General features: G+C 41.4%; 5 protein-coding genes across 7 annotated transcripts in view; 2 read left to right on the top strand and 3 right to left on the bottom strand.

Annotated features, from left to right (window-relative positions):
* The window catches only part of crabp2a (cellular retinoic acid binding protein 2, a), a 10826-nt gene extending 7930 nt beyond the window's left edge, over positions 1–2896 (bottom strand). The window contains exon 1 of the mRNA XM_050047534.1: positions 2551–2896. Within this exon, the coding sequence (XP_049903491.1) occupies positions 2551–2632 (82 nt within the window). The 5' untranslated portion in view covers positions 2633–2896. The remainder of the gene's footprint in view (positions 1–2550) is intronic.
* Positions 2897–16422: 13526 nt separating this feature from the next.
* LOC126391598 (uncharacterized) lies at positions 16423–17445 on the bottom strand. The gene is made up of 2 exons (XM_050046464.1): positions 17317–17445; positions 16423–17056 (listed from the first exon to the last, which is right to left on the bottom strand). The coding sequence occupies exon 2, from the start codon at positions 17042–17044 to the stop codon at positions 16454–16456; it is 591 nt and encodes a 196-aa protein (XP_049902421.1). The 5' UTR covers positions 17045–17056; positions 17317–17445; the 3' UTR covers positions 16423–16453.
* A 2078-nt stretch (positions 17446–19523) lies between these two features.
* Positions 19524–38961, bottom strand: ca14 (carbonic anhydrase XIV). 3 transcript variants are annotated; one of them, XM_050046728.1, is made up of 12 exons: positions 38829–38961; positions 38478–38501; positions 33522–33701; positions 33110–33255; positions 29997–30092; positions 29849–29915; positions 29528–29685; positions 26532–26658; positions 25456–25479; positions 25254–25338; positions 22934–22987; positions 19524–20427 (listed from the first exon to the last, which is right to left on the bottom strand). In XM_050046728.1, the coding sequence occupies exons 1-12, from the start codon at positions 38896–38898 to the stop codon at positions 20322–20324; spliced, it is 1137 nt and encodes a 378-aa protein (XP_049902685.1). In that variant the 5' UTR covers positions 38899–38961; the 3' UTR covers positions 19524–20321. The 3 variants fall into 3 exon arrangements, with proteins under 3 accessions (XP_049902685.1, XP_049902686.1, XP_049902687.1); XM_050046729.1 differs by lacking the exon at positions 22934–22987; XM_050046730.1 differs by lacking the exons at positions 19524–20427; positions 22934–22987 and adding an exon at positions 24792–25085.
* A 14255-nt stretch (positions 38962–53216) lies between these two features.
* Positions 53217–62065, top strand: LOC126392051 (uncharacterized). Its single transcript, XM_050047165.1, has 6 exons — positions 53217–53429; positions 55119–55462; positions 55590–55665; positions 56086–56164; positions 57113–57296; positions 57428–62065. The coding sequence occupies exons 2-6, from the start codon at positions 55121–55123 to the stop codon at positions 58022–58024; spliced, it is 1278 nt and encodes a 425-aa protein (XP_049903122.1). The 5' UTR covers positions 53217–53429; positions 55119–55120; the 3' UTR covers positions 58025–62065.
* Positions 62066–71633: 9568 nt separating this feature from the next.
* The window catches only part of prpf3 (PRP3 pre-mRNA processing factor 3 homolog (yeast)), a 12444-nt gene continuing 12198 nt past the window's right edge, over positions 71634–71879 (top strand). The window contains exon 1 of the mRNA XM_050047137.1: positions 71634–71794. The gene's annotated coding sequence lies outside the window, so the exon portion shown is untranslated. The remainder of the gene's footprint in view (positions 71795–71879) is intronic.

The raw sequence follows: 71879 nt of genomic DNA, 5'->3' as shown, positions 1-71879 counted from the left end.
TCCAACAGTACAGTATGTAAATAGATTGAAATTAGCTCCACCTCTGCCAGCTGCAACATTAAAATGCTGCTTACATGCTAATGCATCATAATTAGAAAACCTGGTCACTGAATGGGACTCAGTGTGCAAATATTTGTTAGTATGTAAGTACATTTTGCTGACAGTACTTGTGTACTTTTATTTTAGAGATGTTTTAATGCATGACCTTTAATTGCAATGGAGTATTTTTACACTGGGGCATTGGAACTTTAATTTAAGTACATAAATATTTCTTCCACATATGGTAATGTGGTGGCAAAAGCAGGTAGTGCAGAAAGGATTGGTGGATCGATCAATTAGTTGATCAACAGAGATGTATTTCCACCAATTTTTGCTCCCTCCAGACTCTAAAGAAGTGGGCATTTGTGGCTTTTCTCTGTCTTATATTCCTAGTATTGTTACCATTTTAACCATTTTGTGACATTTTGGACAAAGTGATTTAGCAGTTTAAAATAATTGACTTTTTAATTGATTAGTTGATATGTAAATTATCTTTAGTTGTAACCTTAAAGGTGTACGACTTCCAACAACAAAAAATATCCAAAATTAGTTCATGCATGGATTTAGCCTTGAAAGACAAACTAAAATAGACATATAAAAATAGAAACTTGGCACCACTTCCCATTATATATTTATATAATGACTCTACATCCTAAAGATTAATGTCAACCTTAAAAGGTGAGGAAACTGATAGTCGGGTTCAAACATGCCTGTTAGCTCCAGGAACCTTGGTTGAAAATTTAACTCTGAGAAACAAAAGTTTAGATTCTTTCAGGCGACAAACCAGCCTGCAGACACTGACGTATCTTCAGTCTGTTGGCTCAGACTGAAGAGAGGAGTCAAGTGCCGGCCTGTGGACCATTTGGGAGCCACGGAGGGGGCCAAAGCTTCTCAAGTAACTGCCAGTTGCTAGAAGTTAGAAAATTACCTGAACAGACTTCTGCAGACCTGTGACTAAAATGCTTGAATTCTCACAGACCTGGCCACACGAGGACACAGATAGACAGACGGTCAGGGTCAGGGGTCAAAGAGCAGAGGGCAGAGGAAGCATTTGGGACACGGAGACAAGCGAAGAGGGGAGGAGAGCAGGAGTGAGGAAAGGAAGAGAGGATGGAGGGAAGGAGGAGGGTACTGGGTGCTGACAGGCTGCGTCCAGCTGCGCTTTGCCCTCCAATGAAGCCACGGGCCATTCCTCTCTGTCAGTCATGCCAATGCAGAGGGAAATTATAGGAACACATGCTGTGGTACATGTCTGTGGATGTGTGTGTATGAGGGAGAAAAGACTACAACTGTGTCACTTAGTGGAGTTCAACCTTAAGTTCCTCCCTCATGAGTACTTGTCTTACACCTCTGTCTTTCTACTCACACACAAGCACATTACAAAAGCGCACACAAGCTTTAATCTCACAAATGCGCACAGACGACCCTGCCCTCGCGTTATTACGCACAGTGCCATGTCATCACATTGCCATCTTTCCTTTTGTAATAGCCCCCCACGTTCCGCCTCTCTCTCTCACACACACACAGATGGAAATAAACATGGTTATGGATACATTAAACGCTAATTGGTGCGTCAGTCTAACAGGGAAGTCGGAATTCGCGCTCCCGCCCAGTGGTGATGTGTCTACATTCAGAACAATAGTGCCACTTGACAGCTATTTCAATAACCTCAATGTGCAGTAGACTGTGTGTGTGTGTGTGTGTGTGTGTGTGTGTGTGTGTGTGTGTGTGTGGGAGGGAGAGAGGGGAGTAAAAGGCGGCGTTGTTTCATGCAGTCATCTCACACATTCATCACATTCATCTTCCCTGTGCGCTTACGTGATGATATGGATTCCAGGTGTGCACTGGCAAGTCATCTAATGGGAATTGGCTACTAACGACAGACGGCCCTGACTACGCGCGCGCACATGCACGCACACACACACACACACACACACACACACACACACACACACACTGACGCCAGACTCCATATGCAGCAGTGATGTGAGAAAACATGAATCTCAGCAGCAGGTGTTTGTCCTTTTTTTCCCCGACTGTCACTTCAGATAATGATGTGACTGTCCTGCACTGTATCGTGCCATAACGGTCTTCTTCAACACACACACACACACACACACACACACACACACAATCTGAGGCTGCGACACAGACAGATGTGCCGCCGTTTGTCTCTATTGTGTTTGCAGGGTAGGCCAAAGGGGGGTAGGAGAGAAAAAGGGGTGAGGGCTGGCTGGGGGCCAAGCGCTGAATTTTGGGTTCTGCAGAATGACAAAGACCCCCCACCCATGCGTGGCACAGAGGGTGATCCTCGCTGGCGCACGGACACAGAGGAAGATTTGACCTATAAATGTGCTGAGAGAGCTACAGTTTGAGCTGACACATCTGATCTGTGTCATTACGCACAGAAATAAAAGCGTCATAAGAAACCACTCTTGCGCAAAAAATGAGTCAAGCTTCCACAGTAGGCTGCTGTGATTATTTTTTTTTATCATAATTTCTATCACTTACCCAACTTTTTCAAGAGTTCCTCGAAGTTCTCAGAACTCCTCATCTCCCAGGTGCCGGCAAAGTTGGGGATTTTGCGCTCCATGTCAGGTTGCAGGTGTAGTTTGCGGATTAATGTAGATGAACTGTCAGGTCCAAGTGTTGAGGGTGTGCTGCAGTCCCTGCGCGTCTGCGTCTTCCTTATGAATCCCGTCTGGGTGTGTGGGCGCGCCGGATGGTTTGACTCCACACTTCCAGTTATTTCTGCCCTCTTCCCGGGATGAGTGACCGACTGTCGGGGCTGTTACCACACCTATGCACCGGTGCACTGTATAAGCGGCTGCGCTACAAATGAATGGCACGGAAAGCAGAGATACTTGTGTAGGGATGCACACGCCCCGTTCTATATGGACACGCCCCGCAGGCCAACAGATTACAGGCAAAGGTCCTCAGTGCCTCGACCTGACCACGCCCCTGAAGGCAACATGTGCACTTCAGAACTGCCCATACAGCCAGCAGTTGGAGACGCCTCTCATCCACGCGCTACCTTGAATCAGACCGTGCCCGGAAGGTCCTGCGCGCTCTGGAGAAACCTCTGCAGACTTTATATAATATCATATAAAATGTTGAGGTGTGTGATGTGCTTTGCCACTTGCGATGCAGCCAGTCGTATCACGGTTGAGTGTATGACTTCAACTCGGTGAATATTATTAATGCAAAACAGAGAGGATGTCAGCCAGGCCAGTCTGTTGACAGAACATGTCGTCTTGGCAGGGCGGTGCGAAGGAAGAACCAGTCAACTGCTAGACTGGCAGACTGAATGGATTGCAGTGCTTGTGTGTGTGTGTGTGTGTGTGTGTGTGTGTNCACGGCGGTGTGTCATAAAAATAAAAGCGGTGGTAATGGGATACAGCTTCTGGCCTCGACCGGTGGGCTATCCATTTAACGGGGGCCTGCGTCAGAGGAAAAAACACCCCGAACCCAGGCGGGAGGTAAAGAGAGAGAGGCAGAGATTAAAATAAGAGGTGGGACTGGCGCAGGTCGGCGGTGTCTCTTCGGAGCTTTTCGCCCCCCGCTGCTCGGACGGAAGAAAGGGGAAAAGAGGAGGAGGAGGCGCCGGGACATTTGGAACAACGCGTCAGACGGGCCAGTGGGGCAGGGTCAGGGGCCCTGCGGGGTCGGAGGTAGCCCTATAAAGAGCACGCACACTCACACACACATTATATAATTGCGCACACGCACGCACGCGCTGATGATGGATGGCAACGGGACAAAGCCGACGTTAACTATTGACTCTTGATGGATGATCCCATCCGCTACACTGCACGGCGAATTAGCGCGAGGTAAACCGGGCGACTTAAAGGAGAAAGGGAGGGGGGCATTAGGAGAAGCCTCCCCAACAGGCTACACGAACACACCCCGCTAATACACCGGATCAGTGCCAGACTTCTATAACAAAGACACACTGACTAACAAAGGTGAATACCAGTCTCAGATTGATATTTGGTAACGCGATATGCGCTTTTACGCACAGACCTGCGTCCAATCCAGCGCCTTGCACCGGGCCCGGCGGCTCTATTTGATGTGAACAAAGCTCGCTCACAGTGTTTCCTTTATTAGCGCGCGCGCACACACACACACACACACACACACACACACACACACACACACACACACTCACACACTCCGCATTGGCCACACACCATGCCACAATCACAGCATGCCCTCACAAGTTCCCCCTGGTCCAAACAACAGAGGAGAGCGATCAGACAGCCCTATCAACTGTAATTTCCTCTGCAGTCTCCCATCCTCTCTTTCTCTGACTTGCTGACCTGCAGCTGTTAACCCTTACATGGTTTGTTCTTACAGTAATACAGTTTAAAGGCAAGATGGCTCCACATCAAATACCAGAATGTAAAGCAGAGCCTCAGGCTGCCTCACTGCTGCTGCTATGGTGGTCTGTCCAGCATGGTCTGTTCAGAAAGAGGGAATTGATCATGCCCCCAGTTTGAAAGTGACTGATGCCAACACAAAGGTTACAATAGAGAGCTGTCTAACGTTGGGGATATTCATCTTCAGCCTCACTGCAGGCCATTAGCATATTACCATGACACAACAAGAAATGCATCAAAGGCCGCTGAATCAAACAGGCAGCCGTGCAATATAGCACAGCGACGGCCTCACCCATCTTGTGTGCGTGCTGTCCAGAGGGGGCTTGATAAAGAGCTCTGAAATGTGTGTGATGCTGCATGTCAGCACGTGATGACAAAGCACCGCTCAGCATTCACATCCACTCAACCGTGCTCTGCTCCTCTCAACCTTTCTCTCTCCGCTCATTCCTTCCCTCCATTCCCCCTTTTACTTTCTGCCTCTCCTTTACCTCACACAACTTTCTCCCCCCTCAGCCTCCTCCTTTTCTTCCTCCTCCTCCTCCTGTCAAGCTTTTGTTCTTTTGTGCTGCTCTGACACATTTCTCAAACACGCTGAAGAGAGGGAGAAGAAGGGGAAAACAGAAGGGAAGAGGATGGAGGGGAGAAGAAAGAGAAGTTAGAGACTAGAGTGCAGGTCATTTTTTATCTCATTGTTGTGGAGAGAAGGATAGGGAGAGTGAGTCAGCAGAGAGAGACCGAGACCGAGAGCTGGCACATCAAAGGCAAACAGATAGTGACAGAGATGGAGAGGTTGAGAAACAGCGAAGGAATGAAGGCAACAGATATGTAAAGAGACTCCTCTGTCTTTGGAGGCGTGAGAGGTATTAGTTTGCTCCTCCGCTGCCAACTTTATTTCACTCATCTTCATTTCCTTATGTTCCCTTCACACTGTTATACGCCCTTATACTGTTCACTCCTTTTGTTCTGTCATCTTCATCTCTCTCTCTGTTCTCTCTCATACCAACAACCTGGTTGGTAACTGATAGCTCCAACTGCCAACGCAGAGGTTCACAGGCTGTACCACGTGCAGGCAAAACAAAGAGTATTGTGACATGTTTACAGTAATGTTTGACTCTTAGCAGCCGGAGTTCACAGCAAAATCACACTCAACGAGAGAAATAAATACAGGATGTTCTGTTTTTCATTTTGAAATTCTGATACTTCAAATTACATGTAATAGTGCTCCAGCTTCTCCACTGCAAGGATTTGCTGCTTTTCTCAGTATTATTTTAGATTTTCCCTGGGTTTTAAACTGTTGGTTGGAGATAGAGGTGAAACAATATGAAAATTACTATCACGGTTACAGTGACTATGGCTATCAGTATTGTTTAATTGTGCTGAAAATGTTCTGATGCACACCCTAAAATCATTTCACCAAGTTCTACTTTATTGTGGTGCAAAAGCAGCCCATCTTCAAAGTGCTTGCTTGAGACTCTGTGTCACTCTGTGTCACTCTAGATGTGGACAAGGGACCAGCAGCATCACTGGGTTTGCTTGCTGCATGCCCACTATGGAGCACTGTCACTGCCTCCCACCATGTTTTAATTTGACGCAGAAACCTACCCACTTTGCATGCTGCACATATGCGCCTGCGTCTTGGAGACTGTTGCTAACTTTAATTAAGGCTGGACAGTATTTACTGTGGGTTTTCTTAATTTACAGTTATCCAACACAGTTTTAATGATAACTAAAATGTAAATCTTTTCATGGTTTATCATGGCACAAGTAATAGTTTGATCCCAGCATGGAGAACACAAATAATTTACCTTTATATGTGCACGTTATTATGTAGCAGATACGTTGAAACTTTACATTTCAACGATGCCGTGGTTAACACGTGGTTAGGTTTGCATAAAAACCACTTGGTTACAGTTGAAAACGATCATGTTTTGGCTTAAAATGCCCAGTTTTCAGGGCACTGTCCCCCACTGGAGACACAGCAATGTCTCTGTAAAAAATAACTGCGTCTCGTGGCACTATGCCAGCTGGAAAAACAGCGACAGGTCACTAAAAAAACACCCACGCTTGGGGGCTGAAAGGTTGTCGGAAACACAGCAGTGACTCGTGAAAAAGCAACCAGTTTTATTGTTTGATGATGTCAGACAGTGGTCAGCAGTGGTATGTGTGGTGGCAGATGAGAACACATGAAGAGTGAAATGTTCAAGTTGTCTTTTGTGTTGTTTGATAAAGTGGACAGATTAATAAGAGTCATAACAGAGTCAATCTGTTACAGCTGACAGGTCAGAGTTCTGACACCTGGATTGTCCTCCGTAGGTCTGACAAAGAATCACAGATTCAGTCATGTAATATGATTTAAACTTGGAAGTGCACAGCAAAAGTTAACTGATAACTGTCATGCGATCAGCTATAAAGCACGCTTCTCATACACAAATGAAAACTCTCCAAGGACACAGTTCACTTCAAGTACAGTGAAGCCTTATACACAGGAGGAAGCAGAATAGTACATGTCTATATATGGTATTAGTTAATTTTGTTCCTACAGTCTGCAGCAGCAGGCATCTCACCTAGGTGACACACCTTCCACCGTCCTCTTCACCCCACGATGACAAAGTTGGCTTGTACTGAAAATTACGTCACTTTAGAAATGTTGATATCGGTGCATTCGGCTTGAGAGGATCAGATTCTCTCTGAGGAGATCCCTTCAGGCATTTTACAAAATTTGGCAATCCTTTTTGATATATATTGACTCACTGACGATCAGTGAAGTAACTGCTTAATTAACTGATAATTTAAACAGACAACAACAAATTAATAGTTTAAAAAAAACATGAAATCTGACGTTGAGATCCAGTGGCAGCCGTAGAGAGACCAAAGTTAACTCCGTTTCTCTCTATGTGTCTCTTTGGTTTTGCAGGGCCTCTGTCTCATTCAAATCAGGCTGAACTTTGCATCAGCACTCTCCCCGGGGTGAACTGTGCGATATCTCTACGCTCACTTCCTCTTGTGCTGCTTATTGTTTCCTATTTCCTCTCCTCATTCAAATGACACAGATTTGAACCATATCTGTGGAACCTCCAGCCTGTCTACAGATTATTTATTGTCCGGGAGAGAGCTTATCTGAGTGCGGATGGGAAGCTACATGCACTGCACCTCATGACACTTCATGCAACATTTGCTGTGTGTTTAGTACAGTGGTGTCCTCTTGCAGTTGCGGCCCTCATCGCATTCATGTTGCAATCGAAATGTTTGAAACGGTGCAACTCGTCTTCACAAGTTGGAACTCGTGGATGTGAAAGTGTACGTGATCAGCCCGTAGTAAAGTCACACTTCAGTGGCATTCTCCACTTTTATCATCCAGATGACCTCCAGTAAAAACCGCTCACCCCAGTTACCCTGGTAATCCCAGATGTGAACTTGACCCTGGCCTTCCCCGCCGCCAACTCCTGGAAGTCATTATCAGTGGCCTTTACCCTCTGAGGAAGCCAAGAGGGCAAGATGTGCACAGGCATGCAGACAAAAGTGCAACGATTACAGTATCTTTCTCATATGATTTACTTCGGTGTCAGTGGGGGATTCGGACCTCCCCAAGGGGTCATACGATAAATCTGAAGGGTCCGGACCAAATTCACTGGGGAGGAAAGAGAAAAAACTGTACTGTGACACAAAGTGGTGTCCTTTTTCTTTTAACCCCTTGCTCCCTTCTTATGAAAAACTGCACAGTTCTGCCTTCTCAGTCTCCAAAAGCTGCAGTCTAACACAGAAATCACTCACACCTCATGGGCATATACAGCAGGAGACACAGTTTTAATTTAAGGGGTCCTAAGCCAAAAAGTTTGTGGCCCACCGCTCTGTGTGACTTGCACAACATTCGTGCACAACAAACAGCCACAGTGACACACAGTCACATTTATAGCCAAAAGTGTGTGCAGCACTGTTGGCTGCTGGCATGCTGACCCTCCAAAACCATGTGGGTTTGATTAGCGCAGAGGAGATGGCAGCGTTTAACTACATACGTGGAAATGAGAGGCAGAGTGAGGGAGACTAAAGAGCGTAGAGGAGAAAGATAAGAAAAGAGGAACTGAGAAAGGAGACTGAAAGTTGAATGTCAAAAAATGTATGTGTGTAGGAGTGTGTCCTTGTTTGTTTTTAATACTGTACATGAAATGTTTGCAATCCTAAAAAGGTCCAGGTCAGCTTTGTGTGAATGCTGTAAATGCAGCTATGTCTGCATAAATGTGTGTGTGTGTGTGTGTGTGTGTGTGTGTGTGTGTGTGTGTGTGTGTGCGCGCGCGCGCGTGCGCGCGCGCATGAGTCAACTGAGTCTCCTTGTGTACATGAAACTAAACCTCCAGATGCCTGGGCAGTTGCACCCAGACGCCTGTATTACTCACACTCTATTCCTTTTGTCCTTCACCCCCCCCCCCCCCCATCACCACCTCCAACCCCTAAAATCTCTCTTCCCGCCCCCTTGAGTCTTTGTGGTTCTAATTATCGCACTCATTTGTTATGAGTCTGTCTGGACGGAAGGAGAGCAAGAGCTGAGAGAGGCTAGATCAGGAAGGAGAGGAGCTGAAGAAGTGCTCGATCATAATTAATCTTTAAAAAAGTTTATTCGGTGGAAGTTATTTTTAGCAGTGCTGCAGCACCTCAGAGGGGCCGTGGGCTCATTAAACCGTAGGTGGCAGCGGCCGAGTGGACAAACTGCAAAAACAGAAGGAAAGTTTGGAACATAAATGGGACCAAATTAAAGGAATGCTTCACCCACTAAGTGACCATTTGCACATCGGTGACTCACCCTGTGTTACACTGAATTTCTGAGGAACACTGCATTTTTCTCGCATGCCTCCACAGTGAGCAAAGAATTGAAAAAAGCAAATCTTCTTGATGAATTAAAGTGAAATGGGGTCCATGTTTAACGCAGCAAAGCTATATCAAAATACCATTTACAAACTCCTGCAGTATAAACCAAGTCTCTTTTATCCAGTCATATGATCAGTACTTCCCAAACACATGCATTTTCACTTAAACATTACTATTTAAAACATTTCCGCATCAACAGTCTTACACACAGATGAGTAATAACGATAATAAACTTTATTGATATAGCACCGTCCATACAGGGAGTGTTGCTCAAAGTGCTTTATAATAAGAAAAAGAAACAAGATAGTAAAAAAAGGGACATTTCTTATGGCCTTGAGTAGAGAATGCTGTAATTTCAGCGCATAGAGCTGCTGATTTTCTTTTTCCTGTGATAGTTTGTATTTAAATACTAGCAGCAGAAGATCTAAGAGTCTGTGTGGGATGATAAAACGACAAAGAATAAGTAGTGAACGCTGGTCCCAAACCATTAAGAGCCTTGTAAACAAGTAAAAGAACTTTAAAATCAATCCTGAAGACACTGGGAGCCAGTGTAACTAAAACCAGGATGATATGCTCTGTCTTTCTTGTTGTCTTTAGAGTTAAAACGCACTCACTTGCCCATGAGCGTTACTTGTGTTTTAAATAGTAAGGTTTTAGTGAACATGCATGTGTTTGGGAGGTGCTTAGCATACCACTAGATAAACGAGACTTGGATTGTACTGCACGAGCTGTGTGAAAGTTTAATGAATGATATATGTAGTTTTGCTGTTGCTAAATCCGGCCCCCTTTTACTTGAATTCATCAAAAACGTTCTTCGTCTTTGGATTCTTTGTTTACCAGAAGGCTTGCAAGAAAGACAAAGTTTTCTTCATGAATTCAAGGTAACAGGGGGTGAGTTATTGACACACAAATGGTCACTTTGTGGGTGAAGTATTCCTTTAATTTGGCCCCATTCATGTTCCAAACTGCCCTTCTGTTTTTGCAGTTTGCCCACCCTGCCACTGCCACCTACAGTTTAACGAGCCCACGAGGCCCTCTGAGGCGCTACAGCACTGTAAAACAGCATTGTATGGACTGAATGATGCTGAATGGCTTTACGCTCGACAGGAAGATAGAGGACAACAGAAGGGAAGGATTGAGAAGCGGGAGGTTGAATATGTAGATAGAGACGTCCATGAGGACAGTCGTGTGAAGTACAGTGAGTCAAAGTGAAAAGGAGAAGAGGAGAAATGAGGGAAAGTTGAGAAGAAAAACAAGCGCAGGTTCCCATACTCTTGCTGTTTTTCACCTTATTTGATGTCCATGTGTTTTGTTTTTCTATAAACCGCCAGAAAAGTTCAATAAAAGTGCAGCCGTTTTGTTTTTTTCTTTTATCGAGTCACCCCTCCTTCTTGCATCTTACCGCTCTGCCCCTCCACCCTCACACCGCCTCTCACTCTGCACTCATTCTTTTATTCTCCCGTTGCCTTTCCTCTTTGACCCGAGTCAACGATTGTTGTTCGCTTTTGCCTTTTCCTCAGCTATGATTGTGTGCGTGTGTGTGTCTGCAGTCAGCATGTGTATGTGTCTGAATGTGACTATTTGCAACTAAATGTGCATGTGTTTGAGTGTGTGTGTGTGACCCTATGATGATGTCATGGATCAGGAATTGCCATGGTTGAATATTTCACTGGAGGTCAACCTCTGGTCACTGTTACTGTGCATGACTGCTGTGGGTCCAGAATTACCTGACGAAATGGTGACATATTTATGGGTTTTATTGTTATTTTTAATTGTCTTGAAGGGCACTCAGCGGATAAATCATTCCCTGGTGCCCCTTGAAACAGAAAAATAACAAGTTTAGGTGCAGCCTGTGATTTCTAAGAAAAAGACAGGATAAAAATCTAAAAAGAAATACCTCTATTTTTCTGACCCTGCAACAGAATCATAAGGCAAAAAATTATATAAGCCAATTCCAGAGAAAAGGACAGAATGTAAAATGATGCACCGTGTCAGAATGGAAAATTGAATAAGTTTTATAAGATCAAGGCTGCAATTCTTTCCAAAGGGATCATCTGTGAGCACCACTACCAGCTCGCACACATGTGCAGTCATTGCCTGGAGCTTCACTGTGCACCAAAAATAATTTAATTAAAATTTTGTGCTGCAACTGCATGCGACAATCCTGCAGCCAGTACAAGAGCTTTTTGGTGACTTTGGATTCTAAAGTTTCATCACTCATCTTCTGCTTCAGTGAGACTGACATTTCGCAAACATTTTTTTTTCCCCACTTGGTGCTGGCAACATAATCAGCTTTTAAAGCAAAGTCATCCAGGTTTATTGCCTCAGAAAAAAAGTCTTTTCAGACAACAGGTGATCAGGTTTCAGCATATCTCCCAATGCTCTGGGGAAATACTTAAGAAATGTAATTGTGAGACCTGCAGAGTGACAACCTCCAGTTGTTCCAGGGATTGTCAGTTGTTTGGGACTTGGTTTTTATGAAATAAGGTGAGGTCAAAGTTACAGCAGAGTTTAGACAGTGAAAAAGGTTGAGGCTGGGTTAGCAACCAGGCAAAGCAGGAACGTGCCCTGCAGCCACAGACCATCAGAGGGGCCAAAGACTTCAGGTTCAATAAGTTTGTAAAAATTATTTTGTTTGGAGTTGTCACTTTTTATCAGAACTTCAAACTTTCATTTGAAAATGTTTAATCACCTGTTTAATATTGTACAGTCAAGAAGAGCACAATACCATCTGAAGTAGTTTACCTTGTGGTCCAGCAGAGGGCGCTCCTAAACTTCACTATCAGCTGGACCTGTTGACCTGTCAGTAAACTAAACTAATTATAAAAACTGGAGATTGACAATAGCAAGCAATTCACAAGGCGAACTGATGAAGGTTTTTTGGTAAAACCTAATTTAGTTTGGTCCATATTAACAATTTTCCAAAAAGAATGCATACAACAAAGAAGAAATGACAGTACGGCATTAAATTAAAAGCAAAAACAACAAAACATTGTGTAGGTTAAAGCTTAAATTTAGTATACCTATCCTTTTGCCATTCTAATGAGCAACCCTTTCACTAGTGGTTTTATGCAACAAAAAAACAGAAATAAAGTTACAAACATTTTGAACACATTTTTTTTTATATTTGTTCACCACCGTATTTTTAAACATTTTTTAAACTGGCAAAATGAACTATACATTTATAATTTCCCGCTCAGCAATTTCAGAAGTTAAGCCCTTCAACAGACACACATCTGTTCACTGTGACCTCACAAAATATGTTTTCGGCCATAACTCTCAGATTCATAGGCTAATTATGACAGCATTTCACGCAGATGTCTAATAGGATAAAATGATGAAGTGATGACATTTTATATCCAAAAGGTCAAAGGTCAGCTTCACTGTGACATCATAATGCTCTTCAAAAACACTTTTCTGGCCTTTATTCAATGCCATATCTCAGGAACAGAAGGGGAGACATTTGGTTAGATACTGAATTGGTGACATTTTGGTGTACATGTTGAAACTGTGCTGATTGTATAGATCTTCTGTGCTGCCGGGGGAAAGATCTGTGTGAAGCATCCATGATTTAACATCCATATTTGAAGCATTTTCTGCTACCATGGCTAAATACTGTATGAGTCTGTAAGGACATGGCAGTCAGCTGTAACTGCAGCTTTACTGGTTGGTGGAAGCATTTCACCACAAGGCAGTTATTCTAGTTTTAAACTTACCTATTGCCCCAAATTCAATTTGCAAATGATTTCAAACAACCTCTGAATACAGTCAGGAAGCAAATGATTTAGTGCTTTGTATCTGTGTGGTTTAAGATCAACTAGATCAGTGGTTTCCAACTGGTGGGTAGTGGTCCAAAAGTGGTTCACAGGTGTAATCTCAATGGACCGCAAGCGACGCGCAAATGTTTCAAGTTTGTAATAAACACGCAGTATTTTGAAGTACAGCAAATTTCCTAATCAGAGCTTTTATTTTGAAGTGCCATTTCCTACTGTAGAGTGAGTGAATAACAGACAGCTACTTAACTGAGACAGCAAACTAGCTTGACGACATGGCCAAACACAAGTATGACGCTGTCCAATATATTAAACTGTGTGGACTGAGGAGAGATCTGGACCCTGTTGGACCAACTGGGAACCACTGAATTAGATCACAAATGTTTTAAAGCATGTAAAATGATGAATAGTGTGTTGGTTTATCTGTAGTAATCCAATCGATTTACAATTCGTATAGCTCCATTCTTTAGCCTACAGTTTGATTATTATTCATTGTAGAGGGGCCCTAAATTAAAATCCAGTTTTAAAGCCTTTATTACTTCAGTACATATTGTTCTTACATGCTGCATTTTACTAAATTAATCTGCACTTCATCAACTCATTGCAGATTAATCACTTATTACTAATACATAAACAATGTACAGAGGCAGGGGGCTATTTTTTTGTCCCAGTGCACCAGGCCAGTTAATCCAGCCACGTAAAGGATTAAAAGTCAGGTTTTAGGAATAGAGAATAAGTCAATGTAGGTCTGTAGCTTGGATAGCTATTCAAGAATCTGTGAGGAAAGGAGAGAAAGTCATGGAAAACATCCATCTGAAATATGCCTGGTTAATTCCTCAGCTTAAATATTCAAACTTGGTGAAAGCAAACAGCTGATATGAACAAACAAACCAATCTTGCAAATGCCAGCCTACCTCCACAGTTAGACACACACATCTTAAACACAGTTTAAATTGTAAAGTTATGGAAAAGTTACTCTTTTTATTTTTTACCTCTCTTGGTTGACGACAAATTTGTGCAACACTGCCATCATCTGTGTGATAACAGTCTCAGCATGTTGAGGCAGATTAATAGTGTGTGTGTGTGTGTGTGCCATATGTGCTCCAAGGCAGAGATAAAATGCCCTGGAGTACAAAGTGAAGAAAAATGACTTGAACTTCTGCTTTAATTTTAACTTCATCAGCTGTTAAGATGCTTTTCAAAGGGACAGTTCATCCCATTGTTCAAATAAAAACCACTTTGTTTCAGTTTCCTGAACAAAACCATGTACTGGGAGGTAGTGAGTTATATTTGCAAATGGGGAGTGATTTATCTGAATAACCGTGAAAAGAAACAATAGAAAAAAGATAACAGACTTAGTCATGCTGCACCTGCTGCACCTGATGCTCTGATAAGGTCCTGTTGGTTCCAACCCAAAAGTAGTATCACTGTCTTAGTATTGACTTAGTGGTACACTCAAAGATTTGAGTCCAGATGTACAATGCAAGTGTTGAGATGAAGAAATGGCATAAGTTAAAGGGACTATTCACCTTAAAATCAAATATACACATTTTCCCTCTTATCTGTAGTGCTGTTTATTTAAAAAAACTGACTATTGCCTTAATCCGACTATAACTGGACAACTGAAGTGCATGTAAATGCGTTACTCCGACTAATATTGGAGTTCTCCAACTCCGATTAAGATACACAGATAATGCGATTGGAATTCGATTTTCTCCGGGATGTATACGCTGTAATCGGAGTTAAACTAGACAATGCATGTGCGCATGCTCCACACCCCCCGCGCTGGCATATGACCCCGGAACAGACAAGACATGCTATTGTTGTAGCCCTCCAACAGCATACGGCGTTCTTGTCTGCCTCTCAAAATCACCATGACCACGAGGGATAGCGTGCACCTTATCTGCACAATCAGTAACGCGTACATTACGTACGAGTTGAACAAAGCTGTACAATTATCCATCTTGCTGCTGTTCGAAAATGCCGGTCTGCCGCCTGACTCCAGTTGTTTATTATTAAGTGACGTAATAGGTCAACCGCAAAGGGGGCCATATTAACCCGCTGAAATGACGCATATGGCCACCTAGTGTTGAGGAAGAGGACACGTTCCTGTCAGTAATTCAATTTCTCAGTTGCATGTAAACTGGGACAAGGACAGAAGTCCAATTAGATGCCAAAATCGAATTTTGAGCATAGCTCGATTAAGCTGTGCATGTAAATGTACTGACTGCTGCTGTGTTTGTTTGTTTTTTGGTGCTTTGAGCACCAAAAGCCAAGTGTGAAAAGCAGACATCTCTACAGCTGATATCTCCAACACTTGGCCGCTAACATCAAAACAATCTAGACTGATAAATAGCACTACACGTTAGAGGAAAAATATGTATATTTGATTTTAAGGTGAATTGTCCCTTTAACTTATGCCATTTCTTCATCTTAACACTTGCGTTGTATATCTGGACTCCAGTCTTTGAGTATATCATTAAGTCAATATTAAGACAGTGATACTGGTTTAGTTTGGAACCAGCAGGATCTTATCAGAGTGTCTGGTACAGCACAACTGAGTCTGTTATCTCTTTTCTGCAGTTCCTATTCATGGTTGTTCAGATGAATCACTCGCTGTTTGCAAATATGAATCACTACCTCCCAGTACATGGTTTTGTTCAGGAAACTGACAACAAAGTGGTTTTGGTTGAGTACTTGTAGTCTTTATTTGAACAAGCTGCTCACGTGAGCTGTGAGTTTCAGAACATTTATGATTCAAAGAGTAAGCCAACACTTGCACGAAATCAGGTTTTGTCTTAATAAGACAAAACCTGATTTCTGCAGAAAAGAGATCACATTATAATCAACATAATATGTTGATTATAATGTGTAGCTTAAGAGTTTTCTCTTGTCTATTGCAGATCTTGTCTGCACACACCATGTTTCATGGTGAGGGCTAAGTTGTCCAGTGATCTGTATCAACTTCAATGCAGTGAAAAGAAATCAGGGTGGAAATGACTGTATATAAATTCCAAATCTTATGTTCATTAAATCATACCATAACTTAAATGCATTTAAATCCCTTTTGTGCTGCAGTTTCATTCATGTCCTTTTAATGTAAAATACACACAACACAGTAAATTACTTCATTTCTGTGCCACCTGTGCACTACCACTGTAACTTTTAATAAAATGAAAAGCCATCAGAGCACCAACCCTCTCATGATCTCTCAGAGATATAAACAGATACACAGGCATGAGCATATATAGTGGTACAAAAATACATTTTTTTAAAATTCAAATTCTTCCAAAAATTGTGGTTGACATGTTGGTGATTTAAGATTAATATGAAATACTGTTTAAAAAGCGAACACTTCTCAGATGTGTTTGTGAGAATTATCGTCCCATCCAGTTCCTCAAATTAATTCTGATAGCCATAAATAAAAACAAGAAGAATTGATAAAACCCCGAGCCACGTCATGGCTTTGAAGCTGGGAGCATTGGCATGAATTTCCGGGTCCTGACAGCCTCTGGCGTTGTTATTTGGCTTTACATTTTCAGGGTTTCCCTCAAAATGGACTGGCAGACACTGATTGCTGAGTTCCTCACAGGCCAGGATCAGGTGTTTGGTTTCTTCTTGGACGCTCTTGATCCCACATGTTCCCTGATAACTCCTCACCGTTACAAAAGTGAAAGGCCGCTCGCTGATGCACAGGTTGTCCTTGTACACCTTTCCCCCCTTGTTAGTGCAGACGGCCTTCACCCTGTCCAGTTCGCTTGCGTGGAGGAAGGACTGGGTGGGTCTGTCACAGCCGCCGTTATTCTTGATGTAGTTGTGCCATTCATTCTGGTCCAGAGAATTAGGAATACCAGAGCGAATGTGGCGTTTGACAAAGGTGTTGAAGCCGTTATTCCATTTAGAGAGCTGGCAGGGAGCGTCGTTTCTGGCAAACGTTTGATGACCAAACAGGAGACAGACAGCCAGAGTGAGGAAAACCCTGAGAGCAGCCATTACCCAGCAGTCCTAGAGTGAAACAGACACCATGAAGTCATAGCAGAAGACACTTCACACTTCACACTTCACTGAGTAGTCTTTTACATCTTACCGCTTCTGTTTCACCAACTAAATGATGTGACACGTAATAAAGCAAACAGTGTGTGCTGAAGAGCAGTCTGAAAAAGCCACAGCTGCCCATCTGTCTGTCTCTGTCTGTATGTCTGTTTTTAAACATGAAAGTAGGAGAGGATGTGGAAAACAGCTGCTTGATTAGAAAACTTCCCTACCTTTTTTGGCAGCAGTGGAGGCCTCTGTGAGCTTCAAATGACCTAGAGGCTCCAGATGTAAGATCTTTCTTCTGTACTTCAGTTACGGTTCCACATTTCACTTCCTGTTTGAGAGGGAGTGGCCTAAATTGTGTGGGTGTGTGTGAGTGTGCATTACTTGAGTCTGTCCACACGGCTGTGCTTTAGAGCATGGAGGGACATGATCCAGTTACAGCCAGAAATACCTGCTCAAGGCCCAGTGAGCTATTTTTGGACGTACGGCACTGCTGTTTGTGTTTGTTTTACGTGTAGTAACTTTTACTATGTATTTGAACTAGTTTGGATCATTAGGGCTTCAAAAATGATGATGGACGTGTCTTCACAACGACATCTACATGTAAGATGGGTAGTCATGGAATAAGAAACGTAGGAAAGCCTCATAATCTGATAGGAAGCAGTTGAATTATCATCATCTATGCTTTACCTTTCCACTGCACTTAATAAATATACAATAATTAAGAGTTCTACTGTACAAATAAATAGAATTATGTATAGTATATTTTTTGCTAAACATGCCTAAATAGAGACATCAGGGTGGGGGAGCCCTTCTGTGTGGAGTTTGCATGTTCTCCCTATGTCAGCGTGGGTTTTCTCTGGGTACTCCGGCTTCCTCCCACAGTCCAAAGACATGCAGGTTAATGGGTGACTCTAAATTGTATATCAAATATCGAATTTCCTCCTTCTTTCTGTCTCCCTGCAGCAGGTGTGAAAATGTCCACCACTTTGTTTCTATTGGCCAGTGAGAGGACGGACTGCAATAGTTTGCCGCAGCCTGTTCACTGTTTGAGGTAAGCCTGCCAGTTGGCACTGCATCAAAACAGGCTTTAATCCACAAACTCATCCTTCTCGTTTCTTTCTGCACCCACATGATTAAAATTCTGGCATAAAGTAAGAAAAAAATGTTGAAGTCTCACATCTAAGTGTAATCACAAATTATTGTTGTTTAAGACCTTTCTGCCAGGGAGTCCTGGTCAAGACAGGCAGCAAAATAAAAGTTAAATATACAGCTACAAACACAGACAGTTATAACAAAATAAACATAGCAATATACTGTGCTTCTTTCAAAAATCCTTTGTACATCTTCTAAGATAAGCTATTTTTCCAAATTGAAGTTAATACAATTGAACAAAATCATCAGTTACAATGAATAAAATGAGCTACTGCAGTGTTCGTGAGTTCGCTTGATAAGTAGGTAGGCTATGCTAACAAGTAAGCTTGCCAACAGGCTAGAATATTAGCGAGTTACCTTGCTCAGTAGGTAGACTATGCTAACAAGTAAGCTTGTCAATAGGCTAGAATATTAGCGAGTTAGCTTACTAAATAAGTAATTTAGCCTTGCCAATAGGCTAGTTCATTTTTAACTTACAAAGATACAAGGATAATATCATTTTTCAGTTGCAAATACCTGCGATTAACAAATTTTCCCTCCTTTTTTATAGCCAATGAAAACATTTTTTCTGTTTTGTCTGGCAAGATTGCAAATTGATTGGACAATTTGTGTATGTTGATCCAGGACCATCAACGCCGCGTTGATTCTGGATCTCTTTTTGTCAACGTCAGCATTGCAGTGATGGTCCTGGATCACCATTAGCAATTCTCTTCAGGATCAACATGGCAATGATGGTCCAAGATCAACATATACAAATTATCCATTGTCAAAATGACGATGACGGTATTGGATCAACATAGGCAAATTATCCAGGATCATCATGGCAGTGATGGTCCTGGATCAGCACCAGCACTGCAATCTTACAAAAACATTCTTTTGAATGGGCTATGACAAAGGAGGGAAGATATGTCCATTGCAGGTCTTTGCAACTGCAGAATTATATAATAATTACACTTAATGTTAGTGAACAGTATTCTAGCCTATTGGCAAACCTACGTGTTAGCATTGCCAACCTAGTTAGCAAGCTAACTCAATAATATTCTAGTCAATTGGCAAGTTTACTCGATCCAGGAGCATGTCCTACTTGGCAAAATCACATCGTGCCACAAAATATGCAGTTAGTTGGAAGTCTTATAATCAAATTAATCTGCTGCAAACAGAAATGAGACAAGAGGCAATAACAATAACATCAGTAAAGAACTGTTGGAAAATGCAGCCAGAACAACACAAACAAACGCACACATCCACACACAAAATAAAGAAATCAAGGCAAGTGAGGTTGCCATTCAAGTATTTTAATCAGGTGCCCATGTTGACGAGTTATGTACAGAGAAAAAAAATCAAATATGATTTATGGCACCAAAATCACTTTTTCCAATAGAATGAACACATGTACATAAATATAACTCATCCATTTACAGTATAATGCACTAAATCGGGTTCAGAAACATAATGTTTGGACAGCAGCAGTTTATACTCAACACTTTAAATCCCTTAAGACCTTCATCATAGATTTTTATTCATTTGATAGGAACTTCTGTGTGTCAGTGCTCAAGTCCAGGGACAAAAGAAAATAATAATATTACATTGGGTATAAATCAACAGGTAAATAATGTTTCTATTACATGTCATACAGTGCAGTGTGCTTCAAGGCAGGAAGAAGAAATAACGGCCAAACGTGGAACAAAAAAATCAACAAAGTATATTTTACAGAGTATTTACATGAACCAATCATGCATCCCAGGCATTTGCAAGAGCAAACATACGACTCAGAGCCAGCAGACTGACGTATTTACACCAAGTGCTTCATGTGCAAACTGAAAAGAAAAAAAAAAAAAAGAACCCCATCTGATACCAAGACTGCAAACATCACTGAATTTAGGTAGGGAAACAATCCTGGAAACAGTGAATTGATCAGGGTAGCAGGTGATTTGTCCTGTGTCCAGTTTACGATATAAAATGTTTATTTCCTGTTTGTCCCCCAAGGAGACATGGATCAGTGGTGACATCATTGGCGAGATGAAACAGTGTTTAGCAAGCGTGTGGGCTGAAGCCCTGAAGTGGACCGCGCCGTCAGCTAGGGCTCAGTCTGAAGAGAAGGTGAAGGCTCTTCTTTCTTTTCTGCTTCAGAGGTCGAGTTCAGAGCCATGTCTTGTTTTTTCCCTTTCTCTGGCTCCTTCATCCTGAAACATTCAAGGAAAGAGTCAGTCCCACTGAGTCAAACACAAGCTGCAGTTTGGGATGGTGTCCAGCAGAGGTCCTCGTTTGTTAAAGAATAGATGGAAGGTTGTGCAAAAGTTTGGGGCTCTAGTGTCTATAAATAACTACTGGAGCTTTAAAGCTACAGTTCGTGATTATTATATGAATAAGTTTTTGTTATATTTGCTGAAACTGTCACTTTATCCGCACAGCAGCATGAGACAGATAACCTAAGGAAAAAAAATCATCTTTCTCTGCCCCCTCATAGTGCTTCTGATGAATCTACTGCATGTGAAGGAAACAACCAACCAGAGCCGAGGAGTCTCAAATGCAGCTAATGTCATTCGCTTCTTGTGAACTGCAGTCAACCTGTCAAAGTAGACAGTGCTGATTAAATATGAATCAAGATTCCAATACTGCATATCCTATTTCTCGCCTCAAATCTTGTCAGAAGCATATTTTAGTGTACTGTTTAGCTGTATTATTATTGGTAAGTTACTCTTAAAATGTAATATATTACATATTACTAGTTACCTTCATTTAAAATAATTAGTTACATTATACAATACTATTCTCTGTATTGACTTACTTCATACGGTACTTTTGCATTACTTTCACCAAAATGACCTCAGAAGAATGACTAGGCATTTTAAATGGAAGGGTCATATTGTTTCACAGCTGGTAATCACAGCACAGAGGCTCCAGTTTATTACAGTTTATTTCGAATGCAGTGCTGCGCAGGTCTGACCCAGTCATGCATTCACATACAGTGGTTACTACTTTGTATTAAAATCACCTGCTTGTATTAATAATAGCGGAAACATATACTGTAGATCAATTAAATAGCCCAGACTGTTTAAATAAATGGATATCCTTCGACACAGGGAGGGTCAGGCAGAGGATCAAAGTCTGATATTTATGAGATATCGATAAATATTTGTGGGTCTATGATATAAAACACATTAAACAAATACTGAGGTAGGCATAACAAATGGATTACTATGATGAGCGCAAATTAATACACCGGAGCTGGAAGACACACCTGCCGGTTACTGGTGTGACGATCAGCTACAGCAGCCCCGGAGAGAGTTATTTATTGGAACAGGACTGAGTGCTGGCGTTGCTCTGCAGTTGTAGGAGATGTGAATGGAAACATCCAACATACACTAACATCATCATCATTGAGTTGAGGAAAAAACAAACTGGAGGCCAGCTCCTCATCCCTGCTACTTTCAGGCAGCCTTAGGACGCAAAAGCAGAATGGGATACGGTGTAGCTATATGAATGGAAAGACACTGGACACAATAATGCACACGATCACCGGCACCCTTCTGTAAGGTAGTGTATGATGAATGACATGTCAACACACAACAACCTTCAGGGGATGTTTTTTCTGATGGCGCACTGGTGGAAGTGGAGCGGTGTGGATAAAAGAAAAATGAAAACAATAAATAGTTAAGGCCTATTTTGAGTGGTGACAAGTTACATGACATTGCAAATGTAATAATATTACCCGAAACCCTGCTGGTAATGAGTTATATTACTTCGTTACTGCTAAAAAGTATATTACTGTAGCGCATTACCCTCAACACTGCTCGGCACTTAGGCTATCATGTTGGAAGCAATCAAGCCAAAACGAAGCACCACCAACTTGCTGGAGAAAACATTCTTATTTTACAGCTAAACAGTACACTGGAATATGTTTCTGAAAACATTTGAGGGGAGAAATAGGCAATGCAGTAACAGAATCTTGATTCCTGTTTAATCAGCGCTGCCTAATTTGACAGTTTAACCACAGATCGCGAAAAGTGATTGACATGACTGACAGCTGTGTTGGAGACTCCTTGGCTCTGATTGGTTGATTGGTTGAATTCTTGAAAATACCATTGGAAGCACTACGAGGAGGCAGAGGAACATTTTTTTGTTTTCACAGATTATCTGTCTCATGTATTACTGTGTGAATATAGTGACAAAAAAAAAAATTTTTCTAAGTTACCAGGTACAGCTTTAAATGTTGTTTTCTTATAGTCTGCCATGAGATGACTGTTATGTTAAGAGGAATGAAATGTGTTAACATGGATGCTCAATGGATGTGCCAATTTCACACCTCCGTTGTAATTTGAATATCCACTGGAGGCATTTAAAAAGTTAGAGACTTTTCAAATACAGTTTTAGTTGTTTTGCCAGAACGTAGGTGCACTGAATAATCAGCTGACAAAACTCTTGCACCTAAAACTTCAGAATTAATGACTTTGTAAAGCCACACAAAAAACTGTGAGGATTGTGAGGCTTCCTTGAAACTTTTCAATGTATAAATACATATCACTATTTTCCTTTACAATCTGTGACATTTAGCATTAATACTCTAAAATGGGGTGTTAAAGAAGAGGGTGAGTCACTATGAATGGGTGGTTAAGGAATATGGATGTGGTCAGGAATCTCTTGTAAGTTAAGGTTTTGAGGTCAAAGGTTATAATTTTGAACGTTGACCTTGACATAGAAGCAGGCCGGTTACTGTGTAGAACGTCCCAGCTAGAGGTAGAGCTGTTGCAGATCAAAAGACAGAATCACATGACCATAAAAGAGAGAAAATCTTGATTTCACATTTCAGAGAGGCCACGTGCAAAAATGTCAAAACTCCCTCCCCCTCCCTCTCCTCCTCCTCTCTTATTAGATTAGAGGGACTGGAGGTGGTATTTTTAAGTAGTTGCACATGGCTGATTGACATTATGAAAGCCAGGGGTTCCCAAAGAGGGCTGTAGGGAGGGTCCTTGATGAGGATATTGGGAGAACCCAGAAAAAAATATAAGAATCATATTTCATTGTATTCTTATTCAAAGATTGAATCACTGATCAGAGGTCTCACTCTTCCCGATCTTCAGTTTAAAAATTAGATGAGTACTATTCAACAACATAATCCAACAATGAAATTTGTATTTTCGTTCCTGATGGGAAATATATACATTTTTCTGAACCTGGACCCTGTTTCCCTGTGTTTTTGAGGAGACAACAATTTTGAAATTGGTCCAGTACAGAGAAAGACTGCTGCAGTCACAGTGGAGAAACAGGCTGCATTTGCCACTTTTATTGTAGCTTGTTTCACTGCTGCGGCTGCTGGACCAACTTCGAAAACTGCTGTCTCCATCGGTCACTTAGGAAAAAATAGGGTCCAGGCTGAAAAATACTTTAGTTTCCCTTCAAGGCTCAAGACTCTGTGATGTATTGTAACTTTGGGAACCCCTGATTAAAGCAGAATGAAAAGGATGAAAAGGTTAAATCACTGACTGGTGGGAGCCACCACATACTTTCATTAATCAGTGGTAATTACCGGTATGTGAGAAAAATAATAAGAGTATTGGGAAACAGCTGTGTTATTGCATCAGAGGTCAGAGAATCAGATTATCCTTAGCGCTGACCTTAGGGTCGCTTTAACTTGTATGGTGAAACCTGACAAAGAGGATTATACGTTTACTGACATTTACATTAGAGTCTAACCAACTCTGTTTCAATACATATACCAGTAACATTATTTGACCGTTTGTTTGTTTTTAAGTTGATGGTGTTTTGTATCATGGCTCATCATGTGATCCAAAGTTTTATATCAGTTTATTATCAATTATATCAGTGAGGGTAGATTTTATATTAGAACAATTTTGCTTGATAAGGATGGCTCACATTCAGTTATCGAAGAACTGTGACCAAGACATGGATTGAATAGGATTTCTTTGCCTTGTCGTTGGTCTCTGATGGACACTCTACAAAGTGCAAACACTGTTTCTGTATTGCAACAGACATATCTTTGGCATTTCTTTTGACTTCTTGTCTGAAATATATGCCAGTACAAACATGCTTAATAATACTTTTAATCACTTTGAAGGTCCTGTCTTACAATCAAACATGCTGCCCAAGATCCTGAAGCAAAACTTTGTTATCCGTTCTAAAGTTACAGCTAAAAACTAAAGGTAACTGTGCATTTGCTTTTGAAGCCCCCAGATTTAAGATCAAGCGTGCTGAATCAGAGCCCTATTATGAATTATTCCTCAAAACACACTTGTGTAAAGCTGGTTTTAATTTTTTTATTTATTTGCTTTTTTGTCTGTTGTCTTCTTATGCTACCTGATACTTCTCTTTACATTTTTCTAACTTTGTTTTTGAAGAGTGCCACATAAATTAAGTTTTTATTTTATTTCATTTTTAAATTTTAATTTAATTCAATTAATTTAATAAATTAATTCTATTTAATTCTATTCTATTTTATTTTATTTTAATATAGTCATTACATCTGTAATTAGCCAAAATTAGCCAGTAACATTTGCTGTGCCATTGTGTTGGTCAGACTCTAATCCTATCAGGTTTTTCAACATAAAATGTCCCTGCAGTATGCACAAATTATTTTAATTACTTTTTAAATTAACTGGTATTTCTGTCAATATGAATTAAAAATCCTGTTTAATATTCCCAATTTTATTCAGTATCCCTTTGTTTATCATAGTACTAATCCAAGATCTGCGCTTAGGATATCTGTCCAGCACAAGGAGAAGACGTCACACTGTCAGTGCAAGCTGTGCATCCTTGTCAGTACTGAGATCAGGTAAACCACCTGTTTACCACGACTGATTCATGGTGGAGGAGTGTAAAAAATCTGCCGAGAGACAGGAGATGGAGAATGAGAGGAGACAGGATATTTCCACAATGACAGCTCCCACGGTTTCAGCAGAGTACCCAGTTAAATTGGAACAGCAGCAGGCTGGTGGCCAGTGTCTGCTGTAAGAAACTGAAAATAACCGGGCAACACAGCGAAGCTCCTTACCGTATCGTCTTCACGATGAAGCGAATGATTACTGCCAGACCTACACAGCCACACATCACTCCTATTACTATAGCTGTGACTTCACCTAAAAAAAGAAAGAGGTGTTGAATTATTTAAAGTATTGATGTGATCATCAAAAGCATCGGCCAGACAGTTACTTTGTTTTTGCTGAAACGTGCAGAAAAATGACATGCAGTCTTACCCGAAGAGAGCTCCTTCCCTGATTCTACAACGAATACAAGATTGGACAAATCATTAGAAAGATCACAGCAGATTTTTATCTCTCTGTCACACAGTTCATGCACATTTGTTTGTTGGTTTATCTCAGCAGAATCTGCTGTTCAGCTGTTTGAAAATGTTATGTCTAGTCAGTCTTGCTGCCTTTGACAACAGTGCTGATATCACAGGCCTTCCAGTTCAGTCACTCACTACAATGGGTACTTTACACAAATTCTTTCTCCTTTGTCTTTGTCTACCACTCTGTCTCCCTCTTTCACTTCTCTGTGTCTCTTTTTCCTCTCCCTCTTTTCTCAGTTAGACTCTCGTGATAACAATGCAGTCACTGTTTGGTTTTCGCAAATCCTTTTCTCTAATCAGCTCGCAAACAAACACTGCTGCCCCTCGCTTTTCCACCTCTTCCCCCTTTATTTCAGTCTCTCTCTCTATTCCAGCCGTCCAAAGGCTCTTTCACTCAGACGAAGTCACCGCTAATCCTTAATATTCCCACATTTCTCTCCACATTCCACTTTTCGTTCTCTGCATGGATTGTGCTAATTGCTAGCTTTGGTGCACACGGCCACCCACTGGCTTGTTATTGTGGTTGGCATTATGAGCCGTTTGTTGGCGTTACAATCATCCAACACAAAGGTGCTGTTAGGGTAAAACAACACATTCACAACAGATTAGCTGTGACCTTTTGCAACTTCAGATTTGTGCAGTTTAAAAGGATAAACTCTAAGAATATGCTAATCATTTATTACACTTATCAGGTAATTGGCACTGTCGATGTGTCCTCAAGCCCCCTCACTCTGACATCTCTCCATTTTATGCATGCATAGGTCCTGTTTGTGCATGTGTGTGTATTTTGGGTCTGTGTGTATATGACAACAGAGTAAAAAAAAAAAAAGAATTTCCCCTTGAGGATCAATAAAGTATATCTTCTTCTTCTTAATATTTGGAAAAAATAAATGTCCTGTTCTGATTCCTGTCACTTCTCTTTCATGTCAGCAGTCAACAAAATGATGACTTATCTCTTTCCACATGCTCTGTCTGTCTCACCTGCACTGAAGGAGGCGAAGACGACCCTGTGGTTGAGCGGCTGTGTCGCCCGGTAGTTGTCCTGCAGCAGCATCCTGTCTGGATCTTCAGCTTTACTGGAGTACAGTATCGTCTCCATCTTCAGCAGCTGGAGCGGAGAGGTGAAGAGGAGAGAGATGGAAAAAAACAGGTACTGTTCTACGATGCTAAACTTACAGTAAAAGAAAATATGTGACTCATGTGGCAGTGAAAACTCAACAGTCAAAAATTATCAGTGTTTCAAATGTAGTAGAAGTCCTTGAGGAACTGAGCAAATGCTGAGTCATGTTAACAAGTGTTTGTTCAGTAAGTTAATTGGTCAACTATAGTTTCTCAATCAAACACATTTCCTGAAACTAAAGCTCAGTTTCTCACAACTGTAAACACAAAACTGCAGTTACTCATTATGTCAATACTCCAAACGAAGGGATACTTCGCACATCTATTTTCAAACAGGTGTGTAGGAGAGGAGGAGAGAAGAATAAAACTTGTAGAAAAGACTCCCGCACGCTGTCTAACTTGCAAAAATAATGATTATAATGCTACACAGCTATCTTGCAAAATGAAACACTGCACTCAAAACCATTTTCTGTCTTCTCAAAACCGATTCTTCCCAACAAAACGATGCACACAGCTATCATACAAGTATCTTTTCATCACCATCTTTTAAAACACTACCATCAAAACACAGAATTACATTGCACAACATGATACCGCCTTTGTATCAGCATACAGCCCAGCTTCTCAGAGTCGCACTGTTACTATAAAGTTGATACTGCATGTCACTGTCATACAGTAAAATGTTCAGCTGACTGGGCTGACACAAAAGATTTTTTTAGGCCTTCCGCTCGGTTCCCCATGCTGCTCTGTTTTACCCAACACAATAGAGGTCACCTGAGGCCCCTTTTTTGCTCTGACATGTGATTCGAGTGTTTTGCCAACTGGGTTTGAAAGGATGAGATGTGAGTGAGACCAGTTGGTAATTAGGGTGTGTCATTTTGAAGACCGTGTGAACAAAGAGTGCTAAATGATGCAATTTGAGCTTGGAGTTTTACAAAAATGTGATTTAGAATTTCCATTTGAGTGAAAACAGTGGGATTGTGCTCAAAGTTTAGCAGTCTGGAGTCTTGTTGGTGACATGAGCTGCAAGTTTTTATAACCGTGTGCATAGTTTAAATTTTTAGTGTGTACCATGAAGAAAAACTGTAACTGCATTCCAGTTTGTTTGTTTTTTCATTTTTAGTTGATTATTAATTAATGTCATTGTAAGAGGTGGATTCTACTCCCTTTAACAGTGTATTGAGGTCATGATTACATTACTTTTCACCACTGTACAATAATATCAATAATTTTAAATTGCTTTTTAACAGACATACAGATCATTTCATATACTAATAGGTACTTCAAACGTTTATGTTACTTCTACTTTTTACTTATTTCATACAATCCAAAAAAAGTCATTTATGTCAAAAATTATGGATGGAAAGTAGCCAAGTACATTGACTTGAGTACTGTACTTAAGTAAAATTTGAGGTCCCCATACTTTACTTGAATTATCACATTTTCTGCTACATTATACTTCTACTTCAGTACATTTCAGAGGTAAATATTGTTCTTTACACTACACTACATTTATCTGGTGAATTTAGTTACTTTACAGATTCAGATAATCATTGCAAAATACTATTGAAATAAAATATGATATATTGCCATAGATAAGGCTACCCAGAAGTACATTAAGTGATTAAAATTAGCTCCACCTTTACCATTTGCAAAATTAAAGTGATATATAAATCCATCTATCAGTAATATAATTCAGATATATTATATACATTATTGTGTAATGGGCCATTCTTCATTAGTACTTTTACTTTTGTTACTTTAAGTATATTTTTATGTTAATACTTCAGTAGTTTTACTCAATTAAAATTCTGAATACAGGACTTTAACTTGTAACAAAGTATTTCTACACTGTGGTATTACTACTTTTACATAAAGGTTCTGAATTAAACGTTTTTTATTGTGGGTGAACAGCCCTGAGTCTACCCCATGTAATGGCAGCAACAGAATGTTTGCTGAAGCAGTGGGGACTTGGGATGGTCGAGAGGGTGCTGCAAAATGCTTATAAAGGAAACACAACATATGTGTTCCCTGTGTTGTGGTGGGTGCCAGTCGCTTGTTCACGTTAGTGGACTCCATTTCTTAGCTAACGTTAGCTACTGTTGCACAGTGTTAATGCTGAAACGTAGCTGAAGAGAGGCAAGGCACTAGGGAACATGTGTAACATCACATCTTTGGCATTACCCTGGAAAATTCGTCCCAATTCCCTCACTTAGAACTCAGTCAACTGGCTGCTAAAGGCAACTGAGGAAGTTGGGGAAGGTCTCAGTTTTTAAGTTACGTTACAACCTGTTCACCACTTGGCAATAAAAAAAGATTAATACTGGTAAAAAGTTATTTACAGTACCTTCATGTAAAGGATCTAAATACTTATTTCACCAATGTGCAAGTTAATGTACTGTATTTCACTCTGTGCTGCTGATAGGTCATGACTAATTAGAGAATATCTATTTTTTCTGATAAGAATTCAGAATTATTTAATCTAGATATTGGTAAAATGCTCTTTGGAACTCAAAAATATATTTTATGAGGCCAATAATCAGCAATTGTAGGTTGAAACTGACAAATAATTTACAGATTGAACTTCTGCGTGGATTTTTAAATTACTGGGTTAAGCATTACTGCTTTGATTTAGATTTGTTGGTTGTGTAAGGAGTGTTGGCTTATTTATTTATTTTTTTTAAATGCTCATCTTTTATTTAGGCATTAGACAATATTTCAATGCACGTCGGATCAGTTTCTTACAGAAGATCAATCTTCGATCAAAAATGCGATCATTATCTGCATCAGAGGTGAACACAGAGTTGAGGCTTCTAGGATCTGTACACTTATGTCGAGTGTCGGTGTCTAAGCTTTACCTGTGCCTTTGAGATTTGGACCCTCTCATTGAACAGCGTCCAGATCACACTCTGGTAGCAGGGCGGCGTTGTTAGGGAGCCGTTGTAGCGATAGTAGCGTCCTAGATCCTTAGGGAGGAGCGACTGGACGTCAAAGGCCGGGATGGACACCTTCTGATCTGCCAGTGGGTGACATGAGCAGGAAAAGAGTATGTGAGGTCCTATGTAAATACATATTGATTTGTAATTTAAAAAAAAAGAAAAGGAGATGGAAACTAAAAATGCAGATGAAGTGTGTGCGAAACAAGAAGATGTGCTGTTCTACATTTCAGACAGACCTACCAGCATGTCTGATGCGGCTCAGGTAGTTGAGGATGTTGTTAAATGCCGGGTTTGTCTCCTCACCTGTCTGGGAAACCAAAACTCAGGCTTAAATGTTTATGAAACTGCTCAAAGTACTTATGACTGTTTATTGGCATTATTTTATTACCACAATGAGAATTCCTAAAACAGCCAAGCCGTCCCTCTGCGTCATTGCTGTGGACATGTTGGGGTAGAGCTCAGAGTTGTAGTGCACCACATGTAGCTGGAGAGAGGAAGAGAACTGTTAGTTTGTCAGTTCGCCCCGGTTCATCCTTGTGACAGCTCAGGGTTAACAGAAGAGGGGAAGAGACGGGGAGAGGGAGAGGTGCGTGCAAACTTAGCTTCCTTTCTGAGAGTATGACCGAAGAAAAATAAAGAGCAACGAGGAGACTGATGTGAACGAGAAAGAGCTTAATTGTTTCATTATGTAAGAAGACCACTCATCCATGACAAGTCCCAATATTTGCCCTCTCTTTCATTTTGTTTGTGGTTTTTTTTTCTTTCTTCTGCATGATTTTTGTCTCTTCTCCAATCGCTCACCCCTGAAGAAAGTGTTGGCAAACCTAGACAGTGACAGGTGGAGAGGAACTAAGGTGCTGAAACGGCTTCCTTTCCTCCTCACTCCACTCTTTCTCCTTCCTCTCCCCTCCCTCCAAAGCTCAGTCAGCTGCTCACAAATTTTATGTCTTCCTATTTCTTTGATCATTAGCAGTTTATCCCAAAAGTTGCTCGTCTGTTGCTCGTCTTTCTGTGCAGCCCTCTCTCAGCCTACTTTAGAGGACATGAGTTCAGTGTGTTGTTTCTATCTCAATCCCTCACTAAGGGAGTTTGAAATATTTCTCAAAGCAGCATGATAAAGTGGGTCAGGTTTGGACAAAGTAATGGGACAAGCAAATCTGTAAGTGGTATCACCATAGTATAGCTGAATCAAGAAAAGGAACCTTAGTATTACTGGGTACAAATAGCAATGCCTTAGTTTTATTTGCATTTAAAAGCAGTTTCAAGTCAATTAAAACCATGCTGCAATGACTTTAAGTCAGACTGTGAAGTGGCTCCGCAGTCTCAAAAGAAGAAGCAAAGGAATACAGGACTGCATCATCAGCGTACAGATGGTACACTGAGTACATCATCTAGACAATAGAAAGACAATAGAAAGAGTAGAAGCAAGTTTCCCTTTTCCAGAACAACAGCATCAGGAACAACATTACCAGATTTGACAAACTGCATGCAGTCAGTCAAATAACTGTGAAGCCAACTGGCAATTTTAAGACTAATACCAGTCTTTACAAGGATGTTGACCGCAGCGTGATGATGTACTCTATCAAATGCCTTGAATAGATCTATAGACAAAGCAAGAGCGCAGTGTAGCAAGAACGAAAAGGACCTCTTCTGTAACTCCAAGGGTTCTACCCTGTCTGCGGAGTGCCCATTTGTTCCCACTAACCACACTAATCTTAAAAAAGGGGTTATTGGGGCCCTAACTAAGTATTATTTTCAGTTTTTTTCTATCAAATAATCTGTGATTCAAAAATTTATATTTATATTATCTTCGAAAAAATGGCATGCACAGTTATTGAATTTGATTGTTTTATCAGTCAAAAATTTAAGATACTCAGTTTACTGTTATACATGACCAAAAAAAACAGTACACCAATACATCTGAGAAGCTAAAATCAGGAAATGTTTGTCATTTTTGCTGGAAAAATGATGACAACAACAGGTCATTTTCTGTCTACTAATCAATTAATCTACTAATTATTGTTGGTTTTAGTTATTTCCTAAAACTGCAACTTTTAGTAAATGCTTCTGTAACAGGAGTTAACTGTGCATTTGTTTGCAGATCAATACATATTTGGTGTGCCAAGGAGTATGCGTTTAATCAAACATATGTTGTTCTATATCTCAACAAAACGTTAAAGGGGCTCTGTGTGAAATTCAGAGCATATGTGTATGAGTTGTCTGGACACGTTTCTCAACATGGAAACAGCTGAGTCGGTGGCTAGCAGCTAATGGTGCTAAGCGCCAAACAACAGAACCAGTGCTGATGGGGGTAACAGTGTAAACTGGGGAGGGTGGACGAAACGCTTTAGCGACGGCAATGTCCCGATTTCAGCAGTAGCCATCACATGACCGCAGTGCAAAGCGGCGGCAATGAGCTAGCCAGTGGGATACTAGCATGCACACGCAGCCAGACCTTACCACAACGCAGAAAAGCTCGGATAACAATACACACAGGGAGTGGATTTCATTCTCTACTCCACTTTATCCTTACATAGCACATAGTGGTTTGCTGCCAAATTAATGCTCTGAATGTCAAATACAGAACCTTTAAGAGATGTATCTATCAGGATGTATTTGCCACTGAGATTACTCTTCAAGAGAGTTCACGTGAAGCCACTGAAGCTTTCAGAAAGACAGTTCCTCCAGCTTATGTGTGTCTGTGTGTCCTATGGAAATGTATTCATATATTGTTCCAGTCTGCAGCTTAGTCCATTTTAAATCTGCTGTTAAATCTTTGTAGCATCATAAGGGCTCAGTTAAATCACGCTTAATCTACAAAATTTATAAAGTTAATTGTGTTAACACATAATTAAAATTGTGGTTCATCTTAGTTCTTTTATCGGCACCCATAGGCATAGATTTCAGGGGGGTGCAGGGGATACGTCCCAATCAATATATAGAATGATGTGCATTTGTCTCCCCACAACAAAAACATGAAAGTAGCAGAAGACTTCTATTTTCACAAAATTAAAGACATTTGCACCATCCTTTAATGCAGAAAAGGCACAAATTAGTGCATAAATTTTCATCATAATGCAGCAAATTAAGTGTTTGATGCTATATATTTCATGGGGAAGGACCCCCAAACCCGCATTTCAGATAGTGTGTGTTCCCCCCCTAATGATTTTACAAAACCTGCACCTGTGCCTGCCCAAATGTCACTCAAGCTTGGTACAATTTGCACATTTTCCTTCTTCTCTCTATCAAAAAGAACAGAAAGATTTCTGTGGATGCAGGTTACTCTAGGGATTTTTGACATTGTATATTCTGATTCAGAGTCAAAGCTTTTTGAACAGAACTTTTATTTTGCCTTGGACTTTGTAATAAAGCTATTTGAGTTCATTCCATTTAAATGACATCAGAATTGTGATCATCAGAAGAGGAAGAGGACCTTGACCGCCCCTTTACTCTAGTCATACCAGGATTTTACTGTTTGAAGTGAGCTGTGTTTTAGCGTACCTCTGCATCTGCACTCAGTCCGTTGATGGTGTGTTCACTGCCCTCATGACTTGGGCCACCGCTGCCCCAGTGGAGGTGCATTTGAACAGCTGTAAAGAGCCAGGGCAGCCCCCCCAGTCCCATCCAGTCTGGTAGCTCAATGACGGCTGATGGAGAAAAAGGCAAAACGAGCTGACTCATTAAATTCAACAGAGAGAGGAAGGATAACTGAACAAGAAATACTAGGTAGGTGCATTTTCTTTCTTCAAAATGTAAATCTTAAAATGTTAACAAATCTCCTGAATTTATAAATGAGGAGTGAAAGGTTTGCTGCCAGGTTACGATTGAGGATGGTGCAGTATAAACAGATCAACCGTAAGGCTGCTCGGATACCTGGGACGGGTTTATGTCGGGAGCTAGCTGCCATAGTTACCTGTGTGTCCGTTGTTGTACAGCGTGAAGGGCTTGTTGCCGTGCTGGCTGTAGCCCAGCGGGGTCAGAGGAATCAAATTGGGGTCATATTTAGTCTGGGTGGTTACCACATCAACGGGGGACTGAGAGGTACCACCACAGTCAGGGAAATACGTTGACCACTCGGACTGACCCACCAAGCCTTTGATACAGGAGAAAAGAGGGAAAACAATGATGTCACTAAATCACACAGTCCGCTGGCTCCCAGTTATCCAGTGAAAAGCCTCCATTGATCAGTCTCTAATTAAACAAGACAATTATTCCTCTTCTCTGAAGGTCCAAAGCTTCATGGTGGTGAGTTTAATGGAAAAGTAGTGGTCACAATGGTGTTCACACCAGGGCAACATATCTGTGATGACACAAGGCCTCCTTATTTGTGTTTTGGGCCATTCAGGGTTATAGGGCATCAACAATACTCTCTTTGCTGTTGAGTGTGTGAACTGGGGTTGCACAATATGTTGTTTGTTTTGGGAGGGGGGTTTGTAGTCATCGCGACATCAACTTACATGATAAACACATCAAAAAAGACTGCGATATTTGTGAGGTTTGTTGTATTTGGCAATATACTGAAAGCAGCAGAAATCTGAGTACACTTTACCCACAAAATGACCCTTTGCCTCCACAAAACCAGTTAATATATTCATTTATTGATTGATAGGGGCCGCGTTTAACAGCAGCAAAACTATATCAAAATATCAGTTTACAGACACTCACACAGCTCGTGCAGTAAAATCCACATCTCATTTATCCAGTCATATGCTCAGTACTTCCCAAACGCATACATTTTGGCTTTACTGATCATATATTTTCTGTTTATACTGCACAAGTTGTGTGAGAGTTTGTAAACGGATGTTTTGATGTCGTTTTGATGCTGGTCATCATAGTTTCCAATCAACCAGTAAATCAATATGTTCGCCTTTTTACATGCAGGCATGTTTTCTCCACGAATATAGCATGACTAATTGATGTATAAATGATTGTTTTGTGGTATAGTATTCCTTTAATATCTGTTTATCTATCACAAGTAATATCATTATTTGCAATATACAACGTTGTAGTATATCACATAATTTCCCCAAATCATGCAGGCCTAGTTTGAATCCCTATTTCTGAACGTGCATCAAAAAAAAAGTTGAATTATTGAAACCACATTTGATGATTTTTCTATCCAGCATTTAAATGTGTGTGTCCCCAGATAGTGAAGGCATCACCCGCCCTACTCTGCCTTAATCTGCCTCCGATTAGTGTACCCTGACATTTTTACCTTAACCAAACTCACTCTTGCCTAAACCTAACCAACCCAATCAACGAAGGCAATGTGTATTAGACAATCAGAGAAATAGTCTCAGGGTCATGCCTTCTGTATCCTAGGAAACACATATTCATCAACACTGACATCAATTAAGAAAACACATGGAGGGATATTACCGTCTCAATCATGTCCAACTACAACTGAAATTCTTTTTTGTACACAATGAATACTGCTCTGGCTTCGACAAAAATTAAAATCAAATTCAACTGAAGGTGAAATGTACTGCACCTCCCACAAAACAAAGACACACAGCTACCAACAAAAGCAGGTGATCTAATCGGCACTTCGTTAAATAATTTATGTCAGCTGATAACAATCACAACATAATCAAAATGTCATCTGAGCTTTATATTAATTCAGTGTTGGTTTTCCAGTATGTCTGACACCTTCAGCATCATTGCATTTAAATTGCAGAAATATATGCGTGTCATAGGGTGTAGATATGAAAGGTGTCATGAATAATAGTAAACTAAAATGCTGTTTAGCTACATGAACACCTGCAGAATTTGCACGGGTGAAAATAACAGACGTTTCTTTTTTAGATTTGAGATTTGATCTTGTAATATGTAATATGAATTGTTCTTTCAAAGCCTGACACTGAGATGAGATAATTTTTTTTCCTATACGAGGTAAATAAATATGTTGTAAAAATATCCCTTTCTTCATACCAGTGGAATTATTTATTTCAACATATAAACACTAGTCTTGTTTAGATTAAATTCCTACAGATGTTGCAAATAAATGAAATTATTATATCCCATAGACACATTTTAAATACTTGCAAAAAATTATATTTTTATGGTAGTGTACATAGGAAAAAACACAAAATAGCTGAATTTTTGGGCAGTGTGTTTGTATTCATAACAGAAGACGATTAACCTCCCATCGCAGTTTTACATGTTTATCAAACATCTTAAAAATCAGCTGAAAATCACAGGAAAATATGTAAAATGACCATTTTGATTCCTGAACGACGTCTTCAAATATGAACATATTTACAAATTAGATAAAAAATAGAATGATAATAATGTAAATTTTTTTTAGAAACATACTTTAAGAGAGTACACAACATAAACTGACAAAATGTACTGTATACTTTTGTACATTTTTTGTACATAAACCAATATACAAATTTAATACTTACAGTAAGGTTACTCAAACTATCCACTGCTAATGTCTAAAATCAGCTAAACTACTTATGTGTATTCTGTATACTTACTGTGTGGTGCCAGAATGTGTATTTAGCCTGTGTTGTTTCTAATTTATTTAGGCTGCACACGTTCTTTTGGTCATCACTTCCAGTAATTGCAATTGGCTCTGGGGTGCGATTTCATATTATTTTACCAGTTCACTCACTGGTTTGACGGCATTCAGACAAACAGTGGGAGTAATGTTCACATCACATCATCACGTTTTGTTAATAAGTCTTGCTTTAGAAATTCCACTTGTCAGTCTTTTTGCTGAAGAACACCATAAAATGCATCTAGATGGATTTATTGAATACCTCACAGTTAAAGGCCTGCTCTGCCTCTTTTCAGCTTTCTTTATTGATAGTAGTCGCCACATTCTGTCTACCTAACGGTAAAACATATTCCATATTTAATGTGTCATATTCTTCACTTCTTCATTGTTGCACAATTGTAGTGTGGAAAATTCAGAAGAATTTAATCATTAAATGGTCAGAGTGATACTGAGAGAGTAGCTGAGGGAGAGGAGAATGGTTCAGGGTTAGGTTCACCAGAGAAAAAAAGAAACTGGTCTCCCCAATTGCATGATAAAAGAAAGTTAGAGAAAAGAGTGTGAAAGAAAAAGAGAGTGACATGTGAGTCAAAGAATCTGAATTTCAATTACAAGGAGAGGAATGCTTTAGAAAACAGACGACACAATAAAATGTGCCAGTAGTAAAAAAAATAGTCATATTTTTGTTATTGTTTTTTTTTGTTAATAACAAGCGTGTATGTTTATGTAGAAACGCTGTAGAAAAAGTAGGAATGAATGAACCCCACAATGCGTGTCAGCACTGTACTACATTTGTAAGCCATGAATCATGGTTAGGTTATAACACAATAACCCTTCTCTCTGTCTTGCACACACACAATGTGAGGAGGGGACTTTACATTAGTGATGTAAACACACATCTCCTCTCACAGCGCCCGCAACCCCCTCCTCGCACCTCTAATCTGCTCTCTGGCCCCCCTACCCCTCTCCGCTCTGCACAGCAAAGCCCCGCACCATGACCCAACTTCAAAAGTGAGTCCCGCAGCCTCGCCACTGGTCGCCATGGAGGTCTCCATGGTAACCAGAGGCCGAAAATTCTGACCCTCTGCGCCTGCTCTACCTCTCCTAGCATGCCATCTCTGTCCTGAATACAGCCGGGGACAAAGACACACACACACATGAATATTCACTCACTCGGAGCATGATGAGGAAACGATGGAATGTCAGACCGACTTTCCCTCGATTACTTTACGTAACTGTGCATCCCTCGCGGAAAGAAAGCATGTAATTCTGCTCTGTCATGTGACAAATTGTTGTCCATAACAAAACTGCCTTCACACTTCAGCTAGCAGCTCACATCATGCAATGCCACACACACACACACACACACACACACACGCCGTCAATCATCACTAATATGAATCTCAGTGGCTTTTCATTTTAAAATTCTTGACAACAAAAAAACATATTTGCTACCAATCTAAGATGACGCCACATGTCTCTGCATACCACACTTGCCTCCATATGTATTATAATAAATGGCCTATGTATAGATACCAGTTTGCTCCAGGCACGGCCTCCACAGTTTGCTGTGTGCTCTCTGTATGTACTGTACATTGGCGTTGCTCTCCTCAATACATGTGGAGAACGGTGGCCTGTTGTATGCCCCATTCATTCCCACAATGTCATTGTCCACGGCATAGGCGGCCAGTGTGCATCCACAACACAATAAACACATAGGTTATTGTGTGCTGCAACAATACAGGGCACGATTTGGTATGCTTTTGCTTCATCCCGTCCCATCTCCCTCTCTCGCCCTCGTCCCTCGTGCACCTGCCTCCCTCCGCCTTCCCCCTCACTCACTCACTCACTCACTCACTCTCTCTCTCTGCCTCTTTCTTGCTTTCTTCCTCTCCATCTCCCTCCACCCCTTCATCATCTCTGTGTGACTGCTGTGCTCATGCCAGCTTGTTGAGCTGTAACTAATACAGACAGAGAGAGAAGTAGAGGAAAAACAGAGGGAGACGGGTTGGGAGATATGGAGGGGTGAAAGCACAAATCCTGCCCAACTTACAGGAGCTTTTGTGATATTTAACAGGTTTTAAAGACGCATGTCAAGACTTAGTAGTTTCAGTCAGATAGCTGCACTTATTTTCAGGAAAACTTTGGTTATTAGCAGACTCGACATCCTGTCTTAGGGCAAAAAAATCATATTAAATGCCACATATTTAGCTCATAGTAAAGCTTGTAATAGTCTAGCCCCAGGTTATACATTATCTGACACAGGTACAGCATATCCAGATTGTCGTCCACCCTCTGTGTATGCAGCTGTGTCACTGTCTGCCACACTTTGAATTGCTTTTCCTCTACAAATAAACTTGAACTTACCAGTGTAGGTCCAGGTAACTTCCTCTGAAACAGAACAAAATGAGAAAAACTTCTAAAACTCTTGTTTTAGCCATTTTTTAAGCTCTGATGAGTTCTAAATTTCAGTTCTGCAAACACTGACCACATTTAAAGGCGTCACATCTGTGAGATTAAATATTATATTTCACTGAACTCTGTTTTTATCACTTCTAATCTACAGCCACTTCTGATATCCTCAAATACTCAAATACCTCAAATCCAGTTGTTATTTCTGTACAGCTTACCCTAAAACTCTCCAAACAATCTACAACAGTAATATCAAAGTGAAACAATCTCACATGATGCTGATTAATTTGTTGATTAAGACCTTACCAGCAGCAGGGGCAGTTGTCCACTGGAAACACAGAGACATAAGAAGGATAAAAAGACCCAAAGAGTCCATGTTAGCCCTCCTTGTCCATACACAGAAATGAATAAGAGCGAACAGAGAGATGAGGAGCAAGTGTGTGAGGGAGAGAAAGTGAGGGGGAGAGAGAAAGAGAGGGAGGAAGAGGAAAGGGGGGCAGACCGACTGGGTCCAACAATCCCACCTGCCATAGCTCTGTTGAACAGCCACAGTGTGGATGTTACATGCCGGCTCCACTCTGGCACACAAGTGACCAGAGCAGGTTTGAGTTAAGAGAGAGACGGAGAGAAAAGTATGGAAAGAAAAGAGAAAGAGTGGACAGAGATGAAGATGAATCAGGGAGACAAAGAGGGACCAGTGAGTGAGAACTAATTCAGTGTTAGTTGTTGGAGAAGGAGGGTGAGAGGGCAGAGAGGGAGGGACAGAACACAGTGCTGAGAAAAGGAGATTACCGCGTGGAAACAGTGGGGTATGAAACACGGCAGTAGGGGTCATATGATAAAAAAAAATGTACATGTCACAAAGGAGGAATGTGTGAATCTGAGACAACTTAACTCATCAAAAAAGGTGTATCTGGATTCTTGCTAAGTGAGAGGAAGCTGTTCCAGTTTGACAGTTGATTGTCTCTGACCTCATATGTCCTCCTTTATAAGCAAATTGTTGATTTTTTTGCTGTTGATTTTTTTGCTCTGGCAGTGATTTGTTAATGAAATCAAATTCCTTGGGGTGATAATAGATAACCACATCTGCTGGAAATCACATATTAAGCATGCACAAACCAAAGTATCAAAAGGTATTACAGTATTAAATACAGCAAAGCAGGTCCTGGATCACTGGTCACTCCACATTCTATACTGTTCACTAGTTCTTCCATATCTTAATTACTGTGCAGAGGTTTGGGGCAACAACTACATAAGCACTACATAAGCACAATTCATCCATTATTGTTTTGCAAAAGAAAGCAATTCGGATCATTCATTGGACATGATATAGGGATCATACAAAGTCATTATTCTTCCATATCTACGTCTTATATATATATATATATATATATATAAATTATCAATATTATATTATTGAATATTATATATATATAATATTTGTGTAATTATTTATATCTTGCTGTAGGACAAATATTATTGTTAATTGATTTAATATATTAGAATAGGTCTAGGAGAATTACTTATTGTACAGCTTTATAGTGATGGGAAGCTACATGATTGACTATTATTAATATTTGAAGAAGGGGTGGGAATAAATAAGCTTGTGCTTCCTCCCACACTTTATGGACATGGAAATCAAATCATTATATGTTGTTTTCAGTTTTCATGCTTCCTCTAGTAACCTGTTTTTTATGTCTGTCTACCACTGTTTGATTATTTTGTTTATATGCTACATACATGTTCGAAAAAAACTGATATGAACGAACTAACTAACAAGCGAACGAACAAACAAAGGTACGAATGAGATATTTCTTAATACAAAGTAAAATATGACACATAGCGTGAGCAGCTCCATTACAGAGGGATCTTCCTTTGTACAGTTGTCTGATGGACTCTAAACATGACACAACGTTATATGTAAAAACCAAATGGGAAAAAGAACTGGGTGAGGAAATCCCACAAAAGATGTGGTATGACATGTGGCAATTTCACCTGAACACGAGACAATCACAGGGGTGGAGAGAGTTTATTTGGAAGAACCAGATTCAGTATTTTATCACACCTAAAATTAAAAGTAAACAATTCAAAAAAGATTCAACAACCATGCTGGAGATTATGTATCCACATGGAACCAAACCACAACCTTTCTGGGACGATATACATTCTGTTCTTTGTGGGGTCTTGGGTTATGAAATCCCAGGAACATGTCTTGTGCTTTACTTGGGACATATGGAGGGAACGGTGCACAAAAGGGATCAATACTTGGTCAAGATCCTCCTTGTCGCTGTGAAGAAAGCAATTACAAAGAACTGGCTGGAGATGGATGCTCCAAATCCCAAACAATGGCTGACCATCATAGACAATATTCAGGTGATGGAGAATGTTACATACAGGATGCAGATGAATGAAGGACAATTTGAAAATGACTGGGAACGATATAGACAATAACGCTGTCTAGGTAGAAGTTGGACTTGTTTACTCCCGTAGGCTCTGTCCATTTGAAGTTTTTATTTTATGTATACAGTCATGCATTTTCTGCTGAAGATCCCTTAGATTTCCCGCCTACTTGAGGTGAGAAACATCTTTAAAAAGCAAAGAAGTAAAGGGAGGAAAGAAAACACAAACTCCCAAATAAGATAAACCACAACAAGTGCAATTTATTTGTTTTAATTTTTGACGGTTGGGCTTGTTTTCGCTTGTTTTCTATTTACCCTGGACTTTGACATCCTGGAGGAGAGGCAAAATGGCTTGGTGGGTTACATGAGAACTCTGACCAGTTTATTACCTTTTACTTGATACATGCCCCTGGAGTCTTGGTTTCAATATTCGTTGATTGAGGACTCTTGAGAGGAAATACAGCAGGTCAAGTCAAGCCAACTTTATTTATATAGCACTTTAAACACAGAGTTGATCCAAAGTGCTCTTGCAGCACACACAGAAAAAAAGAACAGAAGCGAACGAGAAGAGAGAAACACAAAAATTTGGGTGATAATTGGGTGATAATAAAAAGTAATTATAACAGATCACTTCTGCTATTATGGCACCTACAGTATAGAGTTTCTATACTGTCACCACAGTGTGTGAATTCAGAATAAGAGAGATTGAGATTTAACAGAGGGGACCAAAGGGCCAATATGAGGAGAAATAATTCTGGTCAAGTGCTGCGGTCCAAATAAAATAACTTCAGTTTTACTCTCATTGAGCTGGAGAAAGTTTGCAGCCATCCAGGATTTGATGTCATAAAGACAGTTATTAAGGTCAGTTAGTTTGCTGGTGATGGTTGGCTCTAAGGGGAGGTAGATCTGTGTGTCATCAGCATAACAGTGAAAAGATATATTATGTTGAGCTTCTGGTACCCCCAGGTGCTGACAATCAGGTGGCTGATTGGCACCTGATTGTCAGCACCTGGGAGCATGAGCACTGTCTGCTCCAAGAATCGGCATTCCATGTTTGACTGATCTGGATAGGGCGCGTGCGATAGGGCAACTTCAAGCTGGTGTTCAGCAAAACCAGGTTTCGGCATTATACCATCTGCAAACTGAAGGCCAAGTTCCATATAACGGGGGATGTCAGAGAGGCCGATGTCAGAAGATTTGGCAATTTTTTCATGGGCACAACCCACATATTCAGCTCTGCTGCTCATCCCACAAATGCATGTTCCTTACAAATGTGCCATCATTTAAAAGGGAAATAAACAGGCTTTCCAACAGTATACGATTTATTGCCAAGAAGCATTGTTACAACAAAGAAATAATCTACCAAACACAAATTTCCTTACTTTCTGTGCTTAGTTTATATTTTCATTTTTATGACTGCACCGGCGACAGCTGTGGCCGGAGGCATTATTTTTTTTTAGGTTGTCAGTCTGTCCGTCCCGTTCTCGTTAACGTGATATCTGCGAATGATGGACTGATTTGAATTTTGTGGTCAAAGGTCAAAGGTGACCTCACTGTGACCTCACAAATCATGTTTTGGCCATAACTCAAGAATTCATCCGACAAACCTTTACACAAATGTCTTATAGGTTAGTAATGGTGTGTGCGTGTGATAATGATATTCTTGACGATGTGACAAATTAGTAAAAAAAAACAACAGTTATCTCTCAAATATTCAGTTAATACTGAACAAAAAAAGATCTCTTATTTCTTTAGTTTTTGAACAACAACAGTAACTAACCTAAAAAATAATAATAAATAATTGAGATGTGGTTTTTTTTTCCACCTGGACCTTTATGCTCTGCCATTTCTCCTCTAATCATCACACTGTAACCTGTGACAGGCTGTTATGATACCACAACTACTACTTGTCGAGCTATGAGCGTCACGTAGGTTTACATAACCAAAGGTTTATGACAAAATCACTTGACAACACCAACTCCTGTGTGTACACGCCGAGAGAGGAGAGGGAGAGACGCTGTGCTGCTGCCAGAGGAGCCGCTGAATGAGTTCCCTCTAAAGAGTCTGAGAAGTCCGGAGCTGTCCATAAAACATTCAGGACGCCCAGGCCTAACGATGCCACAGTTTATTCCACACTACTCAGTAATAATTTTATGAAATATTGAGAGTATCACGATATGAATTTTTCACATCATATTGAAAATTATACCGCTATTACATGAACAATATGATATGTCACACTTGTACTCCAGATGCTTGGACAGTTGCACCCAGATGCCTGTATTACTCACACTCCGGCCCCCTTCAGTCTTTGTGGTTCTAATTATCGCGCTCATTTGTTATGAGTCAGTCTGGACGGAAGGAGAGCAAGAGCTGAGAGAGGTTAGATTAGGAAGGAGAGGAGCTGAAGAAGTCCTTTATCATAATTAATATTTTAAAAAAGTTTATTCAGTGGAAGTTATTTTTAACAGTGCTCCAGAGGGGCCTGTGGGCTCGTTAAACTGTAGATGGCAGCATCGGATTTGACAGCATTGTATGGGCGGAATGATGATGAATTGCTTTACGCTCGACAGGAAGATAGAGGACAACAGAAGGGAAGGACTGAGAAGAGGGAGGCTGAATATGTGAAGAAAGGAAGAGAAGTAGATAGAGAAGTCCATGAGGACATTCGTGCGAAGTACAATGAGTGAAAGTGAAAAGGAGAAGAGGAGAAATGAAGGAAAGTTGAGAAGAAAAACAAGCGCTGGTTCCCATACTCTTGCTGTTTTTCACCTAATTTGATGTCCATGTGTTTTGTTTTTATAAAAAAGTTCAATTAAAGTTCAATATAGGTTTTAATAAAAGTTGGAGTTTTCTATCAAGTTACCCCTCCTTTTTGCATCCTATTACTCTGCGCCTCCACCCTCACACCGCCTCTCACTCTGCACTCATTCTTTTATTGTCCCGTTGCCTTTCCTCTTTGACCCAAGTCAACGATTGTTGTTTGCTTTTGTTACTGTAAGACCTGCGGAGTGACAACCTTCAGTTGTTCCAGTGATTGTCATTGGTTTTGGACTTGGTTATCACAAAATATGGTTAGGTCAAAGTTACAATAGAGTTTAGACAGTGAAGAAGGTCAAAGCAGGTAACTGGAAGCCACAGGGAGAGGGAGGGGCCAAAGAATTCAGGTTCACTGTGCGGCAATAAGTTTGTGCAAAAATTAGTTTGTTTTACTGCATACTAGAGCTGTCACTTTTTATTTGAACTTCAAACTTTCATTTGAACTTGGAAAAAATTAAATTTTTAATAACCTGTTTAATATAAAGTAAACAAACTTATACTATCTGAAGTAGTTTGCCTTGAGGTCCAGCAGAGGGCGCTCCTAAACTTCACTGTCAGCTGCACAGCTAACAGGATAAAATGAAGTGATGACATTTTATATCCAAAAGGTCAAAGGTCAGCTTCACTGTGACATCATAATGTTTTCTTGGAACAGAAGAGGAGACATTTGGTCAGATACTGAATTGGTGACACTACTCTTGGGTTTCTAACTTAAACCTGTGCTGATATATATATCGTCTGTGCTGCTGGGTTGAATATGTGTGCGAAGCTTTCATGTATTAAAATATGTAGCTTCTGTGCAGCAACATCCATATTTGAAGCATTGTATGTTGCCATGGTGACATGAATCTGCACAGACATGGATGTAAACTGCAGCTTGACTGGTTGGCAGAGGCATACAACCACAAGGCAATAATTCTAGTTAGATATTTGCTTTTTAGTGAGAGTGCCTTACAATAATTTCATTTATAGATTCTTGTGGTTTCTATACAGAGGAAAATAAACTTGAAATTGACTACTACAGCTAAAACTATACAGTATTTGTCTGAAAATGTATTTCCTACCCCAGTCCTGATATGTCCCCTTCATTAAATGAATGAATGAATGCATGAATGAATGACTTTATTTCCAACCAAAAAAAGGAGTTAGGTAGAAGTAAAACTTAAATTTCCCTACCGCTTTCTTACATTTCTTCTTTTAATTCATATATTATTTCAACAAATTCCCTAATTTAATTACAACTAATATACAACTATCCCCAGTCTATTTACCATCCAATTAAATAAATAAGTAATAAACCAAGTTTATTTACAGTCCAAGTACCACCCAGTGTCATAAGATAAATATGCACCCCCCCAACACAACCTTTCCTTGTCTATATATCTGCCAAAATATATTTTTTGTGTAGGTTTTTAAATTGATTTATATTTGTGCTTTGTTTCATCTCATTACACAGCCAATTCCATAAGTCCAGCCCAAACACTAAAATACACAGACTCCACTTAGTTATATGAACACATTGTTTTTTAAATTAAATTCTCCTCTTAAATTAAAACCCCCTCCCTAAATGGATGGTCATAACAAAAATATTATGTACAGCATAATGTGATGAAATTGATCAATACATTGACTCAACCTGTGGGTGAAAAAGTGCAGAACAAGCATGACTTTGCAATAGCTGCGATCTCCATGCCAACTGTAGCTGCCAATGGTTGGGAAAGTTTTTGTGGACCGACCGACCATCAGAGCGAGCTATAGAGCTGCTGTCAGCAGCTAATAAAGCCACTCTGGAGATGGCGTCAGTACCCACTTAATCTCATGTAATTTTTCCACTATTGCTTGGATTTAGTCCAAATTCACACTAACATCTACCCTACACCTTAAAGCAATTTAAATATCAAAATATGTATTTATTATAACACTAGAGCCTTGAGGCTTTGAATACAAAGTTGTCAAAGACAGAAATTTCAATCAAAGTTTTTTGATTTTAGGTAATATATTAAGGTATGTTTGTGAATGACTCCTGTTGTGTATACTGTTTGCAGGCCTGCGTCTGCATTTACATAGAGTATCTTTATTTTCAGGACAAATAAACTTATATTGTGCGTATAGTATTTTTCACACTATATATGATATATCCCCTGCCCGTACAAATTTTGTATATGAAGTGTTTTCTATTTTATGTACAAACAGGCAAAAAAAAGTACCAACACTTCATGTATTCTGGGAAGAAAAAATTAACTTCGCTTTCACTTGAATTAAGTTAAAAAGCCTCAAAAAACATGTCTGCTTGCATTAAATACACTGCCCAGTTTCGACCCTAGGTCTTCATCAGGGTGCAAAAGGGTGGACAGGAGTCAAGCAAACGTTATATAAGCTTGGTAGCTACATGTGTTCCTATAACTCATATGAATAATTTATAATGTAATGTATGAAAAACATATGAAACCGTCCAGAATTAATCAAACAATACCTGTGTTATGTACACACAGCTCATGATTATATTCAGAATAGGATTGTTTCTGATTTTTGTTTGAAATGATAAAGAGTCTAAGGGCCTTTTTTCACATAAAGCATTTTGTTAAAGCAGGAAAAGGGTAAACATAAATAAATTATCGATGGCTGAATTCCATTTAGCTGCTTCAGTCTCAGCATCCCGGCATTGTGGATGCTGGTTCACCATCTCTTACTGGGACACTTGAACTCAATGAAGCTGTTGTTATGTTATTAGTAATAATTCTGCTGTTCTCACTACGACAAGTCAAAATATCTGCTGTTAAAAAGCCTTACTGTCATTTTCATTTGCTGCAGTGCTACATGCAGGGTCTGTGTAGTTTGAAGGTTAAACATGTACCTGCCTCTGTGCAGGACTGAACAAATTTGCATCAGTCTGTGTCAGACAATGTTAAACATATAGATAGTTATAATTAGGTGTTAAAATATAATGTGTCAGATTTACAGTATGTCTCTATTAAGAGGTTACATAAACTGAACATCCTGTACTGGAGCTTTATTGGAGTACGTGTTCAGGTTTGAACACGAGGGGGAGCCCTCTCCACGTGACATATGTTATGCTGGAGCCTAACATGGGAAATCCACCCTAAAACTAAAATTACATGGTGCCATTACTATTATAACTGTTAAATTGGTTACAACCCTGGAACTGCTCCATAGACAATGAATCACAGAAGTTTTGAGTTTTACTTTCATCTTCAATCAAATGTAGTCATGTGTATGTATGTATCAACCAAAACATTAAACCACTGGCGGGTTAAGTGAATAACATTATCATCATCTTGTGACAGTGAAATGCTCTGTTGGGAAACCTTTGGTCCTGGCATTCATGTGGATGCTACTTGACACACTCCCACCCGAACACTGTTGCAGACAAAATAAACCCCCTCGTGGCAACAGCACTTGTCGATGGCAGTGCCCCCCCAGCAGGACAATGGACCATGCCACACCATGAAAACTGCTCGGGAATGACCCCAGGAATGGGACAAAGACCTCAAGTGTCGACTTTGCCTCCAAATACCCCAATTCCAATCTAGTTGAACATTTGTGCTGGTATCCCAAAGGTACCCCTATCCGTGGTGGGTCCTCTTTGGACCTGACTTGGCTCTGACCTGTCAAGGAATGGACACAGGACCTCTTGGTGGTGTCCTATAGTGTCATGGGCATCTTTTGAGTCCTGTGGGTTGTGAGGTGGGGTACTAGCACGTCCCACAGATGTTTGATCAGACTGGGATTTGGGGAATTTGGAGGCCAGGTCAAAAGCCTAAAGTCTGTGAGTTCACGTGAGTCCATCACTATGTCATTGTCAATGAAACTGCTGTAAATTGCCGCCCAATTGGTTCACTAATTAAACATTTAAAGCATTGATTCTAACTAGTTACTAATAGATAATAATGGTTTTAATACTTTTTTTGGCCACTCTATTACTGAAATATCACTCCAAAAGAACTTTTTTTAATTATTATTTTCTCTTACTATGTTTATTGTTGTTCACCTAAATGCTAAGGCAGTGTTAAAACTGGCAATTAAGACTGATTCTGATTCAAATTGTGATTTTAGGGTGGATTTCCCCCTTTAACTCTCCAGCCCGAGTCTTCTGATCTAGATTACATCACACTCAGGAGTCAAGAATAAACTTAAAACATTAAAATAAAACTGCAAAAGGTTACATCACTTACTGCACTGTGTATGGCGACTGTAGAAGAGCCATATAGATAGATAGATAGATAGATAGATAGATAGATAATCTTGTTTGTAGTTTTTCCCTTAAACTCCATGATTACTTTAAAGAAGTTGTTGTTTTATTCAAGTATAAAATGCCTAGTGTCATTTCCTCTAAACATTATAAGAAACCTATTTAACTTGTTTTCTTATCTGGACAAATTTTCGCACCTCACGAGGCAACTTCAACAGATTGTGTTATTGTCTCCAAACTTCTACCAGGACAGGTCTGTGTCTGCACAGTCATTTGCCTCAGTGGTGACTAATATCCGTCACATGAGCTCAGATCTCTGGCACTATAAAGCCACACTTTTATTTGTTCTCCTCCTCCTCTGTCTGCCTCCCTGCTCCATCTATTCACACTGTGTACCGACCCGCTCAAACGTGAAGCACTTCAGCCAAATTATGCAACAGCAGTAACCCTCGCCGGCCTCCCATTGGCTGCTCGGCGGTCCATCTGGAGGCGTGGTTAGAAGGCATTCTGGCACGCTATTGGTTGATTCTGTACAGGGGGCGTGTCGTCTGATTTCATTCACAAATCTAGCAGCAGAGCATCTCTCCGACATGTGAAGATCCCTCTGTTTATACTGATGAACACATGTCCCGGCTCCGAAAATGTGAGCTAGCGGAAAACGCTGCAGCGTCGGCAGGAGATGGGGTGTGACTGCTTTTCAATAGACGTCGCTGTTTGTAGTGATTAATGGTCAAAATATGTGTTTATATACAGCATAATTAATCCTTTGAATTTAAAAAGCAATCATTTAATAGTGCCCTACTGCTCCTGCTTCCCATGAAATATGAACTGCAGCCTACTTTTCAGGCATTAGACATATGCAGCTATACACTTGAACATTAGAAAGAGAATTTATCTTTCATTTTGCTCCTTTGTCGAAGTTGTTTTACTATAGTATGTCAGTAATAGCTTAATTTAGGGTGTAGAAGAAGAAAGGCTGAACACAGCAGCAGTATGCAACTGTTTCCCAGCTGTCCTGGTTTTCAGGTGAAACTTGATCCGCCGCTGGGCCTCTGCAACAAGAGTGGGGAGAGACAGTTTACAGTTTAGTCTCTCTTTAGGCCTCTGTCTTCCCTCAAGCGGATCAGATTTCTGTTGTGGTGCCTCGCTCTGGCCACACCTGCTCATGCGTTTGGCCTCAGAGGAACTCTCTCACTCCCTGAGCGTTCACATACTTTCACGATGAGTTTCCAGACAAACCTCTCCTGGGTAAAGTCAATTTCGAAACATTAAATAAATATGACATTCAATACGGCTGAATTTCACCAAGCTTGTCAGCTTTGTCCTGACATGAACTATAGGATCGTTTACCGTGCCGGCCTGCATGTCACCTGAGGACACATGCCTCAGCTGCGAATCTACAAATCATTCACACCGTATTGTAACTTCAGAGGCAACATATCTGGTTTTAATCCAGATCTGTCACCTTGAGTAACCCAACAGAGGAAAGCTGTATTTTCCATACCAGGGACCAGTTTGACGCTTTGCACTCTGACCCACTTCATCGACAAAAGCACCACCCATAGGCTTAGGCTGTTCACTCCTATTGAATTCTCAAGCATGTCAATACAAGGGGACGATAATGAGAGGAGGATGGTGAGACGAAAACCAGGTGGGGGATGGGACGAGTGGGAGATGGAAATGATGGGGGTGGTCTTCAAACTCCATGAACTCAAAGCAGGTTCACTGGGTTCATGTGCCGCAGAGGAATGCTGTGGGGGATGGAGGGCTTTCTCTATTGACCCTGGTCCTTGTAACATATACACAAACAGAAACCTGTCCCTTGGTTTACTATTACCTCAGGTTAACCATTGTTGTGTTTTGACAATAAGAGGCCCGGATGCTCACCAGGTGATGAGGTGACTAAGTGGTGGTGCAATGCTACAAGCTCAAAGACAGGTATTGTCAATCAGGCAAGGACACTGCTTGTTGTGTATGTGTTGAGGAGTGGGTTCAGTGGGTTCATGTGTATGTTGTATGTATAGAGGGGGAAGGGCAGCCCCTTCATCCCTGACTCTGTCATGCAAGGCGCTTAGAGGCATCCACCACTCCTCATGCATTAACCTGACATTTCTACATCTAAAAATACCAGTAAAGCCAGCATAATAACTGACCTTCAATAAGGTCTTACGAGGAGAGGACATACCAATACACATGATGAGTATGGGACAGGAAAATGTGTGTTTGTGTGTGTGGTCTATACATATACTGCACTGCACGTTGGAGGTCACTGGGTTCACTGTGTAGTAACCTTAAGTGAGGGGGAGGCTGTGACAGAGCCATAAATCACGGACCTAGAAACTGAGTTGCTGCATTCTGGTCAAATCCCTGTCACTTACATTTTGATGCATTACAGTTTAACAGCAGAGCCACAATGACACAACACAGGATAAAATATGACATTGGTAATTAAACAAAATGAAATTTGATTGTTTCATTCATCTTTTAATTCCTGTCTTTAGCCACATTTTCCAATTATTCGACACTGACATTATTTTTTCAGACAGGTTTAGGGATGTTTACACTTCATATTTGAGTCACAGAGCCTGTTTGTCAGCTTAACTTACAGGACAAGTGAAGGAAATGCAACCATGACCATTGTGTGAGCCAAGCTGTGTCAGAAAGGGTTAAGGAATTATGGAATAATAGCTCGACCTGTTCCCGGCAACGCTGCATAACCCGAGCCAATAAATATAATATTCCTGGCCTGTTCCTGTAAATGTCACATTTTATAGGTGTCTTCTCCAATAGGATCTTCAAGTAAGGAATGGGCTTATTGATGATTAGCTAAACCCTTTGGAGAGCTTGAGGAAAGTAGGATGAAGCCATGACAGCAAGGGCGTAAGCTTGATTTCAACACTCATCAATAGACTTCATTGTCTGCATTCTGGTGAAATTGTATGCACCAATTTACGGTGGAAATGTCTTAATTTTGTCAAAATGAAAGTCTTCTGCTACTGTGTTTGTATGGGGGGAGAGAAATCCATCCCACCCTACTCGCCAAAAAAATCTACGGCCATGCATTGAGGTGTGTATTAGTATAACTGGTTAAAAAAGTTGAATGATGTCATTGAATCAAACAGGGGGATTGAGACATGGATGGATTACTGAACGTGCCTATCGGGCACAGGCCAAGAGGTCAAAAGTGTCAGAGGCCCACCTGCCCTTCACCTGCTAAAATGCTGCTCAAATTACCACATACTGATCAGGAAGAGACACAAAATGACCTCAAAGAGACACAAAAGGACCTGTTGGTGAAGATTCTCTGTCATCCAGGTCATGTTAATCTTAAGTGCTATATCGTAGGCAGCTGGACTTGTTCGTGAAACTCAAGGAAGTCCAGCTGCCTACGATATAGCACTTAAGAACACAAAAAGACCACAGAGACATGCAAAGGAACTGCAAAGATACACAAAATAACTACAAAAAAGGGACAAAACAACCACAGAGAAACACAAAACCACAAATATACAAAACAATGACAAAGAGACACGAAACCAATAGCAGGTAACACCACCACAAAGTAAATGGTAGCCCTGTTTACACTGCCTGTTTACACTACTGTTCAAGGTGGGAATATTGTGCTGTTATGCCGCCTCACAGTTCTGTGTAAAAGGTATGATCACAGAATGGGGGGAAAGAGTTGTCTCTCCTTTAAGCCAGCAGTGGAGGTCGTAACAACGCTGAAACAGTGTGTGTATAAAAGGGACAGCTGGCAGGATGAGACAAAGGGCAAAATGAGTGTTGTGCATGCGACTCACCGCAGGTAGATTTAAAATGCAGCTAGAAGCAGTTAGCAGCTAACTCAAAGAAGAAGTACAGCAGCAGATAATGGCCTCAAACTGGGGAAACAATGAGGTCTGGGTGCTCCTTACCCTCCAAGCAGAGGGCAAAGTCAGCCGCCATAAACCAGAGACCATAAATGATTGTTATTACCATGTTATGCCATTGTTAATGTTTAGAGAGCGCTGCTGGTGCGTATGTTATATGTCACTCCAGAGGCTGAGGCTATTGTGTTACATGTCACGCCTCTTTTGCTTCCAGGATGCCGGCATGCTGTCGAAAATCACACAGTGATTTGGTGCTGTTTAAAAATGCAAAGATGGGGTAGAGAAGGAACTTCTCAGCAACCCTAAAGCTCAATCTCTGTATAAACAGGGTTTAAGTCTGTGTGTCTTGCCCCTATGTATATGAGAGGTGGTGGGGGCTTTTGCATATCTGCACCCAGGAGTTCACTGTCTCATAATCTGCCCATGGATACAGATGTTGCCTGGAGACTGACTCTGGTGATGGTCCTCCACATGAAAATAACTATTGTAGAAAGCTTTGAATCAAAATATACAATGTTGAAAATCCAAAGAGCGGCCTGCATCCAAAGAAATCTGTCTGTCCTTTGTTACGGAGTAGAGGAGGAAAAGTGTAAATTGTACCAAGCTTGTACCAAGAGACATTTGTGCAGGCACGGGTGCAGGTTTCATAACATCTTTGGAGGGGGGGGGTATACACTGTCTGAAATGGGGGATTTGGGCATCCATCCTCAGGAAATGTTCAGCATCAGACGCTTAATGTGCTGCATTCAGGTGCCTTTTCTGCACCAGTTTATGGTGTAAAGTCTGTACTTTTGCTGCTTTCATGTTTTTACTGAGGGACTACAAATGCATGTGCTCTAAATATTGAGGGGTGCGTGTCCCCTGTGTCCCCCATCCTTTGATTTATGGGCTGCTTCTTCTCTGGTTAGAGGTCTGTAGTCCTCCTCAGTCACGAGAAGTCATCTCAGTCTAGCTGGTGTTCATTAGCTCTGCATGCATTTCTTTGATTGCACCCCATCAGTAGTTGCTGGGTTGCATAAGGTTTTAGTGCGCGAGTGCTTTTATGTTTTGGTAGTGAGTGTGAGGGGGCGGGGCCATAAATCCAGCTCACATCAGATGCATAGAACATATTGTGCATCTCTCGGGCCGACGCCGTAGCGCGTGCGTGTGTTTACACCCGCTCGCTGTAGTAGAGCAGCCCAGCCCCAGCACCACGCACACGGGCGACACGAGTGGGCAGGACCGTGAGTGCCCGCGTCGCCGTCCAATCAGCGACTCGTAAAGCAATCACTGGCTGAAAGTGGCGGCCAATGGCGCGCGACACCGCCGGGCCGGCAGCCAATGGAATGCGCGCAAAACGTGGGCACGTGGATCCGCGCACATGTTGACGCTCGTAAACTGCCGAGAGAAAGAGACAGCAAAGACACAAACCGATGAGCGGCCGTGCCGGGTGGTGTGTGTGAGCGTGTGTGTGTGTGACAGAGAGAGAGAGAGAGAGCGCTGAGGCTGGACGCCCCGATGCTGCTCCAGCTCCGGAGTGCGCACTGACGGATCTGTTTCATCAAAGTGGGAGATTGAGCCGTTAACGACTGTTTGTGGCAGCTGCTGGTTTTATCTGACATTACTGAAGGTGAGTAGCGACGTTTTTTTGTTGTTTCATGGCTGTTTGATTCCCGAAGTTGGCGAGCTAGCCTAAAGGAATTTCCTGTCCCGCTGTATCCTGTGTGTGCGTCCGGTAATATCTGTTAATCCTGCCAAAATATAGCCATTCTCACGTGGCTTTGTTCCATCTATTCATCTAGATCGCTACTATATCACTATAAGGCTTTTATACTGGCAGATCATTACATTAATAAAACATATTTCCCCTTATATTTAATATTTACCTCACTGTCTTGCCATCCATGCCATTATTACATGTATTTTAAATGATTTAGCTTTGTTAGAAACGTCCGGAACATTATGTATGACACTGAAAGTTCCTGTGGTGGGCATCGTGGTGCGCAGACACAGACACAGGCAGCCAACACCTGAGACGCAGCCTCATGGTCCATGCCTACCTGTGCAGACTGCACCATCACCTCCACCTCTACCCCATCCCACCCACTCCACCTCCTGCATCCCCATCCCATCCATTACAGGCTATGAATTAAATCAGAGTGGGCGTGGGGGAATTAATAATACAGTCCATGTTGAATCAAAGGACTATTTCTCATATTGGTATCACTTTGATTGTGCAGATGCATGTAAACAATGTGACATTTGTGTTTTTAAGAGGAAACAGCATGCCTGAAGGGAAGCCAACCATCAGGGGGGAATTAAATGTGAATGGCTTGTTGAAAATATTCCTGAACTCAACGCCACGCTGCAAAAAAAATCTGTCAGTCTCCTTTGTCTGAGAGCGAGTTTCGACTTTATCTCCCGTATCGATAAAAGCTGCGTGTGTACTTGTAGTGTTTGCCTGTGACCCCTCCAATTTCCCCCTCTGTGTTGGTGGGATCAGAGACCAGCAGGCACTCAGAGATTACGGAGAGCAAAAGGAAAGGAAAAAGACAGACGAGAGAGAGAGAGAGAGAGGAAGAGAGGCACATGGCCAGAGATACAGAATGTAAAATGTGAGTAAGAGAGGAAGAAGAAGAGGAGGAGGAGGAGGAGGAGGAGGAGGAGGAGGGCTGGTCTGTGGAAGAGGAAAGGAAGAGGAGCACCAGGCTTGTGTGCATAACGAACAGGATGAGCTGAAGGCAGAGCAGGGAGAGATGAGAGGCATACAGAAATACAGCCGTAGAGGAAGAGGTTTGTGTGTGTGTGTGTGAATCCAAGGGGGGATGGAGAGCAAGCCCGAGACAGAGAGGAGAGACGGAGAGGAGGGGCTAGAGAGAGCACCAGAGGCAGTGGGAGAGAGAGAGAGCGAGAGAGAGACGGCCTATTCTGATTTCACTACTCTACAAGCTCCCATCCCCCTCACATTTTACTCTCCTCTCCAGTCTTCAATCTCCTCAATGGAAGCCAGACATGCACTACCATTGTGTGCCTACTGCCTACCCCCAGTCCCACTCTGCACCATGTTAAACTAGGGCACTGGTATACCCACCATTTTGAGTAATTGGGGTTATTATTTTTGGGAGTGTGATAGGGGGGAAAATATGGAGTGTTGCCAAACAGAAAGCCGTTCCTTGCTGTGATTTTGTTTCCCTGCTTTTCACTTCTTGTCTGCCTGCCTCTCACTTTAGTAACAACTTGGTTTTGAGCATTCAGCCTGTTTTTTTTCTGTCTGAGCTGAATCGACCGATACAATAACCCTGTGCTTCTGCCCCAACAGCAATGCAGTCCCAGGGCAGCACTTCCTCTCAGCCCTCCTTCGATTCCCTGAGCTCCAGCGACAGTCTCTTGTTCAGCGACTCGGAGCAGGCGGAAGACGACACAGACGTCTTCCTGACAGACAGCTCTTCCTCTGTCATCATCGGCGGCGTGGGCGGGGCTACAGCCAGTGGAGACAGAGGGTCAGAGAGCCCCGGGTCCCAGTGGACGTGCGACGGCTTCACAGATAAAGAGGAAGAGGAGGAGTCGTACAGGTCGGAGAGCGCCGGCAAGGCAGCTCACATCGAGACTGATCCAGGACGCCAGATCCCAAAATCACAGGGAGACCTGCTCTTTGCTCAAAAGGTAAGGGACTGATGAGAGGAGGCATGACAGAGCAGTGTGTGCAGAGGAAAGCCTCAGTAGACTGATTCAGACAGCGGGGCCTAACCCAAACTCAGTAGTAATCTATCTTCCTCTTCCTCTCTGCCAGTGTGCTGAGCTACAGGGTTTTGTCCGGCCCCTGCTGGAGCTGCTGAATGGACTGAAGAGGGGCCGATTCGATCGAGGTAAGCATCCTTACATCACTGCTTTCAGTCGAGCATGTGCGCCGACTGGCAGCCAAAGTTGTAGATGCTGAACGCAGGTTTATATGATCTGAGTGGCCTCAGTCCATTTCAGTAGAGAGTGTTCCTCTGTGCAGCAGTGTGTATTGACGCAGCTTATTGATGTAGTGCAAAGTGCAGAGTGTGTGAAGCGACAGTCTTGTGGCTGACTCATCAGCTTACGAGAGTTTTACTGATATCACAAGTGAAAGTGGTGTGTGTGTGTGTGTCTGTGTGTGTGTGTGTGTGTGTGTGTGTGTGTGTGTGTGTGTCTGTGTGTGTGTGTGTGTGTGTCAGACACTGTCTACATGTGCATGCAATTTCGTGACTATGGGGTCTTACAGTGCAAATGCTGACTGGGGGGATTATGTTTTTGATTGACAGGTTTGAGTAGTTTCCAGCAGAGCGTCGCCATGGATAGAATCCAGAGGATCGTGGGGGTTTTGCAGAGACCCAACAGCGGGTAAGATATCGCCCACACTGTGCCACCATCCACCCTCAGTGTTTCTAACTATCTGTTACTCATAGACACAGCATCTCAGGGCCCTGACACACCAAACCAACAATCAGCCGTTGGTCAATATCAGGGCGTCTGTAAGTGTCTGTCTGCCTAGTTTTTGCACTGTGTCCTGCACCGTTGGCACCTCGCGACCCTTGTGGGGTTTTTTTTGGCTGATTCAGATAGTTGAATCAGCGTCAGAGCCGGTGGAGCCCGTCAGTGAATGAAAACATTTTGACTGGCAGTTCAGCTCAGGGACCGAAAAGAGAAACGGAAGTAAGAGAAGCAACAAATACCTGAAGTCAAGAGGGCATGAGATCGAAACAAACGTGTTTGCATGCACAGTAAATATCTTTTGTTCTTTAAACATCACGTTTTGTTAATGTGCTAACTGGCTAACCAGCTTCTTGAATCCGTCCTGTCAATGAAAAATACAGACTGCCGCCGCCTGCTGGTATGGAGAGTTTTTTCCTCCCATGCAGGCTGTTGGTTGTGGTGTGTTCAAGTGCAACCTTTTAACTGAGGCACAGGCCACGTGAAGCGACGCAACAGTTGGCCTTTGTGGCCACCAGTTCTTTGATGTCTGTTTGGTGTGTCTGGGCCTTAAGTTGGATTTTACCGTGTAAATAATTAGTTAAAACAAGAAAGGACCAGTGAGGCAGTCTTCCATTTCAAGCCTCTTCTCCTGTTCCATGTTTTATTGAACAGTCCTCGGGGTAGGTAGAGTTACAGCCTTCACTGGCAGTGCAGAGAAACAACAAACTCCTAAAGAAAATGTATCTATATCTATAAGCAGGACCATAAATGTCCAGATGTTTTCCTAGGCTGTAACATTATAGCATCGCCATCTGTTTCTCACTTTGAATTTATGTTGCCTTTTTTTTTTTTTAACTTGTCGTAATTTTTTTGTAGGGAGAAGTACCTGAACACTCTGCTCCAGGTGGAGATAATGCTGAAGCTTTGGTTTCCTCAGATCTCCACCCAGCCTGTCTCTGCTGCCTCCAGCGTCGCTGTGTCGCCCGCTCGCTCCCTCCAGGACACTTCCAACTCTACCCCGCCGCACAAGCACAGGGATCAGTTGCACATTCCCGTCAAGGTGAGAACACACACATTCCTGTGTGTGAAAGAGTCTCCTTGTGCACACACAAATACACCCCTTCTCCCTCAAAACAACACCACCACAAATTCTATATTCACATGCAAACTACTTTCCTGCTCATTTTGCAGAAGCGCAGGCTCAGTTGGACAGGTACAGACTCCCCCACGCCCTCTCCTGTGCTTCTCAAGTGCCCTCGTATCAGTGTGGAAGACAAGAGGGTGAAGCAAGATCATGATGAAAGGGACGGCCCTCCTCCTCCATCACTGGCAACTGATGCAAACCAAAACTCACCAGATGTGGCCCACAACAGCCAGCTAAAAGAGGACACAAAGGGAACGGACAGTGACAGCGAGGAACTAGGCAGGCAATCAAAATACAAAGCCAGTCACAGCTCTGAGCCGAGCCTTACGTGGGTTCACATTGCCCCCATCCTGTCCCCGCGGAAGGCCTGCCCTCCATCCGTGGTGGGCAACAATGAAAACCAACCCGTCGCTGCTATCCTCCCACCCACCAGGAGGGGCAGTCCAGCCACACAAGACAGCTCCATCTCCTCCACCACACCCTACAAGCACCCCAAAAATCTGAAGAAGCCAACCCGGTGCCAAAGCCAGCCTACTGCTGGACAACAGAGCGAGACCGCCGAGACATGTCAGGATCGAAGTCAGTCTCCTCAAGTCATGCTCACGCCTTTGCCCGGGGGGTGCCCCACCCCTTTGGAGACCTGAACCAGCAAAGAGTCGGCAGCCTCGCCTCGTTACATCACCGGGCTAAAAGCTGCTGAGTGAGGAAGAAGGGAAGAGGCTGAAGGCCTGTGATTATACATGCATTAAAGGGAGGAAGGGGAGGAAAGAATTGTAGGTGATAAATGATGGATCATACATAACCCCTCATCAAAACCACAACTGCAACCAATATTTCAAAAAACAGGACATTATGCGTTTAATAAAATCTACTCCAGTTCATAATCATAATTACATAATAATCAAAACGTGCACAAAAGCAGTTGTGGTCGAGGGGGATAGGAAAGAACACCTAAAGCTATGTACAGCTTATTGAGTAACGATCAATAGGAGAGATTTTGGAACATTTGGAGGAGTAAATAATGAGTTCTCTTCAGCATGAAAGCAATCACTACATTCAGAGATGACTGTTTCAACAGACATTTGACTTGAGGGACACACATGTCCTGAAATTAGAAAAGCTGATGTCAATATTTGAAGCTTCCAGCATTTATTGTGATGAGGTAACTTCAATTGAGAGTGAGTAACACAGGGTGAGCTGAGTGTGACACCAGTCTTATGGCAGTTACATTCACTTGTAGATAGAATCGAGGCATCTGGCTTGAAGAGGAAACATTGAAAATCTTGTAGCTAGAGATGTGAGAATTACAGTGTACAGAACGCAGCATTATACTGTACGTGTGGTGTGTCGGAGTCATCGGAGACTGTGGAAAAAATGATGCCATCAACTCACGAATGTAATCCAAGAACTGTTTGGGCACTTGGCATCGAGAGGCGTGTCATCACAGCGACAGATCACAGGTCAACTTTTCTCATCAGGCTGTGGATTTCCGCCTGGTCCTCGACTGCAAACTGACCGCCAATCAGTGAAAATCCCAAGAAAGACTTTTAAAAGACCAGCAGGCGGGAAAAAAAATAAACAAGGACCACTCAAAGACATTTGACTCTCGAGTCCCACAGTTAATTTATTCATGTGTTGATCGGACACTGCGTTTATTTATTGTTTGTATTTATTTATTGGGCAGCTGAATATCGCCTGCTGTGCACTCGCACAGTCTGGCCTACAATTGTTTTTGAGGCGTTTGGGAAGATGCTGGTGACTGTTTGTGGTTTTTATTGCTATCACGAGGAAAAAAACAAGAAAACAAAAACGAAGGAAGTGAAACGTTATGATTGGACTATTGGACTACTGTGCCTTTTTACCAAATCGGATGTGTTAGGAAAAGCGTTTGGTGCTTTCAGTGCATTCATACTGCGTTTTGATTGTTTGCTTGAATTTCACAAAACCAGTACACATTCAATCATGGAAAAGCCGACATGTAGTCGTTTCCATCTGGCTTCTAAAGTAACACACAGCTTCCAAATCAACAGTATCATTGACTGTCTATCTGTAGTAGATATAGGAAAATAGATGCCTCATTGGCCACTGGATCGTACGTCAATGTCACTGCCATATTGGAGAGAGCAGGACTTGCCTGTAAACAAATGCAAGTAAATAGAGTTTTTTCTGGATAAAAAGCATTATCGCTTTACAGTTCTTAACCAATATCAACAAGTCCTTTTTATATTCAAGGGTTTATGATCTATGAGTGGTAGGAAAAAAAGCTTTGTCTCCATTTAAGTAGAATAGTCAGTTAATAGTTAGCGTATAATTGCGTCTGGACGCTCAATAGCATGTGTGTTGGGCTATCATGAACTGAATTACATGGTGAAAAGTAATTCATCTTTATATGGAATTGTAAAAACTCAAGTCTGTCAGGCATGGATTTGGCTTATTTTCTTTTGTTAATACATGTGGAGACCTCCCTATAGCTATAATTTGACTTAATGTGGAAGTAGGCAACTTTTCCAGTAGCTAGCGCTCTAGCTAGCTAGCAGTGTCTGCTTATCAACTCCTTTACCATAAAACAAGAAGTGACTGTAACCGCTGCTTATCTTAGAAAGACCACAGCAAGAAAATTAGTTCTTTGTTTATGCTACATAATGTTCATGTAGATTGAGTTCGGATACAGCGCTTAAAGTTGCTCAGTGGTGCATGAAGCCGAAAACATTCAACTGCAGTGTATAAAATTACCCAGAGGGCAAGCTGGCTACTTCTGCTTTAGCGCTCTGCTAACTTGAATGCAGATAAAATGATTTAATCTTGCGTCTCTTCTAGACTTTCTAAATTTCATGCAAGCAAAAGCATCATATCATATCCTGGTAGTGAACACAGTTTGCGGGGGTTGTGACACTCAAGAAGACATCTTTTTCACAATGTAGGTCTATAGGAAAAAGCCTGGCAGGCCTGGAAGTTGTAATTCCACTGTTTGGCCACTACAAAAATTGACTTCAAAACCCAGCACACTTCCCCGGGGCCATATCTGCACGCAGGCATGATCCTGGGAAAGTAAAGGCTCGCTAACATTAGCACGCTAGCTACGTTAGCTATTCTGGGAAGCCAAAAACGAACATTTATAATCCATCGTACGTTTGATAGCTAGCTAGTGCTATTTTAAAGATTGTCTACTTCCACATTAAATTATAATAAGTTTTTAAGTATTAACCAAGGAAAATAAAACAAATCCACGCTTGACAAACATACGTTGATCAATTATTTTTAACCACGTTATGCTAACGTTAGGAATTCATCATATGTATGCCTAACACACCCCTCTTCTGAGTGTCCAGCAGCAATGTTAGCCAAAATATTGAGATTCAGATTAACAAGAGACAAACCTTTTTTTCCTTTTTAGCACATGTAGATCATTAACCCATGAATACTAAAATGACTCACTGTAATCGGCTGAGAGGTTTAAATGTTGGAAAAAATGGTGCTCCCTAATTACTTGTATTTGTTTACAGGCAAGTTTTGCCCTCTCCAATATGGCGGCAATGTTGACTTAACGCTGCAACGAGCTGGCACAGCCGATGCGCCATCTATGTATATATCTCTATGTCTATCTACTGCTCAAAAAACTGCGTCCAGCTCTAGTATTCAGACATCTACAATAACCTGCTTACATGTCCAACTTTCACACACACCAACAGCAGTGGCTACTGTTTGTCATGTAGTATAAAGGTGTAGCCTTCCTTTAGAGCTTTTCTTTCGGTTCTGATCAACAGAGGAACAGACTGAGCTGCACTTGTAGCTGGTGCTTTTGAAAACTTGAAAAAACGAAACAGAAAATATAAATGTAAGGGAGGATTTTTTTTTATTTGCACCACCCTCTACTGCTGCTATTGTTATCCTGATTCCAGTTTGATAGGAGAAATCTGGAAATCTGCTCACAATATTCTTCTCAATGTCGGAAGGGTTTCAGCGATGTGATTGGGTTTACCTATATTGCAAAAGTATTGTAAATATTTAAACTAAAAAAAATATTTTTTAAATTGCTATGAGTGGTTCATACACTATTTACATAAATAGAAGAGGAGGGATCTCCGAGTACCAGACTCCTTTGAAAAAAGCACCACGTGTGAACACAGAGCCACTGGCAGCCTCCGTTTAACTGTGTTTGCGGAGGAAGGAGCGTACAGACCCTCAGTCACAGACCCAGAGTCAGACCGTTTTACCCCATCACGTACCACAGGCTGACTCTGGACCAGAGGCTGGGGGTATCCTCCACCCCACTGCTGTTTTTACACAGCTGTGGTGTGACAGAGAAACCAATTGCACTTATTTTTCATTGTTTATGTCCTGTTTTTTTTTTCATGTGTGTTTTCTACTGCAGCGACCACTGCTGATTGGTCAGAAATAATATGTCTTGTTTATTTTAGCTGCCTTTACTTTATTTTTTTCTTAAACTGTAAAAGCTGACTGTAGTTCCCCTCCTCCCCTCCCCTCCCCTCCCCCACTCTGCTGCATTCGTCTGCCCTTGCCCTCTCTCCTTCATCTCCCTCAATCCCGTTAGTATCTTTTCTTTCTAAACTAAACTCCCGTCTTTCTCTCAACCCCCCATCTTTACATGATATTACTCTTCTGGCTACTTTTTCAATAATGATGAACAGGAAAAAAAAATCTTTTAATAAATGACACATTTTTGAAAGCTGACCTGTCTGTGTGTTTGTGCTCAGTTTGTTAAATTTCTCCACGTTTATTCATGTGCAAACATTTGCATGTTTTGCTTTTTATGTAATGCGTGATAATGTGAGTAAGACTGGTGTTTTGGAAAGCAGCTCTCACTAAACAGATGTGTGACTCAATGGGGTGCAGATTTACAGACTGTACATTTTCAAGTGAGTGTGTGTGTGGGGCGGGTGGGGGGGCATGAAGGGAAGGAGAGGGTTGGGAGAAGGAGGGGCGGCAGGGTGTGAGACTACAGCCTTGGTAATCTGACTGGCAGTAGTGGAGGGGGGGGCAGGCTGATCCTCCAACCAGCTGCTTCTACAGANTTGGGAGAAGGAGGGGCGGCGGGTGTGAGACTACAGCCTTGGTAATCTGACTGGCAGTAGTGGAGGGGGGGGCAGGCTGATCCTCCAACCAGCTGCTTCTACAGAGCAAAATAACTATAGCTCCTGCGTGTGTTGTTTATTTCATGAGATCACATTTAGTAAACACCTCTTGTATTTAGTAGAGAGGAGGCTGGCATGGCTGTGTCCTGGCGAGACAGTTACCGTAATATTTAAATCTGTTGTCCCCCAGTATATTTATAAAAAGGTCATATCACCGTCAATTGAGAAAATGACAATATTCTGAATGGTTATCCTGTCGCAATGTTATGTTAAATTCCCGTCATTAGCTATGTAGCGTATATTAGCATATGCTACAGCTACAAACTATACGAACTCAGTAGGGATGTGCCATATCATATCGTTCATGATGCTACCGGTGTAGTTTTTAATATGATATAAAAAATTCATATCGTGATCCTGGCAGTATTTCGACTTGTTGACTTATTGACCCCATGCTGTTACCCACGGCAACAACAAGCATGGCTGAAAGCAAAACTATCACCGAGTATTGTGGAATAAACTGTGGAGTCCTGAATGTTTTATGAACAGCCCAGGACTTGTTTAGTTAGTAACCGCTCAGAGGGAACTCAGTCAGCGGCTCCTCCGGCAGCAGCACAGTGTCTCTCCCTCTCCTTTCTTGCCGTCTCAGTGTCGTTACGTCATTTTGTCATAAACCTTTGGTAATGTAAACCAACGTGACGCTCACAGCTTGACAAAAAACTACATATATATGAATGAGGAGAAATGGCTGAGCATAAAGGTCCAGGTGGATAAAAACAACTCAATCATTTAGGATTTTACTAAAAGAGATGTTGATTTATTTATTTATATATACATATATATGTATATATATAGATCCCGGGGTACTTTTTTTGTGTGTGTATGGGAGCTGTTTAAATATGTATCTTGTGATGGATCACTGGATCACTTATTTTGTTGCAATTCTATGTTCTTAAATTAATAATACTTTTATTTATTTTATTTTTTTTACTAATTTGTGATATCATCAAGAATATCGTTATCGCAAAAATACTATGAAATACCGTGATATTATTTTAGGGCCATATTGCCCAACCCTAGGACTCAGGACAGTGTTGGTTTTAAATTTAAGATGAAATCATGGCTAAAAAACAACCCAATCATGAACCCATCACTTGATCTAACATTATGAAATCTTGTTATATCTTAATGTTGTAGTTTTATTGTTGTTGCTATTGTTATTGCTGAAGCTGTTGGGTCATGAATGTGTTCTATTATGTAATTGTGATTTTTATACTATATATAATAGTGTCTTTTAGCAGAGAAATTATTCTGTTTCCTGCTCAGGGAATGCAGATGAAAGTTCTGTGATCCTCACCAATGTGAGGATTTGCTGCCGCCTTCTTTTTTATATTACTGTAGACTGAACATTTTTGGGTTTCAGGCTGATGGTGCAACAAATCAGACATTTTGGACATTTATTTTTTACTGTATCTGACTTTTTACAGACTAAAAAAATAATCATTTATTTAAGAAAGTAATTACTATAATCAAAATTATTGTTTGTTTCAGCTCTGATTTTATATATTTAATCAAAAACTTGTGATAATTTGACTCAAATTCTTGAATCAAAACTGCTGAAACATTCACCATTTTCTCTCCACTCCAGCATCACATCCATGGATACAGCGTGCACATGGGCACGAGGGTGGCACATTTTGAGAGGGTGTGGTTTGCTTTCTCCCTGTGCACACGGGATGAAGTCAGCCAATGCTGCACGTACACACACAAACACAACCCAGAGTGGTAAACACACACGCGTGCGCCACTCCCCGCCACACGCTCTGACACACTGACTGGCTGATTTTGTGATGGGCCTGTCTCTGACACACTGACTGTGCTACGTTACAACAACAGAGACCGCCCTCCCCTCCCTCCTCCCCTCTGCCTCCCTCCTCTCTCGGCCCCCCCTTGTATCCATGCAGTTTTTAGCAGAGAAGCCCTTGCCCTCCACCCCCCCACCCCCCACCCCCCACCCCCCCATCCTCCTCTGGATGGAAACGAGGGGCAAGAGGAGGAGGACGGGAAGAGGATGTGTGGAGGGCACAGGGAGGAGACATGACCTCGCTCAGTTTTTGGGGAGCATGGAGGACATTTGTTGTTTTGCTCACTTGTTTTCAATTATTTTTCTCTTCACTGGCTCCACCCATTTGTTTTGTGTTTTTTATTTTGCCCTCTACAAGTTTTATTCCCCACTCACATTACAGCCAGTTTATCACAGTGCATGTGTACCAGTCTTTATGACACCACCAGAAAAATCAGTGTTATTGCATCATAAATGTGCAGCTCAGTTGTTTTCACTTGTATCCAACCAGCATGTGTTGGATTAACTGAGCGTGTGTGTGTGTGTGTGTGTGTGTGTGTGTGTGCGTGTGTGTGTGTGCATCAATAGGATTGCACATAATGAACTTACTGGCCCTTTATCCCTCGTTGTGTAGGTTTAAACTGTGCTTCCGAGGCCTGTTATTGGTTTGAACAGGTTAAATGATTTGAGTCTGTCCGTCCAGTTCTGCTGCATGTGCTCATGTGTGCAACGACGGGAATGACACAATGAGGTGCTTATTCACTTATTCCAAATTCCCCTCCCCCACAATACACTCACTGCACTCCAGTGAAACTCACGTGAGGGGAAGCCACACTGTGACTTTACAACTAGACACACAAGCGCAAAGACATGCCAGAAGCACACTCGCACTCTTACTCACCCAAAGTCCTCGGGGGGTTTTAGTGCAGACGAGTCCCAAAACAGCCTGGATGCTCATTAAAATTGCACAGTGGCCAGCCCCTGCCATGGAAATCTGAGCTACTTTCGAAGTCATATCTGCCTTGCTGGAGCTCACAGCGATGACGGGGCCTTGATGTGTGCGGTTGCTGCTCTGCCCGCCATCTGTGGTCCCCCCCATCACTGTGATGCCACCAACAGGGGACACGGTAAAGACAAGAGATACCAGGACTACATTTTCAAGGACGCACGTGTGTCTCATGACATTGTCTGTGATATTTGGGGCACGGCCGAGCTACAGGCAAATAACATCCTCATCAGTTTCTTTGGCCTGGATGTGTTCCTCGGGTAGCCTTGCTCGTGATGACGCCATCTTACACGGCTTCTCAATTATTCAAGTACAGTGAGTGAAAGGGAAACACCAGACAGGAAGTACTGAGGACAGAGAGGAGAAAGGTGCGTGGAGAAGGCAGAGCTGGCAAACAGAGGGCGTTATGAATGAGAGGAAAGTGAGAGATAAAAGCTTGCACTCTCAGTAGGATCCAGTCCGAGCACGTGCACTCGCACTGATACCCACACTGAGGTCCTAGCAGCCCATGTGTGAAGTGAAGACAGCAGAGTCCCCTGAGATTATATCTTCCAAGATGATTTACAGCCCCTGTCAGATACAATAAAATAAAACTGGGTCAGCATGATGAAATATAACATAACTACACACTTCATGAATCAAAAAGCCTTGTGGAGGAACATGGGGAATATCTTAAAAAAAAGGGCATACATTATGCACTTATGTAATATTCATAGCAGTAATGAACATTAATACATCACCTGACATCACGGCGTGATTTAGTGTGTTGAGGACGTTGGGGGAATAGTTCAGCCAGTGAAAGGAAACACTTGTGTGAGACTCAACAATTAGTGCTTTGCTGATATCAGACTTGGATTAACTGCAGACTAAATGCCTGGCATTCCTGCGATATAATAGATTAATTCATACAGCTCTCACCACACGCCCCCATGATGCTGTGTTACAGTTGGACGTTACTGTGTGCCAGTGTAGGTAGGAACATGCATGTGTGTCTGCGTGTGTGTGGTTTGTTTTTCAGTGTGTATAGAACTGTCTGTGGTATTGTGTTGTCATATTATGTGCTGAGGTGTCATTACATAATAGAGTTGGCTGGAGGGGGCGAGAGGCGGGGGGGCAGACAGCACATGTGAGGTGCCAACAAGGGATTCAGGTGGTGGTTCGGTGGGTAAATGTGAGTCAATGTGTTGTTGACTGGCCTGCTAATCATTTGATTACAGACAGATTAAGGTATTACTCCTGTAAATGTCATGTAAACATTTCACCGGGGTGTTTTACCAAAATGAAGGTCAATATTGGAGCGAGTGTTATCCAACTGATGGCCCAGCTTTAATCTTGTTATTGCTGTATCATGAAGTGCCAAACTGACAATTAATCAATTTGTTGATCAACAGAAAATTAACAGCAATCATTTAAACCATTTCACCTATTTATCATTGGGGGGGGCGACCATTTTCAATCCACACCTTTTCCCCTCCTGGATGGATTTTTAGAAATATAACAGGACCATTTTGCTCAGGGGTTCTCAAACCTTTGAAGAGTGAATGCCATTTTAGGGCCTGTGTCCACATAGGGTTTTTCTTTGCCAGAAAAGTGGTGGCAGGGCGCTGGGGAACGCTCAATGTGTTTTGTTTCTACAACAACAATACCTTGACATTAACGTTAGCTATGTAGCTAATGTAATGCCATATGAACAGAGAGCGGACGACATAGTTAAAAGTTTGCAACACTTCTGGTGACAAAAGCACAAAATGGTTCATGGGGTTAGTGGACAATGCTTGAAATAAATAAGTTTGTTTCATTAACGTGTTTTAGTCTGTTGACAACTTAGTTTAAAAAGTTGGTCGAAATTTTAATTTTTTTTTAGAAGGACAGAATCAAAATGAATAATTTAGAATATGTTGCATAAAATAGTTTGATCACTAAATATCAACACAGCTTTTGGATGAATATTCAGTTGGTTCAGCTGAAGCTTTTCGAGGTCAAAGCTAATCATGTTGGTTGTACCAAACTAAATTAATTTGTCAAATTATAAAAGACTTAGATGATTTACTCAGTAAATTCCAAAGCTTGAACTACTTAAAGAAGGTGCATGCAAATTGTTACCTTCATTTCTTTAAAAGCTGAACCAATGGATCATTGTTTGGAGCACAGCAACAGTCAGCGTCCGGCTGATCTGCTCTCCCACATCGGCTTTTCTGTCTTCCTTGTCATACTCTCTGGCTGAAATGTCATACAGCTCAGGACCAACAGTACCTGAAGGAGCAACAGTGACGACACCAGTGCCTTCAGAGGTCAGAGTAGGGATGCACGATATTGGATTTTTTGCCAATATCTCATATGCCGATATACGACAACTTATCAGGCCGATACCGATATTGATATATCCACTTTTTTCAAAAGCACATGCCCCATGTGCCATGTCAGTCCTTATAAGTTGGTGCAGGTGATGGCAGGAAACATCAGACTAATAATAAATTAGCAGATATATCGCACACAAGAAAGCTGTTCTTCTTTTAATTTAGTTTTCATTTAGTGATCATCGTCTCTTCTGTAGTTTAATTAACATCATATTTTCGATGCATACTCTTATCCTGATCGCCCCACAGCAGATGGAGACATGAAATACAATGCTTTTCAGCGTCTGTAATATTCATTCACACTGTGCGTAATAAGAAAAAGCATGGTGGCCGATTCTGGTAGTTCATTTTAAAGCTAATATTACCCAATGCCGATGACGTGTCAATATTATCTTGCATCCTTAGTTCAGAGGTTTCCCAGTAGCAGCGCTCAGAGTGGCTGCACAAAAAAGCCGAAACTCTCTGAAATAAAGACGCTGGACGCTGCGCTTCTTCTCCAGGTGCTTGGATGTGGCCACACATGCTCTCACCTCACTAGAGACAATTGAAAAAAGATCATGTGGACACAGGCCCTTAGGGAGCCAGCATATGACTGAGGGCCGCACAAGAGAATTGCACACACAAGACTTTTTTTATGACTTTCTTAAAGACCTTTTTAACGACATACCAGCACTTTACAAAAACTTAAACAATCAACAGTGATATAGTGTACATAGCACTCATACTGAATTCTATTTTACACTTCTTAATACATTTTAAAATCATAAAATAGAGAGGCAGTGCAGTGTTTGACAAAATAAAGGTGCTCAAGGTGCAAAAAAATAATAAAAAGTGGATAAAAACAGCAGCAAACATTTTAATCCTTGACTATCATCAGTTCATCATCATGGACTGAAACATTTGCTGCTGTTTTCTTTCACTTCTTATTATTTTTGGCACGTGGAGCACCCTTCTTTTTGTGCACGGTTGTCTTAAATAATTGATTATTTTTGCACTGATCTCAGCCTGTGGACCTTTTAGTGACTGCCCAGCCCAGTTGTATTGGTGCGCCTTGTATCTCCTCTGCTGTCCTTTCTTGTTTGTCTATTGTACAGATGCACCCAAGACAAACTTTTTGTTGCCCCGAGTAGGTGCAGTTTCACAGCAGCCCCAGGACACTGATTGTACCCACAGCAGTTGAATTACAGCTTCCACTGGGGTACAGCAACACCACCATAACTGCAGTTCACTATGATCTGCCAGTAATAATAATGATAGTAATTTGGTAGGTTTATTTGTGGTGACATTTGCCAGTTATTTTTCTGGACGGTGGTGTGTGGTTGCCTTTCATAGCATTGCATTGTTTTCTTTAATGGTGTGCACACCCATAGCCTTATGTCTTAGGTCACAGAGTGAAATGGATCCTAAGTTGGCCTGTGGCGGTGCAAAAAGCTCACGTTTCGACTTTGAAAAAAAGAGTACACAATGAAAGTATCTCAAATGTCTTGCTACTATTCTGCGGTGCTGATGAGAGGTTTCCTTTAAACTACCAAATATCCTCCCAGATACCAAACTGTGTGACTGTAAACCATGTCAAAGCTCAAACCCTAGCTGCAGGGTGGATGTAAACATGGATGTAAACAGGGTTGATGAATCAGCATTTGAAAGGATTGATGATGGCAGTGTGCTCTTCAGAAGGAGTAATTGAATGGAGCTGTAATGAATGGGTGACACCTTGATGACCTGTTATGACTCCACAGAAAGTGTATATACAGTTTACACTGAACACTGGATGGTTACACATCACGTCACTGAGTGAAGGCACGGATGTGGCTTGTTGTAGAGTGTGTATGAGCAGGGTGGGGGGTGGAGCTGGCAGACTGGTGGAGCCTCAGGCTTCCTACTGCATTAATGCTCACACTACTACAACTGCACTCATTGACCCACATCATGCAAAGATAGAGAGGAACGAGGGGGTGGAGCTACAGATGAAGGAAACAGAGATCACCTGATAATGCCATGTTTTCAACAGGGGAATGTTTTCAGTGAGGCAACATGTCACTCCTCACTGATTAGTGATAAAAGCAGAGTGTGGATTGGTTTCATTTTTATCATGCAAACAGAGTCCTGAGCCACAAACGTCAGAAATGTAATCAAACCATTACTGTGGACTGTTTGCTTCAGATTCTCTGCTCATTTCATGCGTCACTGTGTTTGTTTGTGGATGTGTGCTTTGGTCTATGTCGTGTTTTATGTTGTACTTTTGGTTATATGGTTATGTCATTGTTTTGTTCATAGTGCTTATGTCCTGTTGTTTTTGTTTATGTGCCTTGTAATGTGCTTTTGTCTATGGTTATATGCTGATCTGTGCTTATGTGCCCTTCTGTGAACATGCCATCAATCTGCTTTTATCTGTGCTTCTGTGCTTTTGCATGTTATTTTAATGTCTTTTTCTTATAAACAACTTTACCATGAGCCTGTATGGCTAAATCTGGCACAGAGATCATGTTAATTAATGTGCACTGTCCCTTTCTAAATACAATAAACATAAACTTACAGACCAAACAATAACTTGATGTTTGCTTATGCAGATGGATGATAATTTGATGCACTTAAAAATTAGAGCAAACAATGGTTATTAGTCCACATTGACTCTTTACATAAATTTGGTCATTTAACATGATCAACTTTTGCTGGTTTAATAACATTTCAACACCTCAGTAAATATACCAAGGCTACAGGAAGAACAGAAGACCCAGTATTAACCGTCAGACATACAAAAATTGGTCATATGATGCATCCTGACCCAGTGTTGACTCAGACCTCTTTTACTATCTCTACAAAATAAACTGAACTGAAATTGCCTCCTAATTTAAATACAAAAACAATGTGTTAGGCTTTTAGAATTAAAACGGTAAGTGTAAGATTACTGAGCATGGAGTAATTCAACACAACATATACAGTGAAATACGGACAAACACCAAGTCAAAGAGAAACCCACAATAAGAACAGAGACAAAAAACAGTTGGCAGTTACAGTCCAGTCCCCTCCTGCAGTGGTGGAAACTTAACAAAATACTGTTATTAGCTGAGAACAGTTTTGAGGTTGGTGTTCTTGAGTATTTTAAATTTTATGCAAACCCCAAACTGTTTTAGCTGCACTACATTTTAGAGGGAAGTAACCTAAATACATGAATGTGTTGAGCGATAATACACACTGGTTATACCAGCATGACCAGCATATCAAGGGGCAGTGTATTGGCTTTGTGGCAAGTTCAGTTTGTGCAAGATGTGATATCTATCTATCTATCTATCTATCTATCTATCTTAATTTATTTCATATTTATGTATAGTTGAACATCTTTAGTGATGGTAAAACTGATTCTAATTAAATATTACTGTTCAAAAATCTTTCCCAGTTTTAAGCTTATTTATTGTCAGTGCATTTGTATGGAAATTGATTCTTTGTAAAGTATGTGCTGTATTTCAGGCAGGTGTTTCAAAGAAGTGAATTTAATCCTCTTGCACTCAAAGATGTTGTTAACTTAGTTTTCATTTCAGTTCTCTTATACTTAAATAATTCATTCAAGGGAGTTACAACTTCTAAGACAATGTATTTAAAGCACTGGCTGCAAGACCATGCTGGTGGACCCGCTTCACCAACACCAGACCAGTATAAACCAGACCCAGACCTAAGTACTAACCGTTTTAGCCAGTTCTGCCATGATGCATAACAACACCACTGTTTAACCTCTTCTTTTATACCTTTTTAAAGTTCTTTTGGTCAAATACAAAATTAAAAGACACGTGACTTCCCTAAAAACCTGACTTTTTAATCACAGTTTTCAAAAAACAAGTATTACCCAAACAAACGGGACACTTCCCTCCGTGTACAGGCAGGTGGCAACATCGAGCATAAGAAGGGAAATACTGCCGCTGAAAGTCACGAAGAAGAACAGCACTCATTTCCGGTTCCGGGTTTTGCTTCAGAAACGTCGTGTGAACGGCGCGACTAAACAAGAAAGTTTTGCAGACAACCTAGCAGTTTATAGTGTTTCACAAGTCTTTAACTTGGTCATTTGTGTTTGACTTATAACACGTTAGCGGTGTGATACAGGATAAAGGCAGAATCTAAAGGTTTGTAGATTTAGTAGGCGGTTATTCGCTTTTGTTGGTAGCTCGCGGACAGCAGTGTGCTAACGGTAACTAGCAGGTAGCCGGG

This window comes from Epinephelus moara, chromosome 6, assembly GCF_006386435.1.
Source record: "Epinephelus moara isolate mb chromosome 6, YSFRI_EMoa_1.0, whole genome shotgun sequence".
NCBI lineage: Eukaryota > Metazoa > Chordata > Actinopteri > Perciformes > Serranidae > Epinephelus > Epinephelus moara.
The sequence above is the reverse complement of the archived record's forward strand: the minus strand, read 5'-3'. Positions and strand labels throughout refer to the sequence as shown.

Bases quoted from the DNA above. Each gene is read 5' to 3' on its own strand.
- LOC126391598 (XM_050046464.1), bottom strand. From the start codon at position 17,044: ATGGCTGCTCTCAGGGTTTTCCTCACTCTGGCTGTCTGTCTCCTGTTT.
- ca14 (XM_050046728.1), bottom strand. From the start codon at position 38,898: ATGGACTCTTTGGGTCTTTTTATCCTTCTTATGTCTCTGTGTTTCCAG. The intron at 38,502-38,828 runs GTAAGGTCTTAA...GTTCTGTTTCAG, and splicing joins GACAACTGCCCCTGCTGCTG to AGGAAGTTACCTGGACCTAC. The intron at 26,659-29,527 runs GTAAAGCTTAGA...TCTCCGCTCCAG, and splicing joins TCCAAATCTCAAAGGCACAG to CTGCTGAAGATGGAGACGAT.
- LOC126392051 (XM_050047165.1), top strand. From the start codon at position 55,121: ATGCAGTCCCAGGGCAGCACTTCCTCTCAGCCCTCCTTCGATTCCCTG. The intron at 56,165-57,112 runs GTAAGATATCGC...ATTTTTTTGTAG, and splicing joins TTGCAGAGACCCAACAGCGG to GGAGAAGTACCTGAACACTC. The intron at 57,297-57,427 runs GTGAGAACACAC...CTCATTTTGCAG, and splicing joins AGTTGCACATTCCCGTCAAG to AAGCGCAGGCTCAGTTGGAC.